The 72,089-nt window shown below is 40.4% G+C and overlaps 2 protein-coding genes across 2 annotated transcripts in view; both read left to right on the forward strand.

The window, feature by feature from the left end:
* Positions 1 to 8,178, forward strand: part of LOC100764624 (OX-2 membrane glycoprotein-like) — a 12,859-nt gene extending 4,681 nt beyond the window's left edge. Inside the window, exons 2-5 of the mRNA XM_027412591.2 lie at positions 765 to 1,103; positions 1,732 to 2,031; positions 6,350 to 6,464; positions 8,055 to 8,178. Coding sequence (XP_027268392.2) covers positions 765 to 1,103; positions 1,732 to 2,031; positions 6,350 to 6,464; positions 8,055 to 8,178 — 878 coding nt within the window. The remainder of the gene's footprint in view (positions 1 to 764; positions 1,104 to 1,731; positions 2,032 to 6,349; positions 6,465 to 8,054) is intronic.
* A 10,781-nt stretch (positions 8,179 to 18,959) lies between these two features.
* Positions 18,960 to 34,034, forward strand: LOC100764921 (OX-2 membrane glycoprotein). The gene is made up of 5 exons (XM_035443190.1): positions 18,960 to 18,971; positions 26,403 to 26,484; positions 29,428 to 29,754; positions 31,449 to 31,721; positions 33,892 to 34,034. The coding sequence occupies exons 1-5, from the start codon at positions 18,960 to 18,962 to the stop codon at positions 34,032 to 34,034; spliced, it is 837 nt and encodes a 278-aa protein (XP_035299081.1).
* The last annotated feature ends 38,055 nt before the right edge of the window (positions 34,035 to 72,089 follow it).

Below are 72,089 nucleotides of genomic sequence, written 5' to 3' on the forward strand. Positions count from 1 at the left end.
CCTTCAGCAGTGTATGTGAAGTGTATTGTTTCTGCACATTCTACAACTTGACGTTGTTTGCCTTTCATTGTAGACATCTGGTACATATGTAGCCCTCAGTTTAACCTTTATTTTCTTGATAAACAAGTTGATCACCTTAAGCAAGTATATGAGCAATCCAGTCAGGTGTGGAATAATATATACTTTATGGTATATGTGTACATATATACATTAGTAATATGATATTGGCTTGGTCTCATATATATATATGTTAAGTATATATACATGTTATCTTATATATTAACTATAATTGTTAATTTTTATCATTAACATGTATATATTAGAGAATATGTGCCAGAAACCATTTTAGAAAATAGATATTCAATGTTGAAGAACATGCTATAATTCTCCCTCTTCTTTTGTTCTCTGTCTCTGTGTCTGTTTGTCTGACTGTCTGTCTGGCTCTGCCTTTCTCTCTCGTACTTCTGAGGATCCAATCCAGGGCCTTGAATGTGACAGACAAGCATCCTACCACTCTAATAATATATATAGAATCTCCAGAATTTTTCCTTTTTACTGAGACGTAGTCTTAACTATGTATCATAGGTTGGTCTTGAATGCACAGTCCTTCCTCCATCTAAAATGTGTCATCACACATGCCTCATTTTTTACTGAGCAGAAGAGGCAATGAAAATGGTGATCCTAAATCAGGAAGACAAGAGCTGTTTGAATATTCTGCAAAAGTATGGAAGTATATATCCCTTAACAATTAACCTCATTTTCAGAGTCTTCACAGAAGATAAAACATAACAATTATGAGACAGCTGTCCTAGGAAGAAATGTGACCATCTTCTGCAACTTGACAAGTCTGGCAAATGTTCTGCAAGTTACCTGGCAGAAAATCCAAGGCTCCTTGCATGAAAACATTGGCACTTACAGCCATAAATATGGAGAAAACATTCTTCCACCATATGTAAACAGGCTGCAATGCAATATCCTGGAACCCAATGCCTCCTTCATAACTATCCAAGAATTGACATTCGAAGATGAAGCCTGCTACAAGTGTCTGTTTAACACTTTTCCAGATGGCAGCTATGGAGAACAAACCTGTCTTAACATTCTAAGTATATAACCCTTTTCTAGGGTTCTGTAATGGAATAGACATCCTGGGGTTATAAGATTTAAGGACACTGTCTAGGGAGTTACATGAAGTAAAACTGTTGATGAGTTTAGGTTATTTGGACAGGAGAAAATAATGGCAGCAGATGTAATTGTACACTGAGACAGGACCTTCTCCCACCCAACATCACTTCTTTATATTATATTGCACTGGTTTCTGTTAAGTGGGGAAAACCCAGGAAGAGCATCAGAATTTTGCTACTAAGGCAATGGGAAGGTATGAGAAAAGAAAGAGATAGCAGTGAAGAATGAGGAAAGGTGAAGACTAGAGTTTCCCAGCCTTCAAGTAAGCAATATGTCCCAGTACTACTGAGAACACCAGAGTTTCTTACTGTGTTGCTGTGTGGATGTTGGGTATATAGAATATAATTTATAGTTGCATAGAACTTAAGACAGCATTCAGTGAACAGAGGAAATGGTATTGTAGTTTTATGACATGTGAGGGGAGGTATTCAAGAGGGATGTGTTTTTGGCATTTATGTGTCACTTGAAAATTGGAAAAACACTATATCCTTTAACAGCAGAGAATTTGGTGTGGCATACCTTTAATTCATCTCCTTCTCTTTGTCTCAGCTGTATCTCAATTAATAACTGAACTCCATTCTGTTCCTGGCTCTGAAGATCTCCTTAACCTTCATTGTTCAGCTGTGGGAAAGCCTGCTCCTGGAATCTCCATTTACCCTTCCCAAGACCTAGTGTACTCACAAGAGGAGTTATTTACTAAGAACCCAAATACCACAGTGACCATCACTAAAATATACAACATCTCTTTGAAAACTGTGAGGTCATTGGGTCTTCATGATGTAGTTGTGTGCATGACTCACCCCTTAAGATATGAAGAGAAGATAGTTCCTCTGCCAATAAATCAAGAAGGTAAGCAGAAGTGACAGTGTAATCAATGGGGACAGTTGAAGCTGGGAAAATAGTTGGTCTGTAAAATGCTTGCCATGAGAGCATGTAGACCCAAGTTTGAACCCCAGCACCCACATAAATGACATTCCTCTGGAATCATAATTTAAAAGCTTTTCTTCCCTGGTGGTTGGATTATAGGGTGGTAATCCTTTGCTCTGTGTGTAAAATCCATGTATGAGTGAGTACATACCATGTTTGTCTTTTTGTGACTGGATTAACTCTCTCAGAATGGTTTCTTCTAGTTCCATTCATTTGCCTTCGAATTTCAAGATTCCATTTTTTTTTCCCACTGAGTAGTACTCCATTTTGTAAATGTACCACGTTTTCTATCCATTCTTCAGTTGAGAGGCATTTAGGTTGCTTCCAGGTTCTAGCGATTACAAATAATACTGCCATTAACATAGTTGAACAGATGTCCTTGTTGTATGAATGTGCATCTTTTGGGCACATGCCTAAGAGTGGAACTGCTGGATCTTGTGGTAGACTGATTCCCATTTTTCTGAGGAATCGCCATACTGATTTCCAAAGTGGCTGTACGAGTTGGCACTCCCACCAGCAGTGGAAGAGTGTTCTCCTTTCTCCACATCCTCTCCAGCATAAACTATCATTGGTGCTTTTTATTTTAGCCATTCTGACAGGAGTAAGATGGTATCACAGAGTTGTTTTGATTTTATTTCCCTGATGCCTAAGGATGTTGAGCACTTTCTTATGTGTCTTTCAGCCATTTTAGATTCCTCTATTGAGAATTGTCTATTTAGTTCTGTACCCCACTTTTTAATTGGATTGTTTGGTATTTTGGAGACTAGCTTCTTGAGTTCTTTGTAAATTTTGGAGATCAGCCCTCCTTTTTCTTCTTAATAGTTCTTTGACTGGTGTGAAATGGTATATCAAAGTAGTTTTAATTTGCATTTCCTTGATAACTGACATTGAGTGGTTTTAACTTACAGAAAGCCTATTAAGGCAACTCAGTGGCTAAAACCAGAGGATGGAACTGGATTTCTAGCACCTATGTGGCAACTAAAAATTCTCTGCAATTCCAATTCAGAGCTTCCAACTTCTTTCAGCAATATTGACTGCAAGTGTAGACACACTACTTTCTTTTGGTCTGGTTCCACTCCCTGTTAACGGCTCTCCATGGCAGGTATCCCATGACTCTGGTATCTCCAACATCTTGAGGTCTCCAAGGCAATCCGGGCTTCACATTCACAGCTTCATACAGTGGCTTCTCTAGACCTCCATTCAGAAACACCCCTGACAAATGCCTGGCCTCAGTGGCTCTTCTTAGTGTAGGATGGAGATTCTATAATCCTTTTCTTCTATCCTTGAGTCTAAAGCCAGAACCATGTGTCTGAAGCTGCCATGTTCTGCTTCTTGGTAGGGAAGGAACATGGTTCCCCCAATTACATTTTCATTAGCTGTTATGAATGGTTTCCTTTACTGCCTAAACTTGGCTATCATGGAACTTTCTATGTAGACCAGGGTGGCCTTGAATTTAGAAATCCACTAGCCTCTGCCTCCTGGATGCTAGGATTAAAGGCATGAACCACCATAACTGGCCTTCAGGTTTTCTTTAGTTCTTTTTCACAGGTTGGAAGCTTAGGTGAGTAGGGTCTTGCCCTGAGGTCACTACTCTCTTTATTCCATTCAACAACTGGCTCTTCTTTAATCTGTTTATTTCCTTGAACATATGATTTAGTTCCATTCCACTTCCTGGTGCCCTTTCCCACTCAAACTGTACCTTTTGTACTTTTACTTGATCAACTTGTTTCTTTTCATTATAAATCTATATAAGAGTAAACACTACTAACTGCAATAATACTAGTAACTGCAATAACTACAATAACTAGTAATCTATATAAGAGTAAAAACTAGTAACTAGGGTCTTTGTTTTAAGATTTCTTTTGCCAATGTAATTAATCCCAAACCCTTTACTTTAACCTAAGGCAGACTTTTTGGACATGGAAGAAACAGCCACATTTTAGCCAAAATATGATAAGACAGACATAATACTGGAGAAGATGAGAGTTCCACATCTTGATCCAGAGGCAGCAGAAAGAGACTGCCACACTAGGCTTGGCTTGAACATGAGATCTCAAAGATCACCAGTAACACACTTTCTCCAACAATGCCACACCTCCAAAAAGTGCCACTCCCTTTGGCTCAATCATTCAAACTCAGGAGTCTATAGGAGGCTTGTTCCCAGAGCCTAAAAGGGATTCAAATTATTCTCCAAGGGAGAATAAGGCTTGGAAAATTAAATAGACCATCCAACTAATATTAGTTATACTGTAAGTGTTTAAGGTAAGTATAATAATACTCCATGAATTTTAAAATAAAATCAGGTAATATAATCGTTCTTCAAAATATACATTGACAGGGCAAGCAGTTTGTTGCAAATCAAGAAAAGAATAAGGGAGGTTTGTGTATTGTTTTCTCTCCCTATTTTGCATAAGTACAAGCTAGTGAGTTTTTCATGCCCTCACTTGATGACATAGTGTGCAGTAAGCCTCTGGCTTTAAATCTTGTTTCTGTTTCTATATATTGACAACTTTCATAGAATTCCTGCAATGAGAATGGAATGAGAACATATAATGATATAATTTAGTAAGGAGACCTGGTCTACTTTGTTCTGAGATTAGGATATAATGTTGACATTTGGTTTTTATAAACTCAGAGGCCTAGTGAGAAAGATGCAACTTTCCATAATTTGGTCACATTACCCCAAGAACCAAAGAGAATCACTAATCATCAGTATTTTGAATGTTTTCTTATTTCATGGAGAATTTCCTCCTTTTAATTCTACTGATTTTTTTTAGAAACCTCATCAAAATTATATTAAGCCATCTGGGTGGGTTCTACTTCATTTTAATATCTGTGACTTTTTCTTTTCTTCATATTGTCTGAGAGATTGTATAAATATTTTCTCCAAGTTCTCTCATGAAATTTTTCCTTCTTTTGAGAACACACTTTTTAAATTTAATTTTTCAACTTAAAATGAAAATTGTCAATTTTGTTAATTAAGTTGTATTTTTGGCAAACACACACATATACATATATAATTCATTTTGATTCTTTTCTGTCTCTTTCCCTTTCTTATCTACCTCCCATTCCAATCATCTCACCTCCATGTTTCTTCTCCCCACTACTCACTCTCCTAGGCTCATGACATTTGATCTTACCTTGTGACTCACTTAGTTTAACTAGGGTCATCACTATCCACTGGAGACTGTGGGGGTAACCAGTGGATGGATAAACAACTGAAGCCAAGGTTTTTCCAGTCTTCCTGAATATATCAGTAGGAAATACTTAAGTTTTGCAGGGTGTGGAATACCCTTCTCCACCCTTGCTTGGCAGTTGGTGGGCTAAAAGTGTTCATTCTTTCAAAAACTTTTCCTCGATACTTAGGTTCAGAAAGTCATGTCTTTCTTAAGTATATCTGGAAATAATAACTAGAAAGTCTTCAGTCATCTTCTGTTTCACTATTTGTCTTCTTCCTTCATCTTCAGAGCTCACATTAAATGTTTTCTAAGTCTATTTCTTCACAATTTCTTGTCATTGAAGGCTATATCAATATTCTAATGCTGTTTTTAAGGAGTCTCAAAAGTATTAAAGATAAACGATTGTGTTATGTTTGTTTTTTGAAACTGAAGTCGGCCAACTCCTTTTCCTGGTCAATTTTAACAATTCAAACCATTTGGTTATAGGAATTAAATACTAACAGTATCTTCTATAAATCTGTTGGCTGTGCTGTTATTGTTAGTTTTCATTATTTACTAAAATTAAGATTTCCATAAGAAGTAATTTATCATTTCAGAAGATGGTTCTTCATTACTTAGTTCTATGACAAATATTAGTATTGTGAATTCCTGATTCTGTTGAAATCCTTGTGAAGTTATTTTGATTTGTAGGAATTTTCTTCAGAAAAGAGTTCATATGTCAGTGTCAAATTCTTCACATTCAATCTCTCTACCCAGGTAAAATGGATATGTAGTATCTCAATGAAATAGAATATTACAAAATAGATAAAATCACATCTATACAGTCCAAGGAAAGCCATAGTGCCTAGATTTAAGGTAGGACATTCCTAATTATATTCAAGGAAAAGTAGAAACTACTACCTAGGGTTTTCCTTTTCTTTCTACAGTAATGAGAAAGCATCTTATATAACAAATTGCAATGTCAATCATCTGTAGCCAATAAAAACATTATATATTAAGAACCCCAAGAGATAAGTATAGTGTATCCAGAGAAAGAATATGTTCTGGTTTATGTTTTTCAGGTACCAAGAATCATCCTTTAGAGTGGCAGAACACTGCAGTTGTATTCATTATTCTCTTTTTTATTTCATGTATCATCATTGCTACTGTTCTCTATTTTAAAGTAAAAAAGAAAAGGTAAGTTATATGATAACTTGATGTGGTAGGTAAACTAGGTACAATAGCACTAGTTAGGATTACTATTTTTAAAAAATTCCAATTAGTACTGAAAAAGTTCATCATGAAGAGGATATTGAAGAAAAATCTTGTTTCCATAGGCTCAGCAGTTTCTGACATCAAATGGTCATAAAACTGGACTGTTGGCAAACATTTCTGAGTATAAGATTTTTTAAAAAGAAAACATTTGTTTATTTTTATTTTATGTTTACAAGTGTTTTGCCTGTGTACATCTGGTGTCTATGAAAGCCAGAAGAGGGTGTCAAAATTCAAGTTATAGGCATTTATGAAACCTCCATATGGGTACTGGGAAATGAACTAGGGTCCTCTGAACAAGCAACAAATGATCTGAACTGCTGAGCCATCTCTCCAGTCTAGTTTTAAAATTCTTTATTCATCTTGGGGCAGTGGTGGTACATGCCTTTAATCCCCTCACTGGGGAGGCAGAGGCAGGCAGATCTCTGAGGGCCAGGCCAGCCTGGTCTACTGAGTTCCAGAACAGCCAGGGCTACACAGAGAAACCCTGTCTTGAAAAACTGGGGAAAATAACCTTTATTGAGAATAAAGTTTTTCAGACTACAGCATAAGACCTAGGACAGACGGTATCGAGGGAGAAATGTAGGATGGACGCCTGAGATAGGTCCAACTGAGGCATAAGGTGAAATTGAGATCTTACTTTATAGGATTAATATAGTAAAATACCCACCAATTTGTCCAGCTCTCCTGGTGGAAAGCAATTCATGATGGAAAGATAAATGGAAATAAGATACTAGGCCATGACAGTAGAAACCATAAACGTAATTGGGATCATGTGATTTATTTTGCTGTCATTGTGTTCTATAAATTAAAAAAAAATCTGTGGGGTTTTCTTCTACACCATTTCAATCCAAGAAAATGTATAAACCAATGAAGCATGTGCACCTGATGTATAATCTAGAAGTCTCTCTCAGCTGAGGAGAAGTCTTAGAAGGCAATGATGAAGGAGCATTTTGAAGAGACTGTCCCAGTAGTCAAATAAAACAGAAAACAGATGGTAACTGTCTAGACTGAAGAGGTAGAAAAGAGGAGGAGGGGGTTAAGGTAATATTCAGGATGGAATTAGTGAGAAGAAAGACTTATCTTACTCAAGGTAAGTGTTTTAGCATTAAAGACAACTTCTACCAAGCTATACAGGAATAGAGAGAGAGCAAGCCAACTTTGGAGGGAGGATTAAGAATTCTGATTTGAACGTTGTCATTTTTAAATGACTATTTTATACTTGAGAGAATATGTTAGTTAAGTATCTGCATGTATGAATCTGGGATTTGTGGATAAGATGATAAGTTTTGGAATATAAGGCTCTGGTGTCCATGGAAACAGATTAAGAACTATTGCTCTCACTACTTTAAAGTAAAACAATAAAAGTTGTAGTAATTTGCTCAAACTCAAGAAAATTTGTGTATGAATTTATCAAACTCTACTTAGTACCCTTTTCTTTCAATGTGCTACCAGGAAGGGGAGTGTTACGTCAGTATTCGGTTTATTTCTGTAACAGTGTCATGGTATCTCTAGGTCAGAAAACACCCCTGAACCATCATCAGCACAGATGCCCAACCCTTTATCAACACTGGTGCCCACACCGTCATCAACAGAGACTGAGAACTTAGTGAATCAACATCACCAGACAAAGACATAATTTTGTAGTATGTGATTTCTTTTTGTCACTATATTCTTTAAATTTTGGAAGTAACCTTACAAATTTGATCACCTATTGGCTCGAAGCAATTATCATTTTAGACACAAATGGAGAAAAAATTTTTTTCAGTGTGTAATTCTATTCTGGAAGTAGTAATTCAAGTGAGGTTTTGATTTTGTTAATGTCTTTACATTTTGATGCTAAAATTAGATTTAACTGGTACATAATAGTTATAGATATTTATGGAGTACCATGTATATTTGATCATGTCGTACTTGTCTTTCTGTCCCTGGAATTTTTTTTTTTTACTTAATATGGATGAGCCCTAAGTTCCATTCATTTTGTTGCAAATGTGTGTACCACATTTTCTCTATTCATTAGTTCCACAGAGGTAGTTGCTTCATTTTTCATCTGTTGTAAACAGTGCTAAAGAGAACATGGAAGACCAGACATCTCCTCAGCACTTTCAACATATTAATTTCTTTTCCCTTAATATGTATATCCTGTAGATCAGATAGTAGCTTTGCTTTCAACTCTTTTTGAAGCCTTCATACTGTTTTCCATAATGGCCATACTAATTAACATTTCACCTTCAGTATGCAAGGATTCTGTTCTCCATATGCATACATAACTTTTCTTTGGTGTTGTTTGTTTAAAATTTAATTTTCATTTTACATACCAACCTCAGTTTCTCTTTCCTGCCTTCCTCCCACCCCTCACCTTCCACCCTTCTCACCCCCCCCATACAATCCTCAGAGGGATAAGGCCTTCCTTGGGAAGTCAACAAAACTTAGCATACCAAGTTGAGGCAGGACCAAAACCCTCCCACCTGTATGAAGGCTGAGCAAGGTATCCCACCATAGGGAGTGGCACCAAAAAAGGCAGTTCATGCCTCTGAGATAGGTCCTGGTGCCATTGCCAGGACTCCTTCCCCTAACAGATCAAGGCACATAACTGTCACCCACATTTAGAGGGTTTAGTTTGGTCCCATGAAGGTTCCCCAGCTGTCAGTCCATATAGTCTATGAGCTCCCACTAGCTCGAGTCTGTGGTTTTTCCCATCATGCCCTTGACCCCTTTGTTCATTTGTTCCTCCTCCTCTTCAATCAAACTCCAAGAGCTCAGCCCAGTGCTTGGTTGTAGATCACTGCATCTGTTTCCATCAGTTAATGGATACAGGTTCTATAATGTCGTTTAGGGTAGTCACTAATCCAATAAAAGGGGAAAGTCCATTCTGACAGCCTCTCCACTACTGTTAGGAGTCTTAGCAGAAGTAATCCTTGTGGATATCTAAGAACTTCTCTAGCACCAAGTTTCTCCCTAACTACATAATGGCTCCCTCTATCAAGATATCTCTTTCATTGCTCTCCCCCTCATTCTCTTCCCCAACTCTATCTTCTTGATCTCTCATGTTTCCATCCCTCATCCCCTCCCTTCCACCCCCTCCCAGTTAACTCAGGAGATCTTAACTATTTTCCCTTCCTGTGGCCCTCCATGCGTGTCCCTATGGTCCCCCCTATTACCTAGCTTCTCTGAGGTTGTAGATTGTAGCTTGGTTATCTTTTGCTTTACATCTAATATCCATTTATGAATGAATACATACCATGTTTGTATTTCTGGATCTGGGTTACCCCACTGAGGATTTTTTTTCTAGTTCCATCAATTTGCCTGCAAATTTCAAGATGTTATTGTTTTTTTTTCCTGTGGGTAATACTGCATTGTGTAAACACACTACATTCTCCTTGGTTGATGGGCATCTAGGGTGTTTCCATGTTCTCACTATTACAAATAATGCTGTGATGAACATAGCTGAGCAAATTTCCTTGTGATTATGCATCCTTTGGGTATATGCACAAGAGTGGTATTGCTGGGTTTTGAAGTAGATTGATTCCCAATTTTCTGAGAAACTGTCATGATTTCCATAGTGACTGGACAAGTTTATACTACCATCAGCAGTGGAGGAGAGTTTCCCTTTACTTCTCATCCTCTCCAGAATAAGCTGTCATTACTGTTTTTGATGTTAGTAATTCTGATAGGTGTAAGATGGTATCTCAGAGTTATTTTGAGTTTCATTTCCCTGATGATTAAGGATGCTGAGCAATTCCTGAAATGATTTTTGACCAAGAAAGAGGGCCTAGACCCTCCTGCAAATGATGTGACAGACATTGATGGTCCTGTGGATGGCCTCACTATCTTTGGGGAGTGGGTGGGGATAGGTTGGGGGCTGGTGGGGAGCATGAGAGGATGGGAGGGCAAGGGAATGGGGGGATTAATATGTAAATAAAAGTGCTTCTAAAATTAAAAAAGCTACTGTCAGTTGGATAGTGCTGTATGGCTTTACTATAGCAAATCTGCAATTGCACTGCCTATTGAATGTTCGCCCCATTCTTCAGCAATCACAGAAACATAGCAGAATATAGAAGTATGTCCTGTTTTCAATTTCTTAAAATTTTTGTTTTATGTGTATGGATTGTTTGCCTTCATGTTTGCCATGTGTGTGCCTGGTAACTGAGGATACCATTATTCCCTCGTATCAGTAGTTACAGAAGGTTGTGAGCATCTATGTGTTTACTGGGAATGGAATTCAGGTCTTGTGAAAAGCAGCCAGTGTTCTTAATCCCTGAGTCTTTTCACCTTTCTAGACCCACTGTCTCTATATTCAGTTCCCCCTCTCTGTCTTTGATTTAGGCTTTCTTATAGCCCAGGGGACCCACCTACCTAACTCACAGGTCATATGACTCATAGTAAGATTATAGAAACACATTTGTATTTTTTTGTGTGGGAAGCTATAGAGCCCATTGCTAATGGTTTGCTTGTTCTGAGTTAACCTGCAATCTAGGAAGCTCCAGAGAAAAGGGTGACTGGTCGCGGTGCCTGTGAATCCTCCTCCTGCTTCACAGAGATGATGATTATGGACAGTAGAATTCCACTGCTACAGAGAGAAGACAGCAAAGAAGAGACAGATGATGTAAATCTCAGTGACAAGACTGACAACCTGACCATGGGGGGAAAGACTAAACTTTAAAATGTTTGGTGGCCTGTTTCCCTCCATCACACCATCTGCCTAAAGAAGGGATGGAAGAAAGATCTTTAGTGTGTAAATCCATTGCCTTCTCTGATTGCTGGTTCTATGTGCATAGCATGGATTAATTGCTCAACTCCTGATTATTGCCTACGGTCCAGATAGCTCAGACCTAGTCACAGCTGAAGATCGTGAAATCAAATTAGTTACTCTTCTCTGATGGTTAATAGATTCTACATGGGGTTCCTTGAGATAGGAAGACCCTCCATGAATGGGATGAAAGCATCCAATGAACTAGACACCAAAGTGAATAAAAAGGAGAAAGAATCCCAGGTGAACACCAACAGTGACCTCTGTTTGCTTCCTGATTATAGATGCCATGTGACCAGAGGTCCATGCTTCTGCTGCTGTGCCCTCTTCACCATGAACTGTGAGTTAAGACATCACCTTTCTTCCTTCCTTAAGTTGCTTTTCTTATGAGCTGTTGTTGGTTGTTTTTTATTCTTTGCTCTTTGGGGGGCCCGCCACCCAGCTACCAAATAAATCACACAAAGAAACTTATTCTTACAAATTCCTTGTCTTGACTTGTTTCTTTTTCTTTTTTAAAAATTTTTGTCATTTTCTTTCTTTTTAAATTTAAATTCTTTAATTACTACTCATATTTACATATCCATCTCCCCCATTCCCTCGCCCTCCTAACCTCCGGTGTTCCCCACCAACACCCCCGAACCCATCCCCAAACTCCTCCCCAGGAATAGTGAGGTCCTCCACCAGGGACCTTCAAAGTCTGTCATATCGTTTGGGGGAGGACCTAGGCCCTCCTTGCTGTATCTGGGCTGCAATAGTATCCCTCCATAGGGAATGGGCTCCCGAAGTCCATTTGTGCTCTAGGGTTAAAGACTGGCTCCACTGTTAGAGGTCCCATAGACTGTCTTGGCCTCCTAGCTGGCATCCACATTCAGAGGGCTTGGTTTGGTCCAATGCTGTTTCCCCAGCTTTCTGACTAGGGTCTCCATGCTCTCACTATGTCAGGTCAACTGTTTCTGTGGGTTTCTGCAGCACCGTCTTGGCTGCTTTGCTCATCCCTCCTTTCTCTCCACAATTGGATTCCAGGGGTATGGTTCAGTGTTTAGCAGTAGGTGACTGTTTCTGCTTCAAACAGCTACTGGATGAAGGCTCTAGGAATGGCAACCAAGGTAGAAACCTATCTCATTATAGGGGAAGGGCATCAATGGCATTTTCTCCACCACTTCTTGGATTCTTAGTTGGGGTCATCCCTGTGGATCCTCTAACATTTCCCCTGTGCCAGACCTCTCCTCTCTCCATACCTATAATGTCTCCCTATATCATGGCATCTCCTTTTTTGGCCTCTTCTATTTCTCCCCTGTCTCAGGCCTCTTGTTCTCCTCCCTCCTCCCCTCCTGTCCTTCCCACTACCCTCCTCTCCACCCATGTCCCATGATCCCTCTTAGTTCAGGGGTTCTTGTCCCCCTCCCCTTCTTCAAGGGACTATGCAATCTTCCCTTGGGGTCCTCCTTGTTTCCTAGCTTCTCTGGCAGTGTGGATTTTAGAGTGGTAATCCTTTCCTCTATTTCTAAAAAATCATATATGAGTGAGTACATACTATGTTTATTTTTTTGTGACTGGGTTACCTCATCCAGGATGGTTTCTTCTAGTTCCATCCATTTGCCTGCGAATTTTAAGATTCCATTGTTTTTGTTTTTGTTTTTCTGCTGAGTAGAACTCCATTGTGTAAATGTACCACATTTTCTCTATCTATTCTTCAGTTGAGGGGTAACTATGTTGCTTCCATGTTCTGGTTATTACAAATAATGCTGCTATGAACATAGTTGAACATATGGTCTTTATTGTATGAATGTGCATTCTTTGGGTATATGCCCAAGAGAGGAATTGCTGGATCTTGAGACTGATTCCCATTTTCCTGAGAAACTGCCATACTGATTCCCAAAGTGGTTGTACAAGTTTGCATTCCCACCAGCAATGGAGGAGTGTTCCTCTTTCTCCACATCCTCTCCAGCATAGACTGTCATTGGTGTTAATGATTTTAGCCATTCTGATAGAAGTGAGATGGTATCTCAGAATGGTTTTGAGCTACATTTCTCTGATGGCTAAGGATGTTGAGCACTTTCTCAAGTTTCTTTCAGCCATTTTAGATTCCTCTGTTGAGAATTCTCTATTTAGTTCTGCACTCCACTTTTTAATTGCATTGTTTGGTGTTTTGGTGACTAGCTTCTTGAGTTCCTTGTATATTTTGGTGATCAGCCTTCTGTCAGTTGTGGGGTTGGTGAAAATCTTTTCCCATTCTGTGGGCTGGCATTTTGTCTTGTTGAATGCGTCCTTTGCCTTACAGAAACTTCTCAATTTCATGAGGCCCCATTTATTAATTGAAGATCTCAATGTTTGTGCTACTGGTGTTATGTTCAGAAAGTGGTTTCCTGTACCAATTTGTTTGAGTGTACCACCCACCTTCTCTTCTAGGAGGTTCAGTGTGGCTGAATTTATGTTGAGGTCTTTGATCCATTGGGATTTAAGTTTTGTGCATGGCGATAGATATGGATCTATCTGCAATTTTCTACATGCCAGCATCTAGTTCTGCCAACACCATTTGTGGAAGATTCTTTTTTCTATTGTATAACTTTAGCTTCTTTGTCAAAAATCAGGTGTTCATAGGTGTGTGGGTTAATATCAGGGTTTTCAATTTGATTCCATTGGTCAACCTGTCTATTTTTGTGCCAATACCAAGCTGTTTTCAGGACTATGGCTCTATAATAGAGCTTGAAGTCAGGGGTGGTGATGCCTCCAGAAGTTCCTTTATTGTACAGGGTTGTTTTGGCTATCCTGGGTTTTTTGTTTTTCCATATAAAACTGAGTACTGTTCTTTCCAGGTCTGTGAAGAATTGTGTTGGGATTTTGATGGGAATTGCATTGAATCTGTAGATTCCTTTTGGCAAGATTGCCATTTTTACTTTGTTGATTTTACCTATCCAAGGGCATGGGAGATCTTTCCATTTTTCTGGTATATTCTTTAATTTATTTCTTTCTCTAAAGACTAAAAGTTCTTACTATACAGGTCTTTATTGTTTTTGGTTACTGTTACTCCAAGATATTTTATGTTGTTAGTTGCTATTGTAAAGGGTGATGTTTCTCTGATATCTTTCTCAGTGCATTTATCAGCTGTATAAAGTAGGGATACTGATTTTTTTGAGTTAATCTTGTATCCTGCCACTTTGCTGAAGATGTTTATCAGCTGTAGTAGTTCCTTGGTAGAATTTTTCAGGTCACTTATGTAGACTATCATATCATCTGCAAATAGTGAAAGTTTGACTTCTTCCTTTCCAATTTGTATCCCCTTGATCTCCTTTTGCTGTCTTATTGCTCTAGCTAGAACTTCAAATACAATATTGAAGAGATATGGAAAGAGTGGACAGCCTTGTCTTGTTCCTGATTTTAGAGGAATTGCCTTGAGTTTCTCTCCATTTACTTTAATGTTGACTGTTGGTTTGCTGTATATTGCTTTTATCATGTTAAGGTATGTTCCTGTTATTCTTGGTCTCTCCAGGACCTTTATCATGAAGGGATGTTGGATTTTGTCAAAGGCTTTTTCAGCATCTAGTGAGATGATCATATGGTTTTTCTTCTTCATTTTGTTTATATGGTGGATTACATTGATGGATTTTCGGATGTTGAACCATCCATGTATTCCTGGGATGAAGACAACTTGATCATGGTGGATGATTTCTCTGATGTGTTTTTGGATTCGATTTATTAGTATTTTCTTGAATATTTTAGCATCGATGTTCGTGAGGGATATTGGTGTGTAATTCTCTTTTTTCATTGTGTCCTTGTGTGGCTTGTGTACCTAGCTAATTATAGCCTCATAGAAAGAGCTTGACAATGTCCCTTTTGATGCTATTGTGTGGAACAAGTTGAGGAGTACTGGTATTAGCTCTTCTTTGAATTTCTGGTAGAATTCTGCACTGAAACCATCTGGCCTTGGGCTTTTTTGTTGGGAGACTTTTGATGACTGCTTCTATTTCATTAGGGGTGATAGGTCTGTTTAAATTGCTTATCTCTTCTTGATTTAATTTTGGTAATATCTATCCAGAAAATTGTCCATTTCCTTTAGATTTTCAAATTTTGTGGAGTACAGGTTTTCAAAGTATGACCTGATGATTTTCTGGATTTCCTCAGTGTCCATTGTTATGCCCCCCTTTTCATTTCTGATTTTGTTAATTTGCATGCTCTCTCTCTGCCTTTTGGTTAGTTTGGATAAAGGTTTGTCTATCTTGTTGACTTTCTCGAAGAACCAACTCTTTGTTTCATTGAGTCTTTGTTGTGTATTCTTAGTTTCTACTTTATTGATTTCAGCCCTCAGTTTGAATATTTCCTGGCATCTATTCCTCTGGGGAGTGTTTGCTTTCTTTTGTTCTAGATCTTCCAGTTGCACTGTTAATTATCTAGTGTGACTTTTCTCCAGTTTCTTAGTGCTATGAACTTTCCTCTTAGCACTGCTTTCAAAGTGTCCCCTAGGTTTGGATATGTTGTGTCTTCATTCTCATTCAATTCTAGGAAGTCTTTAATTTCTTTTTTATTTCTTCCTTGACCCAAGAATGGTGCAATGGCACATTATTCAATTTCCATGAGTTTGTAGGGTTTCTTCAATTTGTGTTGTTGTTGAATTCTAACTTTAAAGCATGGTGGTCTGATAAGATACAGGGGGTTATTCCAAAATTTTTTGTATCTGTGTAGGTTTGCAACATTGCCGAGTATGTGGTCAATTTTAGAGAAGGTTCCATGTGGCGCTGAGAAGAAGGTATAATTTTTTGTGTTAAGATGGAATATTCTATAGATATCTGTTAAACACAATTGGGTCATAACTTCTGTTAGTTTTTTTTTGTTGTTGTTTCTTTGTTAAGTTTCTGTCTGGTGGTCCTATCTAGTGGTGAGAGCAGGGTGTTGAAGTCTCCTACTGTAAGTGTGTGAGGTTTTATGTGTGATTTGAGCTTCAGTAATGTTTCTTTTACAAATGTGGGTGCCTTAGTATTTGGGGCATAGATGATCAGGATTGAGACTTCATCTTGATGGACTTTTCCTGTGATGAGTATGAAATGCCCTTTTTCATCTCTTTTGATTGATTTTAGTTTGAAGTCTAATTTGTTAGATATTAGGATTGCTGCACCAGCTTGTTTCTTGGGTCCAGTTAATTGGAAAACCTTTTCCCAACCCTTTACTCTGAGGTATCATCTGTCTTTGAAGTTTAGATGTGTATCTTGTATGCAGCAGAAGGATGGATTCTGTCTTCGTATCCATTCTGTTAGCCTGTATCTTTTTAAAGGCAAGTTAAGACCATTGACATTGAGGGATATTAATGACCATTGGTTGTCGATTCTTGTTTGTTTTGGATTTGTTGTTGTTATTGTGTGTGGGTTTCCCCTCCCCTTTTTTGGTGTTTGGTAAAGTGGGATTATCTATTGCCTACGGTTTTTTGCGTGTAGTTATCTTTGTTGCATCGGAGTTTTCCTTCCAGTAATTTCTGTAGGACTGGATTTGTGGATATGTATTGCTTAAATCTGGTTTTGTCATGGAATATCTTGTTTTATCCATCTATAGTGATTGAAAGCTTTGATGGATGCAGTAGTCTGCGCTGGCATCCATGTTCCCTTAGCATTTGTAGAACATCTATCCCTCTATTCTCTCTGCCTGTCATCACCCCCCACCCTTTCTCCTGCCTTACTATTGGCCATTCCGTCTTTATTAGACTGTCAGGTGTTTTAGGCAGGCAAAGTAACACAGCTTCCCAGAGTTAAACAAATACAACATAAAAGAATGCAGCACATCTTTGAATCATTAAAACAAATGTAACACATCTTAAAATAATATTCTACAACTATGTACTATGCCACAGAAATGAGAAAAGTAATTTATACAGCCTCTAAATTCAAAAAGTCTTCCACAGTTTTCTCTTGTACTTTATTCTCGTATTTAAGGCCTTCCAAGAATAGTGTTTGCACATGCTTATCCACTGTTAACCATATACTATGATGTGCTACATAGCTTGGGAGAGGCTATTACATTACAAGGTTTACAGAAAAGGGTTAGCCAGAGCCTAGAGGGAGCAACCAGGAGGTATTATGACTAAAGGCGATGTATGTCTGCATTGCAAGTTTAGTAACACTACAATGCCTACAGCAGTTAACAATACTGTGTTGCATACCTTCAATTTTGCTACAAGAATTGGTGTCCTAGCTAAGTTGAGTTGTCAGTTTGATACAGCCCTAAGTCAACTGAGGGGAGAGGCACAATTTAGGAATTGACTAGATCATATTGTGTCTTTGTGATATTATTTTGGCTGTTAATTGTTGTTAAGAGGGCCTAGGCTACTGTGGGCAGCACTGTTCCTTGGGAAGATGTGATATATATATATATATATATATATATATATATATATATATAATATATTAAAGGTGCCTCAATTTGGTGATCAGAAAAGTCTCCCATAAGTCTGGTATTTAAAAACTTGGTTGGTTACATTGTTTGGGGGAATGTTATAGAATATTTAGGAGATTTGGCCTTGATAGAAGGAGTAGGTGACCTGGCAGCAGGCTTTGAGAGTTCTTAGTCTTGCTCTGCTGCCAGGTAGCTCTACTTTGTATTTGTAGTTGAAGATGTGGTCTCTCCTGCTGCCTGTTGCCATGCCTTTGGGTCACATAGGAATCCCTCCCCACCCCCACTCCATCAATAAGTCAAATCCATCTTTTTCCATGTGCTTGCTGTCCTTGGTCCTGGCATTTGCTCACAGTAACAGAAATGTAAACCGACACAGTCAGTCAGTATTCCACTATGGTTTCTGTTGCTATGTGGATGGCCTGGGAAGCTTTCCCCAAGGTCAAACTTAAATTCAAGGCAACATGCTACTCAGTTGATCTATCCCTTTGTTCCCATCCCTCTCTTAGAAGTGCTGCAGGGCAATCTGATAACCAGAAGAAAAGTGCCTTTAGGTGCTCTATTTGGGGAAGTGTGTTCACAGGTAGCTGTGAGTCCTTATGAGCGCTCTCTCCTCTCTCTCTCTCTCTCTCTCTCTCTCTCTCTCTCTCTCTCTCTCTCTCTCTCTCTCTCTCTCTCTCTCCTCACCCACGCACCCCCCCCACTGGCCTTTAACACATCAAACTCTAAAATAAAATTATTCTCTTTTTCAGATTGTCTGTATGAATTCCATCAGCCCTTCCCCGCGCTCTTCTCTTCCAAGTTATTTTCTTTTCTGTTCAAGGCCATTGGATGGATGCAGCAGCAGGTCTGCCTCAATATGCCTGCATTCCAACTCCCAATTCTCTTTGACGGACTGTGATCTGGCGCCCTCTACTGACTTCTGGTGGCACCAGAGACGCCAAGGATGAGCACACAAAATATTCATTTACTCATGTGCAAAATAAGATAAATAAATCTAAAACGAAAAATAAAACCAAACTATAGAGCGATTTTTTCACGCTTTTGCTCAATTACTCAAAAAAAAAAGAAAGAAAGAAAGAAAAGAAAAGAAGCAAGGGCGAGAACGCTCGTCCGTGAAGGGGGAGGGGATAAGGCGGTCGAGGGAGGGCGTGTCCTAGCTCGCTATAGAGTCTGCGTGTGTCTATGCTGCTGCATCGCTGGCACCAGTGCTGACAGGTGTTGCTGCCTTACCCTCCACAGTAGAGGAGCTCAGACCCCAAGAAGCTGGTGTCTAGCTGCGGCCCAGAGCAACGATGGGCAGTCTGGTGAGTGGAGGAGTCTGGGATGATGAGGGCGGAATGGATAATCTGGAGCCCCTGGCTCTTGGGAGCCTGCCGAGGCAGCGAGGGAGGCACAAGAATCTGTTTCTTGGAGAAAGGATGCCCGGGACTTGGGACTTCCTAATTGCTGGACATTGACCGGGAGAAACCCCAGGGTCGCTGGTCCCACGGGGTGGGCGGCTTTGCTACGGGCTGCAGATCCCACTGGGAGGAAAACATGGCTAGTGCTCCATGGCTTCCCCAAAAGGGAGGAGGGGTAGCTCTGCATCAAGATAGAATCTACTGATACTGCTTCTTGCTGTATTCCTTTCACGGGAAGCCATGAAGCATTCAATAGACCCGCAAGCAATCCTTTGAAAGGATTGTCAGCTCGGTGGTCGTGCGAAAAGCCGGGATATTTAGAGGGGGCAGACATTTTGAGTCTTCAGTACTGTTTACGAGACAGAAATTTTAAAAAGGATGGGTGGTCATACGCCCTATTCTTTATATGCAGGGAACTGGTAGAATTAGGTGATAATCTAAATGCAATTAAAACACTGAGGTATTGCTTTTCATATGGCTGGCAAGAACACAGGTCAGTTTTTGCGTTACCTTTCTTAACAAAGGAGAATGGTGGTGTGTGAGCTAGTGTCCCCTGCCCAGCAGATGCTCTTAATCGTTAAACAAGGAATTGCTTTCCTGTTTTACAAATAAATGGGCAGGGAGGTTCATTTTTTTCCAAGTTCCTGTGGCTGCAATGAAGATACAAATTCAGATCTAGGAAGAATAGGAAAATGAGATCTATACACCTAGCAGGTGCGTAGCTGTCAGGTAAGACCAGGCTATAATGAACATCCACCTTCTGGATAAGGATTATAGGGGGATTTCTTTGTCTTTGTGATTCAACTGTGTAGTCAATTCTTGACTGGCTAATCTTTTAGCATCTTTTAAATTCTGGGCACTGTACTCGTGTTTTTACCGTGGAATTGTTACCATACCCCTGTAATATGACAGCAGCATTGATTTGCTATTCTTGCAGCAGACAGGCTCTTAGGATCCTTATCATTCGAAATACTATAGATTTTTTTAAAATATTTGCATATGCACAATGAGATCTCTTGGGAGTGGGATGAAAACCAAACAGGGAATTCATTCATAGTTCATGGTGATCATATATACAGACCCCCAGATAATGTCATGATTAGATAGTTCCTTTTGGTGACTATGACCATCACATGATGTCAGATGTGAAATTTCCTATGGTAATATCATGTCAGTACTCAGAAGCTTCCGATATTGAAGCATTATGATTTTTCAATTCTCACCTATGCTTCCTTTAACCCCAGGATTAATGCTATTATTGTGCCCCAGGCTCCAGAGAGGTTAAATAATGTGTCTTACCTAATGCATCTAGGATTGACTTTAGGCTTGATTACCACCAGCAATCCCATCACCTCCCGAGGAACGGAAAAGCTGCCATTATCCTGCATAAACCAGGGGCTAATATAAATAAATACTATGTAAATTTTTAACAGTGAAGCCTCACTCTTGACTCCTTGCTCCCTAATCTGGTTTTGTTTTTCACCCTCCCCAGGACCCACTCCTCAGTCTCATCTGCATTTTCTCTCCCCCATAAAACACAGTTATTTTTCACTATAAAAGCATGGTAAATATTTTCTTATTAAAGCCTTTGCTAAGGCCTGGATTTCATTGTGAGGGAAAGTCGTAATAGGTGAAAATAATGCTGTGGAATGGATACACCATAATCTGCCCCTGTGATTTCTTTAAGATAAAGCAAATGTATTGAAGATAAATGCTTGAAGATAAAGGAAAAATGTACTGACCCCTTGATGTCAGAGCCAGAGGATACATTTGTTGGATTTTCTAGCTTTCTTACACAATAAGAAAAGATGGAGAACAGTCTCAGTAATATAAAGAAAACGTTCCAGAAGTCCCTTCAGAAGCACTTCAGAGCTAAAGCCCTCTTGAAGGTGGTGTCTGTGTGTATGAAAAGGGGGAGGTGGAGCAGATATTGTGGAGGCTGCATCCTTTTTAGAAGCTCGTTACTTTTAACTTCCTAAAGGGTAGTGACTTTGTTGTGAGCCTTAGACCAATGAAGTCATGAGAAGTCACAAGGTAGGCACGGTACACTTGAGTATCCCCAAACAAATTGTTCTCGCACACAGTAATGATCACTCAGATGATGGGACTTTTAACTTCCTTTAGCCCTAAAAATGTTAGGAAACCCAACTATGTCATATAGAGGGATATCAGTACACACAACTTTATGGCTGCTTGTGGGATCCAGGCAGAAGGGCTAAGTAACTGGGTCTCCCCCAAGTGTAGACAGTAAAGCACTCAGGTATGGGGTGACATTGGAGGTGGCCACAGGGGTGAGACCTCACCTCTTTCAGAGTATACATCCTGAAAGATCACCAGGAATACCAGGACAAGGACTGTGATGGAAGTTCAAGGACTGTGATAGTAGTTCAGTGGGTTCTGGCAGAGCCAGATCTTCTCTGTGACTGTACTATGACAGTTTTCTTTCTCTCCCCCTCCTCCTATCCCCACCTACACACACACACACACACACCACACACACACACACACACACACACACACACACACACACACACACATGCCTATAGGGTACAGTTGACCTCAGAAAAGCTAGACATACTTTATTCATCTAGGATCTCAAACTACAGAGCCTATCCAGGACTACTAGGCTTCTTTTGCAACCTAAACCCCAGGGAACACAGTGTTGCACTTTACCCGTTTATTTTCTGCCTCTTCTTATAATGGATGGCACTTTGTTAGGAAAACTCAAGTTTACATAATGAGATTATGTTTGTGACACACCAGATGCCTTGACATGGTGTGTCACTTGTCCCAGTAACACTTCCTCCTAATGTAAGTTTTAGGTCATGGCTATTTTGTAAGAGAGCATACATGAACCAAAATAACAATTGCATACAGTGTAAAGTAAGAGGACATTAAAATTGGGGTGTTCCAGCAGATCAGAGAAAGGAATAGAAATCCTTGTAGCAGATTGAAGTTATTTCCAGATCTTCAAACACTTGTTTCCTAGGGCTGGGTGTGACAGCACATACCAGTAATTCCAGCACTCAGAAGACAGAGACAGGAGGATTAGAAGTTCAAGGTTATCCTTGGCTACATAGCAAATTCAACACCAGCCTAGGCTACATGGTATTCTATCTCAACCCACGTCGCCATGACCATTTCTTCAAAGACTCTACTCTCTTCCTCTTTTGTGGGCCCTGAAGCCCACAAAAAAACAGATATCATAAGACAAAGAGACATTTTAGGGCAATGAGAGTGACCTACTTTAGAAAGTTTGTGGAAAATAAACTCTAGAAGTCAGTGTATCTAAAAGGGGTGGCAAAAGAAAGCACAACTTGAGAATGAAGAGAAGACAGTCCCTCAGATGATAATCCATCCTTTGACAGCCACCCTGAAGCAAAAGCCCAAACCAAGGCCATTTAAGTGGTAATAGTCCAATGCTTTAGAGATGAACTTCAGCTTATTGCAGTAACAGAGGCTGTGGCTAAGCAAGGGCTAATAATATGCATATTCAGAATGGGATGTCCACTCTTGGTTTGTTGCAAAAATAGGTTGGAGCAAGGATAATGTGGTCAAATATCCTGTTTAAACAACTGGGTTTGCTGAGTTTTGACATTCTTGTGGGTCAATGGGGGAAAAACAGTCAAATGACACACTGACTCCATGTACACAGTCTATGGCCCAACTCCATGAACATAATGCTCTCTGGGAGTGGTATTTTCAAAATCGGCAAATGACACTGTAGCATTATATTTTTTCCATTCACAAAGAAGAAGGAAGAGTCTTGGGAAGGATGGAGGGAATGCTAGGCAGGTAATGAAAATACTGTGGACAAAGTTTAGGGATATATATATATATATATATATATATATATATATGTGTGGTGTGTGTGTGTGTGTGTGTGTGTGTGTGTGTGTGTGTTAAGTATATGTACATATGTATACTCACACACATATATGTATATACAATGTGTGTATGTATGTATGTATGTATATTCACACACACACACACACACACACACACACACACACACACACACATATATATATATATATATATATATATATATTCAATTGGGAACATTTTAGGCAGAAGGAAGATGTACTAGAATACAAGAGAGCTTGATAATTTGAAGGGACTGAAAGGCTGACAAGCAGAGCTTGTTATGCAAGAAGGAGACTTAGCACTGTGAGGTCTGAGAGCATGTGTGTAGGTGCTGAGCTCCCAGTAGTAGTAGGAAATGGGCGTCTAGGTCTCCATGAGACATCAGGTGGGGACTTCTAGCCAGTTTCATTATGTATGTATGTATATATGTATGTATGTATGTATGTGTGTATGTATGTAGGTGTATAGTAACATAAATATTTGTAAATATGTAAAATGAATTAGCAGAGTAGGGGTCTGTATCTACTTTATCTATTAGTCCCCAAAGCCCCTGTCACAGTGCCTAGCAAAAATCAAACTCAATAGATGATGAAAGATGCATTGCCAAAGGTTCAGTCAGAAATGCATGAAGGTTTCACAATGAAACCTATTCTTCCGTACAAGTAATTATATTATACTAATAAAAAGAATTAGAAATACATTCAATTAGAACTAGGACAAAGAACCCAGTGACACAAACTCAGGCCAGGATACCAGAACAAGAAGCAAGGACTTCAAATGGGAGAACTTATTGTATGGAGTGACTAATTAAATGTCTGGAAAGGAGAAGAGTGTGACATCCAGTGAGACATTCTTGTCTGGGAAATAAAGTCCAGAGGCAACCCTTCATGGGATAAACTGATGATGAATTTCCTGTCAGTCATAAAGCTACTAACCCATCTATTCCATTTATTCTTTCCATTGGGAACATTTTAAGCAAAAGAAGGAGGCAAAGGAACTAGAATACAAGAGAACTTGGAGATTTAAAGGGACTGAAATGTTGGTAAGGCAGAGCTTGTTATGCAAGGAGACCCAGTAATATGAGAGCATGTGTGTAGGCACTCAGCTCCCAGTAGTAGTAGGAAATGGGCATCTAGGTCTCCATGAGACATCAGAGGGGAACTTCTAGCCAGATTCATAATGGCTGCCAGGTTGTTTGGCTCTGGAAACATCATTAAATGTGATTGTCTTATCCTGACAAGTCAGCAAGAGCTTGATAATCCTCGCAATCATGGTTTTGAGACAGATAGTACAAAATAATTTTATATTTGTGCCCATTTTTTTAAAACCAACAATGCTCTTCACACAGGGAAGGTTGTGTGGTGATGTGGTTATGATGTGGTTATGACTGTGTAGCCAGTGCCTGGGGGTTGAGCCTTGCTTCTACCACTTTTTAGCTATGTTACCCAAGGAAAGCCACTTAATATCTCTCCTTCACATTCTTCATTGTGCAAGCGTTGATATTAACAGCACCTTCTTCATAGGTTCTTGAAGTGTTGGGCAAAGTAGTTGATCTCAAGTGCTAAGAACAGTGCCAGGTACATGCCAGTGTTCAATAAATGTTAGTTTTATGATCATTAGTAGTTTAGTAATCTAAATGCAAAGTAAAAGTTGAAATAAATATTTTCATGCATTTATCTTGTATGTGTCTGCTCCAGTCATTTATTCTTGTCCCTTGGTGTTTCAATATAGTCATGTATCTACTACCTTAGAAGAAGAATGGTATCACAAAAAGGCAGAGAAGTTTCAGAAAACAAAGTTTTGCAATAACAACGACCTGGACCTTCAGGCTTTGGAACTCCACAGGCTGAAAAAGGAGGGGAAAGTTCATTCCCCAAAGACTTGAGGAATTCCAGGGTGGTGAAGAACCGTCTTTTCTGACCCAGGGAGATATGTGTTTTCCAGTCTGGGAGAAGGGAAGGGCTGCCTGGTGTCTCTGTCCTGACACCATCATGTATGAAAGAAGGAGTGTTATGTCCTACCACCAGCAGTAGGGAATGAAAACTATTACCTGTACAGAGGTCTTGAGGTCCAAAAGAAGATAGGGTGCTGTATAGCAGAATGCCACAGGTACTTAGAGACAGCATTAACAAATTTCTTTGCCCAGCACAAGGAGAACCTGGGCTAGTTTGCAAGACCATGAGACAACTACAGTTTGCCTTTGAAGCAATAATTGTTCAAAGGATGGCCTTGGTTATTGAACACAAGGTAGAAAAATGGTTGTAATGAAAGCCTGGAAGCCACATACTGTAGCTTGGTGTGCTGTAAGCCCCCATAAGTTCCTGGAGTGCAGATGCAATGCCAGGAATGGGGACATTTATAAGGTATTAGGGTGGTGAGAGGCTGAATGCAAAGAGAAGGTACAACATTGATTGAAATGAAGTTTCTACCTCCAGTTGGAATGGCAATGTAAAATAAAAATGAAATTCAGTTCCTTACACTCCTTTAGTATAAAAGTCATAGAGCTACAGCGATCAAAGTGGCTCAGCGTTAAGGCAATTGCTACTTAAGCCAGGTGACCCGAGTTCAGTCCCTGAAACTCACATTGTGGTAAAAGGAGAGAGCCAAATCCATGGAGTTGTCCTCTGACCTCCACACATACTGGATAACATGCAACCCACCCATCACATCATGCATGTACACACACACACACACACACACACACACACACACACACACACACACACACACACACACTAAATTAATTGAAAACATCCGAACATCCATCTTCTGTTTGTGTCACTTATAATGAACATACCTCAGATCCAATGAAATGATTCTGTGACAACCATAAAGGACAGCTCATCCAAACACTCAGTCTCTAACAAGGCAATTCCCAGAATAACAGTCCCTTAAATAGCGCCAGGGCATTTATCAAGGCAGAGGATTCCTAGGCAAATATAAAAAAATAAAGCAATGAAGCAATAAACAAAGTTAGTATTAGTACTGGCTACCATGTATTTAAAAATTTTGTTGCATTTTCAGGAGAGTCTGCCTCAGCCAAGTCCAAAGGTAGTCATGTGTTTCTGAAAAGTGTTTTCCTTCTGTGTTTTGTCCTTAATATTAACCATGGCTGATTATTTGGGAAGGGTAAGCTGTCTGACATCTGCATTTTCTGTATTTTCTCTATTAACTAAGGCAGTTTGGCTCAGAGAACCTATGTGTTCAAGACCATGCTCTTGACAATGGTAGCTTTAAAAGCAAGTCTCACACTGCCAGGGCCATGAGAGAGCCACACCGAAGCTTTTCCCTCCCCACATCCTGAGTACTCTGTTATTTAGTTCATTTATAGCCTTGGTTTCTGTTTCCATGCAACTCTGGTGGATAAACACTTGATTCCAACATTTCCTGAAATCGGTACTACAAGGACACTTCCCTGGCTCTGTCCCAACGCAACCCCCATTTCTATCGTTTGCTTTCTGTCTTCAGGTATTCAGGAGACCTTTCTGCCATCTTTCCATCTACAGCCTGATTTGGGGCATGGCAGCAGTAGCACTGGTCACAGCTCAAGGTAAAGACGCTCAGTTCTTCACCCGGAGACCTTCTGGGGTGGAAGCTGGCCACTCTTATGTATGCTAAGCTAGCCCACTCATCTGCATGGATTACTGGAGCATGCCATCAGCCTTGGGATAGTGAGAGTGGTTCTCCACGCTTTCTTTTCAAAGTAGTGGGACAATTTGGCATTCCAAGTCTATTCCATTAAATAAACTAGATTTAAGAAAAACATCCCCTCCCAAGTAAAATATGATGTCAGTTTTTCACCCACAGAACTGGGTGGGGAGAGAACCTTGAAAAACAATTCCCTGAACTTAATTTTAAGGACCTGGGAACATCTGGAATGAAGGAACAGATATATTCTTCCTGGAAGGCATGTCTTAAAATTGAGTTTATTGACCTTTTACAGAAAGTAAAACTTCAAAAAAGGAGATACATAAGCTTACAGTATCTCCTGTTCAAAATCCATGCTTGTGCCACCTTCTCTGAATTTCCTGATTCTTCTTGTTGCTTCTTGTTAATGGTCAGTTTATGCTGATTTTGTTGTTTTTTCTAATCATTTTTGGTGTGATGTCATTCATCATGTGGCAGGCTTCACACCCACCCACAGTCTTGACAAATTATAGGATTTACTGACTGAGTAGCAGAATCAAAAACAATTCCACATAAGCACCAAAGAACTGCTCCATTAAGGGAGATTCTCCACAGTCAAACATAGGCTTACCCACGTGTTCAACTGTAGTTTTGCTCCCCTTTTTCCACCCTGCATTCTAAAAACAACAGTTTTTTTTTTTTTTTCAAATATGTTGTGTAAAATCTCCAAAAGTTTTCAGGCAACCTCAACCTCACCAATGGGTTCTGCATTCCAGAACTTTTCTTCCCTTTAAGGAGTTCCCATCATTACATTACCAGCTAGGTGACACTTAGTGATCCAGGGTATGCTGGCTGTTATGCCCTCATTTGTTCTCTCTATGGCCTTCCATTTCCTGCTTATACTTCTTAATATTTCTTCTGTTTGGTTATCCTTAAAGAACAAATTTTAGTGTTTTTGTGCAACTCTGTATATTGTCCATCATTTTATTAATTCACTTATGTTGTTTGATGTAGGAAGAAGGAGGTTTAGAAGCAGGTATCTATTCATTTTTAGTCTCTTTGGTTCCCAGTTAATGTAGTTAGTATTAAATCTGTCCATAAATGCTTTATCAAGTTTTACAGACACTTAGTGCACTAAGCTTTTGGCTACCATTTGGTTGTGATATGAATTTGGTTTATGTGATACCATTTGGTTTATGAATCTTGCTATGATTTCAGCTGTACTTGGAGTTAAAAAGGATTGGGGAAATGTCTGGTTTTATTGTTGTGTAGACAATGTTCAGAAAGAGCAAAATTTAAGGCCAATTTCAAGTTTGATTTAGGGAAATATTTTATGTATGCTTTGAAAAATTTAAACATTCTCTCACTTAGTAGTGTACATATCTGAGTGATACATATCCATACATATAAAACATATGATACATATATTAAAATTAGATATGAAACCACATATAAAGATCATTTTTAATTTTCTGTGTTATACTTGAATCTTTGTCTTAATAATTTAAAGTTATGGAATTAAAGATACTGAGAGATGTATAGAAAACTTTATTATTATGACTGTGGATTTGCAACTGTAATTTCAGCAGTATTTGATTTATATATATATATATGTGTGTGTGTGTGTGTGTGTGTGTGTGTGTGTGTGTGTGTGTGTGAGTTATGTTGTCAGGTATATAAGGTTTTATTATTGATACATGTTGGATTGCTCCCCTCATCATTTTATTGTTCTTTTGTTTTTCCATGTGAAAAGTGCTACTGGGCCAATGTTAGAATGCTTAAGTCTATTCTTTGAGTCGTTTGTTATTCCTTTCCCAATATATACCTCTATGTGTGACATTATGTGGGAATGCCATGGCCTGGACCTTTGGCCTACTAATTCCTAATTCAGTGGTAGCCATTTTGCTACATTTTACAGTTTGTTGAGATTTTGTGTTTCCTGTTCTCTAGATCTCTAAATTTTACCACTTACAATTTTGGTTTTTTACTCACCCATGTTCATACCAAAATGCTTATTGATTTAAGATGACTGGATTTGTTTGTTGTGAGTTCTTGGATGTAACATTTATTACTCCTCTTTTATTATATCCCTTTTCTCAAATGTTTGGAAATTTGCTGTTGGTTATTTGTTATTTCATGGATGCTAATACATTAAGTCACCTGTCATGTATAAGTGGCCATCATTGCAGAGAAGAAATTATTGCCATAACATCTAATGAAAATTGAGAATATGTAGATTATCAGTTGAGTGTCAAAACCTCTTGATCATGTTGGGTACATCAAGCCTCCTAGAGCCTCATCCTGTACATCACTCTCCTTGTGTGTCTGTGCTCAGTCTTGATTTCCAGAGCCTGAGCCCTCTGGTGTGTGTGTGTGTGTGTGTGTGTGTGTGTGTGTGTGTGTGTGTGTGTGTGTGTGTAAAGCACCCAAATCATTGCTTAAACTGTCTGCTCAGCCTATTGCCCTTTGGCCCTTCTTTGTTGCTAGCTCATACTTCACTAAGCATGAACTCATCTAATGGTCTCATTCCAATTAGCAGCTTTCATGCTCAATCATTCTACTTACTCTCAAACTCACAGGGATTCTTTGGGATTTCTGGTTACTAAGTGTTTTCTTGTTATTATAGTCTGCTTCTGCTTTTAAAAGTCAAACAAATGCATTTCTCTGCTAACATATAGGCACGTACACATTTTGTTTTCTTCTTTGCCTTTTTCATTCTTTTCTATATTTGAGCTTCAGTATGAATTCTGTTTGTTACCAGGAGTACGTGTGTGTGTGTGTGTGTGTGTGTGTGTGTGTGTGTGTGTGTGTGTGTGTGTATGTATGTAATAAGGTTCTAAAATAGAAATGTTCTTTTGCTCCCTAGTGGAAGTGGTGACCCAGGATGAAAGAAAGCTGCTGCACACACCTGCATCCTTACGGTGTTCTCTGAAACAATCCCAGGAACCATTGATTGTGACATGGCAGAAAAAGAAAGCTGTAAGCCCAGAAAACATGGTCACTTATAGCAAAACCCATGGGGTTGTAGTCCAGCCTGCATATAGAGACAGGGTTAACATCACTGAGCTGGGACTCTGGAACACAAGCATCACCTTCTGGAACACAACACTGGACGATGAGGGCTGCTACATGTGTCTCTTCAATACGTTTGTTTCTGGGAAGATCTCAGGAACAGCCTGCCTCACCCTTTATGGTGAGCATCTTTGAGAATACATTCTCTCCTTTCCAGAAATACTATTTCCAGTATCATTGTGAATGTGGTTGTAGTGCCTGGATTTTCTGTGTCATAAGCATGCACAGATTCACTAGAAGGTACTTAGCTTTTCATGCCTGCTGTAGCTGTTATTGCAGAATTAGGAGAACTCTAGGCACTACACTAAATTGTTTGGCTGGAACTGTCTACTCTCTGGGGTCTTGGGTCACCAAAATTGAAGACAATGATGAGGGCAATAAGTTCTGCACAGCAGCGATTTGATTTTTGACTCGATGTTTGACAGCAAATGTGCAATGTGTTGTCTCAAGAGCCCTTGACAACTTCTGAACCTAATGACAGAGGCAGATTAGTCTAACCTGTAGCCAATACGATATCTTTATTATTTTATTTCAAAGAAACTGTTTCAGGATTACTAAGGGCACAGCCAGCAGAGGCTTTTCATAATGGACTAATGCCACTGAAAATATAACAGGATGCAAAGCAGTCTTTGCAGACAGCTTTCTTCTTGATTTCCACTTCTTTGTCTGTTTCTCTTATTCCCTTCCTTTGTTCCCCCCTCATCCTTCTCCCCTTCTTGTCTTCTTTTCCTCCCTTTTTGCTTCTCGTATTTTCTCTTTTCTGCACCTTTTCTTTTTTCTATAGTATTTTTTTCTCCTACTCATTTTTTCTCTATCCCCCAAAGTGGAAAGCCTGTTCTCACTCACAGTAAATGACCCTTTCTACATCAGATTCATAAAAATGCCCTCATTTTTCCTTACATTTATCTCTCCCAGCACTTACTGATGCTTGAAAATTGGGGCACCCTCTACAGTTCTATTCCCCCAGATCCTATGATCTACCTATCCCTTGACCCTACAGGCACAAACAAGCTTTCCCTTATCACTGGCTTCTAATTAACTTGTGGGCTTTGAAGCCAACCACAAAAGCATTTTTTTTGTTCAGGTTGGCAGAAAAAAAGGCTTACTTTCTGGCAGGAATGAAGTTGTTAGCTTGGGAAGCCTTTACAAAGAGAACAGGCCAGAACTTGTAGGAAAGTCCTATCTTCCTTTTTTAAATGATTTTCCCTTCTTTGTCAGGTGATCCCCAGGACCCTTCTAACAGTCACTCTCTGAGTTTCCTAGTTATGAACACTCAGTTTCTAGCTTGTGTTTTAGGTACATCTTCCAACCAAGCCTTTTTCTTTCCCCATTATCCTCTCTGCCTCATTCAGCTTTTTCCAGAAAATGCAAATTTCTCTAAACAGCAGTCTCTAAAAGCTGTGCCCTGCCTGGTCTTCTGATAGGTAGAATCCACATATAGAGGTGCCAATTAGGGGGCACTGTCAAAATCTTTCTGAGAAACATCTAATAGAAGATATTGATCACACAAAAGATACGGAATAATTAGACTTGCAATGTATGGAGGAGACAAACTGTGTGCTGTGTCTTCATCTCGCTCTCTCTAACCTGTCAGTTATGCTAGAGACAAACTACAGACATGGAGATTCTCACAAGAGGTTTGGACTCTGCTGCTCCTCACTGGGAGAGCTGAGATTCAGGCAAGGGGTGTCATCTCATCAGTCTAGCTCCCACTGTCTTTCTTTTAGGATCTTTCCCTCATCCCTATGAGAAAATGCAGAAGCCAGGTGAGATGCTTAGCTGATGACAGGCCATGTGTTATTTCTTTTGTCCCAGTACAGCCCATAGTATTCCTTCACTACAACTATTTTGAAGACCACCTAAACATAACCTGCTCTGCGACTGCCCGCCCAGCCCCTGCCATTGCCTGGAAGGGCACGGGTACAGGAATTGAGAATAGTACCGAGAGTCACTTCCATTCAAATGGGACCACATCTGTCACCAGTATCCTCCGGGTCAAAGACCCCAAGAGTCAGATTGGGAAGGAAGTGATCTGCCAGGTTATATACCTGGGGACTGTGATCGACTACAAGCAGAGTCTGGACAAAGGTAAGAGAAGGTGGGCAAGGGAGATTGGTGCTTCTGTGTTTATGCACCCGGAAGATGGCTATGTTCTGCAGAGACTTTCAACTGCTCAGCAAAGGCCATAGTTAAGGAGAGAATGAGACAAGTGTAGAAAGAACTGAGGTTGCAAATAAGGCAAGTTTTTCTGTAGTCTCCCTACCTGCAGAGGTGACATTCGAAGACTTCCGTTAGTCACATGAAGCTGCAGAGAATATTGAACTGTATGTTTTACACACACACACACACACACACACACACACACACACACACACACACACCTGTAATTAAAGTTGCCTCTCTAATTATGTATGGTAAAAGGTCAAACAACCAACACCAATTAAGAAAATACAATCACAGCAATCTGCTTTAATAAACATTTGTTTTTAGTGTCTCTTTAAGAGAAAAAAATGACTATAAGGAAGCGGTGAAAAAAACAGTTGATCTGAAAATCAAGGGAACTACTCTATGACTGACAGAAGGATAGCACACACAGTGTGGAGACACTGGGCAATTCACATCCTTTGTGGGGTGGGATGAGACGATGTGGGATGTGAACACATTACTCGGAATAGCATACAAGCTAAAATTTGTCAATCATTTCCTTCTGGGATTTCTTTTATTTTTTTTTTGCACTATACACAACAGCTAACTGAAGTTTCAGAAAGTAAAATGGCCAGAAAGGATAGATGGGAAACAGCATAATACTTTATATACCTATAGTTGATATCCATCTACACAGAACTATTTCCGAGGCAATCACAAAATTGTGTGTTCAACACTCCAGTGAGAAAGACACAGTAGACCATGAAGGAAATGGGTCCTCAGATCTGCAATCCTGCAATTCTGGAGGATTAGGAAGGTTTCCTGGAGGACTTCACATTGATGATGAAATCAATGGATGATCTTCACCAAGAATGGCCCCATCTGAAGGGTCATCACTTTTTTTAGAGAAACTGCTTACCCTTCATATGTTTTTCTAGGCCCTGGGATGATCCTTTGCACATGACTCTCTCTGGGACTCATGGATGCAAGGTGTGGGAATTACGTGTAAGTGACTACAGAGGGCTTGGTTTCAGAGTGAAGACCTTGACAAGCTTTCTCTCTGTAGTTTTGAAGCACTAACTCTGGAATTGGCACACAGTGACAAGCATTGTAAAATGGCATGTTGCAATCAGTGCAACCTGGAAGAACTGCCCATGTGCAGTGGCCTCCAGGAAGTAGCTCCTATTGAAGTGTCAAGGCTAGTTAGAAACTGGATATTTAGATAAATTTTGGCCAAAAAGCCTTGTGTGCTGTGTTTGGACTTCTGTGAAGAGAGCTTCAGGATCAGCCAAGGCCAAGAGCAATGTCCTGGAGAAACAAGAGCCTGAAAAGGAAAATTAGTTCTTTTCCAAGAATTCTGAGTTTGACTTACATAGCATGGAATGTCTGCTGCTGTTTATACAGCATTTGTTTATTCTGTGAACATTTACTGATGGTACCAAGAACCCTACATGCAGCTCTAGAAACCATAGAAATGAGACAAACCCAAAGGCTTTCTTTCAGTTCAATTGCGAGCATTCTGTTATAGAGAAGGTGCTAGATGCTTCCTGAAGTAGTGCAATAAAACATTGAATGAATTGCTTCCAATGATTGGCATCATAGGATTCACGATTTTCCCCTTTATATCTCCTAGTATTTTTAATTTTTCTTTAATGAACATGTCACCATAGTGTAACCTATTGCAAAGAATATGGGTTTTGGAGGCAAAAGGATTTGACTAACCCTTTGCTCTTATATTTTCTACCCTAGTATTGAGCTCAGTTACCCTCCAAGGTTAGGAGTGGTTTCTGTTTAAAGTCTGTTAGATGTTAATATCATTTAACTACAGAAAGTATCAGGTTTAATTTAGGTGGCATTGCAACGATCCCATTGTATGTAACTGCATGAAATTTGCTGGCTGTTACTAATATCTAATTGTTTTACAAATCCTATGAGGCCATGACTGTAGACATAACTAGGTATATACTTAAGGGTAATTGTATATGAGGGCTCAGTTGTCATTAAAAGTTGTAATTGTGGCTTTGTGGCTTTCTCCCTTTTTGCCCCAGTCATCTCCTCTTCTGACTCCCCTTTCCCTTTCTCTCCTTTTTTTTTTTTTTTTTTTTTTTTGCAGGGTTTTGGTTTTCAGTCCCACTGTTGCTAAGCATTGTTTCTCTGGTGATTCTTCTGGTCTTGATCTCAATCTTACTATACTGGAAGCGCCACCGAAATCAGGAGCGTGGTGAGTCGTCACAGGGGATGCAGAGGATGAAATAAGGTAAATATTTTTCCTTTGTAGTAATTTGGGATTGTTTGAATATACAAATAAGGGGGAGCAACACTGTTGTGTTTATTGCATATATATATAAACATATATATATATATGTGTGTGTGTGTGTGTGTGTGTGTGTGTGTGTGACATTTCTCAATAAATGTTCATTTGTTAAATGAGTGAATATATGAAGCTAGCATAAATAAATTTTCAAAGGTATTTTGCCAGTTCTCTTCCTCTTATTGTAGCTCAGTTCTTCATGAATGCCAGCCAAATCTTAGACAATGTAAGGATCAGAAAATAAGATTGCTACTAAAACAAGAGAAGTAAGTTATATTTTGAGAAAGAATTAAATTTCTTTGTTTTCTGAGAGCTATGCACAACCTAGTAAGCACAAAACTGTGATTATTTTTTTTTTGAAATGGGAATTTCCTAGGGTGAAGGGGTGACATGGGAGTTTCTTCCATCTCATGTAACAGGGCTTCAGGGTCAGGAAAGAAAACAAATGTTGGTTTTGAGTGATATTTTAGAATTTGATTTTAAAAATCTCCCTCAAATTCTACCTTCCTTTCCTTTTCACTTTGTGTTTCGTGGGGTATCTCTCATGTCCTCACAACTTTTTTGACCACTTCATCTTGCCTAACCCTTTTTAAATCAACACCAGATCAATTCATATGATTTACAAAACAAGCAATGAGCCTACAATGTCACTGTCCCTTTTTTGAGAGTAGATGAGAGGATTTGTTCTGTCTGTAAGATTATAGATCAGATGATCTCATGGCATATAAACATAAGCCTTGGGACACGAAGCTCTCCCCCACAATATCAAAGGCGGAAATTCTCTTTGATTCCATTTATCCAAGCATTTCAGTTTTTCAGTTAGGAAATAGGAGGCCAGAGAGGAAAGGCAGGCTCCTTCTTGCAGGTCATGGGCAGTTCTCATAAGCAGGTTAGATCTAGTGTGCTGTTCTCCTGACTCAGAGAGGATCCCAACCCCTCTCCTGACTGGAAAGGAGCTCCGGTTGTCAGTTGCATTCATTGTAAACTGTTCTGTGTTTAAAACAAAAATGTCTAAAGTATTCCAATTCATTACTTAAAGTTCATTTTGACTAAAAGTTATATCTCTTTAAACTCAAGATAAATTTCACTAGACAGGCATATTTGCAAAGTAATATTTCTTGGTTCATTAAGCAACTCTTAGATTTTCTGAGGAATACAATTGCTAAATGCCAAAAAAAGGCAAGTTTTATATGTGCTCAACTTTTGCCTCACTTAAGAAATAAATACCCTGGCTCAGGTTGAACTATGTGAGTACTCGGATTGCCATTTGTTGGCAAATTTGACATGACCTATGGCCACATCCGTCAGTTTCTCTAAATGTTCATATTTTGAATAATTTAATTTTTTTAAGATTTCAGAACTTTAACAGCCATAGGATTTGGTTCCACATATGTAAAGCTACTAAAACCAAGTATCAATTATTTTGGAAGTTCAATTTCTCAGAGCCAAGGAAATGCTGGTTCACAGAGAACCAAATTTGAATCTATGCAGAAAATTGTGAGAAAGAGGAAAAAGTCAAAGAATATGGTACACTTCCAGTTTCTTTTTCATGCACCAGGTTTTGATAGTTAGTTTCTGAGGCAAGGCACATTTCTGCATTTCCCTTCCATCTTGCCCAACTTTACTTCAATCTCTTGACCTTTTCTTCCCCTCATCTTTTGAGGTCATAAAACTTTTAGGTATGAAAGGAAATGCAGTTAGGCAAAAAACCAACATTGACACTTTCTGAACCCAATGGTCCAAAAACCCATGCTGTGTTCATGCAAGAGGAAATGAGAACAAGGGACCGTGTGTGTGTGTGTGTGTGTGTGTGTGTGTGTGTGTGTGTGTGTGTGTGTGTGTACACACTTGTGTGTGTGCTTTGAAGAAAGATAGGGAGAAAGATGAATGATGCTTGTACTGACTGAATCTGAACAGTCACATCTCCATGGAGGGCTCAGGAGCAAGTAAGAATGTGTTTGGTTGGGCCAACATTTGTTTGCTAAAGGATCAAAACAAAACTCATTTTAGATCCCACTCACAATCCATTGCCCACAAAGTGCAAACAAACTTAATTTTCCTGGGGGAGGGGGGTAACCTGTACTAACAGCTGATGTCTTTGCATAGAGGACAGCCTCCCCTTTCTCTTCTTGTGATTCTGTATAGTTCAGGACAGTGTCCCATGCTCTCTTTTCAGCTGTTCCCTGTGCTCTGGAGGAAGACGCAATAGTTATTATGTCATTCTTTATACCATTCCTAGCAGAACCATCACAGTTCTTACCCTGGAGTCGACACTTACAAGACTAAGAAGCCTTTAAAGAACATGCTTGCTTTGCTTTGTTTAGTGAATCCAGAATTTTATTACTGAAATACAAAGTGGAGAAGAATTTAAAGTTTTCTAGGGAAATTTTCTACCATAATCATTCATTATAATACAATTCGATGATGTTGTAAGTTCATACTCTCTCCATATAGGACAATGAAGGTAAATCTGAAGCTGAGAACAATCTTACATTTCTCAACAGGAAACAATGAATGAAACTATGGGTCTGTTTTGGAGCAGATTGATGTAGATATTGCTGCATGCTAGAACTCTTTGTTTTGAGCTGCCAAGCTATTTTCTTTGCTTTGGTTTGATCAATTAAAGACTGCATTGGAAACAAACAAATAAAAAAAACAAAAAAATAGACATTCATGTGAGACATATACTCTAGACTTCACTTTTTCTCCAAGTGTTAGCTATTTCATATTATAAGGGTTTATTTTTGACCACTGAATGTTTATATTTATCCTGACTTCAATTACTTCCTGAGCTATGAATGGGATTTTGGCAATATATAATGATCTTAATAATAATTTACTATTTCTTGGATAGTCAACATATTCTGACTCCTATTTTAAGATCATTACTATGTCAAGAAGCAAAGATAGTGGACAATTTGTTAGTTTTCAGGCATCTGTACTGGCCTGTCCTTGGGGTTCTGACAGGATACACCCTCAGCTGCAGCCACTAAGTACACCACCTGTCCATATTCACTACATTCTCTTTGAAAAGGACCCTGCCTACCTCCAATCCTCCTCTCTTTCTTTCTCTCTCTGTGTCTGTTTTTCACTCCCAATCTCTGTCTCTGTCTCTCTGTCTCTGTCTCTGTCTCTCTCTCTGTGTCTCTGTCTCTGTCTCTCTGTCTCTGTCTCTGTCTCTCTCTCTCTCTCTCTCTGTCTCTCTCTCTCTCTCTCTCTCTCTCTCTCTCTGTCTCTCTCTCTCTCTTTCCTTCTGTTACTATCCCTGGAGGCTGGTCTCCCCAGTCCCCATTTCCCTTTTTATGACACCTTTCCCTACTAAAATGTCCCTCCACTTGAACTCTGTTGCATGGCATTTTACTCTCACTTGCCGCTTTTTTTTTAAATTGCAACACATTTGTAATGGTAAAATTTATCATTAGTTGGAAAGATAATCCAAAGAACATTTATTAATAAATAAATTAGAATCTTTGTGGCTAAATAATTATACTCATACTCTCCAGATCAAAGAGCTGGCTGACTGAGAATCCCTCCCCATCCTAGAATCTTTATAGTCCTAGGAAGGAATATAATACTCTATATAAGTAAAGCAATGGGGAACCTTTAATAAACTATTCAGGTTAGTATTGCTGGTAAAGTTGTACTCCAAGCCTTTATCATTGTAAAAATGCCACTCATCATTTTAAAATGACATGACATAATCTCATAACTAATTTCCTGGCCACCAGGCTCTTAAAGCCTAAGCTTTCTTGCATGGAACTCTTCTTTGCTGTTCTTAACATCCTAAAATCATCTTGGCATAAGTGACTTAAACTAGGAGTTTCACTCCATGTCAAGAACATCTCCAGGAGTGAAGACTTATTAACCTTCTACATAGCAATTAAATAGTAGTTAATTCTCAAATGGACATCCATCTCTTTAGCTGTTTAGTCATGGGGATTTTTAGTGTCCACATTAGTGTCATGCATTAGACAAATTAATGAAATAACAAGGATTAGAAATATTTTAAGTGGAGTAATCCTCTAATGTTGTTGTTTTGAATTTTAGCTAGCATTCTTTCCTTCCTGTCTATTACCAGCTGCATTCTTTGGAATTTCCACGCCCCTAACCTGTGTAGTGTGTACTATGAAGCTTGGCTGAAGAGATCTACACTTTTAGACCACATTAATAGAGAAGCTAACTTCATGTTTAAACTGGAAGTGGTTGAGTTACTTTACAAAAGTACACAAATGGCTCAGTCACGGAAAACAAATACTGTGTTTTCTGTTGTTTCTTTATCAAATTATCACAAACTTAGTGACTTACTCCACAAAATTTCATTTTCCTACAATCCTTTAGGTAGGAAATTCAACACAGGAATCTCTGGGCTAAAATCTACATGTCTTCAAGACTATCTTCCTTTCTGTAGGTTCTAGTAGAAAATCTATTTCCTCCATTTATCCATGTGTCTCAGACTGACCTCATTCCTTGCTTTTATACCCCTTACATCTACAGAGCTGGTGATGGCCACTTAGGTCAGTCTCAAACTTAGTTTCTCATTGGCTCTCCTGCCTCCCTCTTAATATCCATAAAAACATGTGTGATTGCAGTCAGCCTATCTGTATCTCTGGGCTGGTAATTAATTTTCATGGAAAAATTCCCCTCTTCCATTTAGGGTATTATCTTTGCACATTCCTGAAGTGAGGATGGGAATGTTATAGAACACCCCTGTTATGCTACACAAATGCAAAGACAGGCTGGAATAAGCAGAGAGACAGCTGCTACCTGGCCTCTGAGTACAAACATCTAATGCCTATAGTTCCTTAACCTCAGCCTTGTTTGAGTCAATGTTGTATCAAAGGACATCAATACATGGTCAGGCCCTCTGAACACATTACTTTGGCTTTTCATTCAAGCTTTATCTCCTTCCTACAAAACAAAACTTTGTTTTCAATATTTTTCAAAATTATATTTTGTATTTCAAGTCTTTAGTACAAAAATGTAGCTTCTGATTTCTGTTCTTTATTGATCATCACTAACTGTAACATTACCAACACCAGTTCTTTTCATTGGAACCTCAATTCTTACCTACTTCCTGTTTCTCTCTACTCATAATGCCTCTCACAGCAGCAAGTATTGCTGACTTGCTCTAATATGTTAGTCATAGGTAAGTGCACTTGGGTTTTCTGTAAGAGCAAAGTAAAATACTACACTTAGCACCATACATCACAATATTAGACGGGCCCAAACTGGTCTTTCCCATCTATTATAACTTAATAAGATGGAAGTTTCTGACTAGGCATGGCAGCACATGTGTGTAATGTCAACAACTGAGAGATCAAAACAAAGGAATTTCAATTTTAAGGTTAGCCTGGACTGTATAGTCAAAGACTGTCTAAGGAGAAACCATAAGTGAATTAATGGATAAGTATAGGATAAAATAGTGAATATGGATTTGTGAGGAAACCATATATAGTATACAGTGAAAGGGAAGAATGGATGGGAAGTAGGAGCTACTTATTTAAGATGAATACTCTGAGGACAGCATCTCTGAAGTGCTCATACTAAGGAGTACCTGGAAACAGAAAACAAGCCCGCCATGGAGGAGAGCAGATAGTTGAACTCTAGCAAAAGAGTTACAAATTTGAAATCTCAAAGAGAGAAAAGCCATTAAGATTTTAGATCCAAAACCTACTTTTTAACCAGCAGTAAAGTGGTTGTTGAATCTAAATAGATGGTATGAAAACAACATGGCAGGGAAAGTTCATGTCTGTTCAGTACAATAATTTAAAAAAAAACAAATTACTGCATATATGTCTGATCTTCTTTATATTACAATGATTCACTTATATTCAAATATTGAGCCACGTTAGGAGGGAAGGTAGTGCTTTCATGAAATACTGATAGCTAATGTTGAAAATGTTGGCATCTAAATTACGCAAAATTTTAGAATATCCAGTAAAATGACCGAAGAGTACAGAGAGAGGAAAGGAGGTGCCAAAGTTAAATTTCAAGCCTATTATATCACTCTCTACATTCCTTGTGGGGGAGGCTGATATCCTCCCATTTTATGTGCTAGGAAGTTAATAACTCTTGACAATATTTCTGTTTACTTAACGATTCCAACCTGATTTCCATCAAGTTACAACCTGGAGGAAAGGAAGCTTCGGAGTCTCAATGAGACACTCTCTGATCATTTGGCATTCTCGAACATGTACCTTTCTTTGTAGTATTAGATGATTCTCTAGTTCATTACTGGGGCAGGGCAGTCTGCTCTCAGCCAGTGTGTGATCCCAGCACTTGGGAGACCAAGGAGGTAGGGAGATCATTGCTAGTTCAGTGCTGCTCCAGCTTTACATAGTCCGTGAGTTCCAGGACAGCCTAGGCTATAGAGTGACACTCTATTAAAAAATGACAAAAAAGGAAAGAGAAAAAAAGAGGAAGGAATAGAAGGCAAAGAAATACTATACACTAAGAGATTTCTGTTTCTTAAGCTTTCTGTTGTTAATTTCTTCAAGTATGTTGAGAAATTACAAATGTCCAGCATTGACACACTTCTCTTTCTTTCGTGCAGAGCCCTAGAGAGATGATAGAGAACCCTGAAAGTTTTTCCCTGGTCTACTTGAATCTGATGTGAAAGGAAAGCAGGAAGGAAAGGCATTCTCCATGGGACGCAGAAGCAAGTGTGTGAGGAATTTGACTCTTTGCCACCATCCTAGTCCTCAGTGTTGCATTCCAAGAGGAAGTTGTGTGCCTCAGGTCTGTTGTAGGACTTGATTTCATAGAGCAATGCAGTGTCATGCTGTTAGAAAGGCATGGGGTTTAGAGTTACCAGTGCCAAGCTGGCTCTCAGGCTGGCTTGATGCTCCCACCAGAGGGAAAAGAATCCTTGTAGTCAATTTACCTCACACAGCTTCCTTGTCCTCATACAAAATAGAAAGAAGTGGGACCAGATAATTTGCTATGTAAGTCTGAACCCTGTTGGAATTTTAGAAAGAAAGAGGAAAAATCAGCGAAGGAAGAAATGAAAAGGAAAAAGAACACAGAAGGGTCCAAAGAACTTCTGAGACTACCTTTTGCCTTTCTGTTGGTGTCCCCCCTCTGCTTTTGTTCTTAGTCCACAAGTGTGTTCCCCTGTTGTTTGCGTATCTAGTCTACTACCTGCTACTATTCTGCTAATTGTTGGCCTTGCTAGAATCCTTGATTCCCCTGCTGTTCTCCATGTGCTTCTATGAGGGTTACTATGATGAAAATAGGACAGAATTTAGTGTGAAGTAACATTGACAACCGTAACGTGTCCGTTTAACTTATTTTTATAGCACTTAGGCAATATTGTTAGTCTTAGCCAGTAGTTCACATCTTTACAAAAGCATGCTCTCCCTGTCCATTTGGCCCACGCTATCACCCTCTTTTAGGCCATTCCAAATCCCGCCTAGTGTAATGATAATATATTATAAAAACAGATGCGTAACAATTTCCTGTACAGCAGCCAGTTGTATATGCGCTCTCTCCCTTAGCTTCCTTTTTCTGTGACTTAGCTATTCACAAAGAGACGGCAACTCTGGAAATACATTCCCTTTGTTCTAAAGATATTGTGAACCGTTAATTCTTAACCCTTTGACAAGACTAGTGAAGTTGTTTTCTGTATCTTTTGCTTCGTCTGTCTCTATGCAGTGACCTAGGAATTCAAGTGTAAGTTTTCATTGTTGAATTGGATATTTATATAATTGGTATGCCTTTCATGTGTTATTTAATTCTGTATCATTTCTTATATTTGTATTAAAATACTGAACGATTAAAAGTGTCAACTAAATAAATATTTGATGTGTAACATTCCCTTGAGAAATATAGAAATAAAGAATAACACTTGGATTTTTCTCTCTGTTTGTGAAACCCTCAGTTGACCTTTCTGCTCACTCACAAGTTCTTCATGGGTGTCTCTGTTGTGGTCAGTGAGAGCTACTGTAGGTAGGTGTCTTTTGACATGATGCTACTGGTTACGGAATTTCTTAGCTGTGCCGTCTTGGTTTTATTTTTAAATACCAGACTTTACACACTGACTAGCTGAGATGGCTTCATGCACAGTAGGCATCAGCATTCTGTCTTGCAGTGGCTCTGGTACCTCAGCTAAATCAGGTAAGATTCTGCTGGGTCAGGTAAAGAGGACTGATAGGGACACTTCTCCAACATGCTGTCCTCAGGGCCCACCCCTCTCATCATTATGACATCATTGAGGGCCACAAAGAGTTTCTACGCAAAGTTGGTTATGTATCTTGATATCTATTATATTTGAGATTGAAAAACAGAAACTATAAAAGGAAGAATACACAAGCACATGGAGTGTTGTGAACATCACATATTAGAGTATTTTTGTTAACTCCACAGCACACTTTCAAAAGAATGAGAGTTAAAAGGACAAATAGTGATGATTAGGGTAGTCACTAATCTGATTAAAGGGGAAGGCCCACTCAGGCACCCTCTCCATCATTGCTAGGAGTCTTAGCTGGGGTCATCATTGTGGTTTACTGAGAATTTCTCTTGCACCATGTTTCCCCCTAACCCCATAGTGGTTCCCTCTATCAAGGTATCTCTTTCATTGCTCTCCCATTCCATCCCTCCAGCAACTCAGTCCTCTTGATCCCTCATGTTCCCATCCCCCATCCCCTCCCTTCTATCCCCCTTCTAGTTTACCCAAGAGATCTTAGCTATTTTCCTTTCCTGAGACCCTCCATGTATATCACTCATAGGGTCCCCCTTTTTACCTAACTTCTTTGGGGTTGTAGATTGTAGCCTGGTCATCCTTTGCTTAACATCTTATGTCCACTTATGAGTGAGTATATACCATGTTTGTGTTTCTGAGTCTGGGATACCTAACACAGAATGTTTTTTTCTACTTCCATCCAATTACCTGCAAATTTCATGATGTTATTGGTTTTATTTTATTTTTACTGAGTAATACTCCATTATGTAAGTATACCACATTTTCTTTATCCATTCTTCAGTTAATGGGCATCTAGGTTGTTTCCATGTCCTGGCTGTTACAAATAATGCTGCTGTGAACATAGTTGAACAAATATTCTTGTGGTATGATTGTTCATCCTTTGAGTATATGCCCAAGAGTGGTATTTCTGGGTCTGGCCTTCCCCTTTAATCAGATTACTGACTACCCTAATTGTCATCATAGAACCTACATCCAGTAACTGACAGAAGCAGATGAAGTGACCAACAGCCAAGCACTGAGCTGAGCTTCTGGAATTCACTTGAAGAAAGGGAGGAGGGATCATACGAACAAGAATGTCAAGAGCATGACAGGGGGAAAACCACAGAGACAGCTTACCCAAGCTTACCCAAGCTAGTGGGATCTTACGGATCATGGACAGACACCTGGGAAACCCACATGAGACCAAACTAGACCCTTTGAATGTGGGTGACAATTATGTGACTTGATCTGTTTTGGGGGCCCCTGACAGTGGCACAAGGACCTACCCAGGTGCATAAACTGGCTTTTTGGAGCCCATTTCCTATGGTGGGATACCTTGCTCAATCTTGATACAAGAGGGAGGGGCTTGGTCCTGACTCAACTTGGTTTGCCAAACTTTGTTGACTCCCCAGTGAAGGCCTTACCCCTCTGAGGAGTGGATGGGATGGGGTGGGAAAGGGAGAAGGCGGGGGGCGGGGGAGGGTTGTGGTGGGGGAGAGGAGGGAAGGGGAACTGGGGTTGGTATGTAAAAATTAAAAATACTTTTTTAATTATAAAAAGAAAAAAAGCACAAACAGTTCATTGGTGCTATTGTGAAAGTAATTTTCATTCAGAAGACCCATTGAAATGGTCTTGGAACAATACTAAGATGGATCAATTAAAATATAGGTAACGCTGCTGTGTATGCCTTTCTTAAAGCAATTCCTTTCCACACAGCTATCTTCACCCTACCTACGTTTTTCATCATTGGGTCATGCCTTTATTAAGTCCTTTGCCTTCCTTGCTGGTCATCTTCCAAGTCTGAAAACTTCAGAGAGCCCCCAACCAATCCTTATGGTTTGTTAACAGTTTAATTTAAATCCGCATGTTAAATAGCTTATCAGTTGCCTGGCAGATATCCAGGCACTTGGACCTGAGACAGGTGTGTTTACTGGAGACGGCAAATAGGCAGGGTTAGAGAGAAATAAAAGGAGAAGGAGGGGCAATAAAGGGCAAGCCTCCTTGTCTAAGGAAGCAGAAACTCGTGGAGTTCCACATGTTTTCCCTCAGCAGGCTTCCTTCTACCGCCTCTCACACTCATTCTCAAGGTTCAACTGTGAAAGCCTTTTTTTTTTCTTTTTTGTATTTATGAATTAGAAAGAATAGTTTGAACTTTGCATATTAAAGCAACCTTGGGAAAGTTGTAAACTTTTTAGTTCATGCTAATTCTGTCAGGTACATCCTTGCTAAAATTTTAGAAAAATTCCATGGTGAGGATAAGCCCATTCAGAACCAAAAGGAAACAAAAGAACTCTTTGTGCTGAGCTGAATCTGAAGATGATGTTTGGTTCTCCCACAAGTTAGTCACCAGCCCCTGAGAGTCATTCACAAACATGGGCACAAAGAGAACAAAAGGTATGCTATTAGTACAACCCTGTAGGCCTTCTTTACTTAGTAAGTTCCAGCCAAGGAAATGTAGCAATGCCTTCTCTCAAACAGATCAAAACAGAGCAAAGTAAATTAAACTAAAACAAAACAACACCCCCCAAACAATATAGTTCTCTTGAAACAACTTTTGTTTTTTATAGATTTTCCTATCAAGACAAGGATTTCACTTTCCAAAAACACTTCCAAAATTATTTCCTCAATATGCTTTAGTGTCATTTCTGGTCACTAGCATCTCTGACATTTTGCCAGTATTCAAGACACATTTCTACCCCAGAGCCCTGCTACTTGGACTCCCTGCTTAAAGCTCCTCCTATAGATCACCTCACGGCCCTTGCCTTTCTGCTGACAAAATGCCCAACCTCCCTCCATGGGTTCTCCTTCATTGTTCACCTCACGAACTAGTATACCATATATGGCACAGGTTTCTTCTGTTTATTATCTGCCTCCCTCACTGTAAACATTGTGAGGAATACTTTTATTGGCTAATAAATCTTTACTGGGCTGGGCTATTGCTCAGTTGGTATTGCGCTTGCTTGCCTAGCATGTATAAAGCCTCAAAGATATGGAGCTGGGGAGATGGCTTAGTCAGTAAGGTTTTTCTTGCACCAGCATAAGGCCTTGAGTTCCAATCCCCAGCACCCACATTAAAACCCATGTGTTTCATGCCTATAATTCCAGTTCTGAGGAACCACTGGGTTATCTGGATTATAATTAGGCACCACCAAACCCAGCTTTTGATGTGAGTGTTGGCATCCAACTCAGGTCCTCTGTCAGTAGCCCCAGGGATAGGAGGCAGACAAGAGGATCCCTGGGAGCTCTAGGATTAGTGGAAGACCCTGACATGCAGATGGATAGATAGATGATAGATAAACAGATGACAGATAGATAGATAGATAGATAGATAGATAGATAGATAGATAGATAGATAGATGATAGATAAAGATACCTGAACACAGACATCTGGACAACAAGCACACACACACACACACACACACACACACACACACACACACACACACACAGGAAAACAAGTACATGCACCATTGCGCCATTGCAAAATCAGCAGACTTAGAGACAGAATGAGGATCATATTCTGTTCCTGGCATTTAAAATGCGCTGGTCACTAAATCCAATAAAAACAGTGGTCAGTGGGTCCAGTATAAACAGAACTGCAGTAAGTCTGTTTCCTTGGATGGACTCAAGGTTCGAAGAAAGGCTGGTGGAGCCTATAATGTTCACATGCTGAATCCATTCTTCCCGTGACCTCAACACCCCCAACTGACACAGCACAGCCTTTTGTCCTCAGTGTCCTTTTCCATCTCTTCAACACTCACACAGAGGCAGACTCGGTGTAAGGAGGACACTCAAGACCAGGCTGTGGGAACTGCGATCTGACTAAACAGAAAGAGAAACTCCTGACTTTAGGAGATGATGAGATGCAGGCAGAACCAGTATGAGTTGGCATTTTTCTGTGCCGAGAAACAAAAGGACAAGTAAAAGTTCAAAAACCCACTTACGAGAAGATGGCTTTCCTGGCACAGTTTTACAATGTTTCAGGATTTCTTTTCCTGTCCCTGTGATAGAACACTCTGACAAAAACCAAAAGGGATCAGTGGCTTATAGTTGAAGGTCCCTCATGGTCTCTCTCTGTGTGTGTGTGTGTGTGTGTGTGTGTGTGTGTGTGTGTGTGTGTGTGTGTGTTGGGAGGGTCACAGCCATAGGAGCTAGAGGGAGCTGGTCGTGTTGCATCAGGAAGCAGAGCACTCTCTTGGATTTGTCCATCTTACACAGTCCTGGGTCCCTGTCCAGGGAACAGTCTTGACTCCGGTGAACATGGTGCTTTCCACATCAATTAACCAACGTCAATTAACCCACAGTCCATCTTCCAGGTGATTCTAAGTCCTGTCAAGCTGACATTAACACCAACCCTTCAAGTCTCAATAACAAGACCTTTTCCATGATGACCGTTGTGTTTCAGATGATTTAATGGGATATCACAACTGACCCTGAAGGTTCTTTCTCCAGATTCATATTACTAAACCAGAAGTAACACCATCAGGAGATGTCCAAAGGTCAAGTTGCTTTAACACTTTTCTTTCTGATTCATGTTGGTCAAAAAATTAGACAGCTCCCACTTATGAACATCAAAACCATATACAGCTTTGATGTGCTAGTCTTCACTTGTTTTTAACTAATAAATAAATAAATTTGGAACTCAACAAAACACAGTTCAGTTTTTCTGGCAGCAGCCATGTCTTATGTCTTTCCAGTCTAGTTGCAGAGGTGTGTTGAAACCCAGCTGCTCTGGCTAACTTCTTCAAACACCACATGATTCTTGATGTACTTGCAATGTTGTTATGATTATTAAGTGGTCTGGTAGAGTCTGGTCTACTGCTCCAGCTCAGACAGAAAACCATTTCTCTTATTTATTTTTTCTTATTTAAAAAATTATTATTCATTTTACATACCAACCCCAGTTCCCCCTCCCCCTTCCCACACCTCATCCACTCCTCTGAAGGGGTAAGGCCTTCCTTGGAGAGTTAAAAAAGTCTGGCCTACCAAGTCTAGGCAGGACCAAGCATCTCTCCCTTGTATCAAGGCTGAGAAAGGTATCGTAACATAGGGAATGAGCTCCAAAAAACCAGCTCATGCACCAGGGATGGTCCTGGTGACATTGCCAGCACCCCCCCTCTACACACACACAGACACACACAAAAAAAACTGTTACTCTCATTTAGAGGGGCTAGTTCTGTCTCATGCAGGTTCCCCAGATGTCAGTCCATAGTCCATGAGCTCCACTAGCTCGAGTCAGCTTTTTTTGTGGTTTTCCCCTTCATGGTCTTGACCAGTCTTGTTCATATGATGCCTCCTCCTTCTCTTTAACTGAACTCCAGGAGCTCAGCCCAGTGCTTGCATCTACTTCCATCAGTTACTATATGTAGGTTCTGTGATAACAATTAGGATAGCCACTAATATGATTAAAGGGGAAGGCCTGTTCAGACCCCCTCTCCACTATTGCTAGGAGTCTTAGCTGGGGTCATCCTTGTGGATTCCTGTAAATTTCTCTAGCAACGGGTTTCTCTCCAACCCCTTAATGACTCCCTCTATCAAGATATCTCTTTCATTGCTTCGCCCCTCAAGTTCCCAACTCCTATTCCCTCCTTTCTACCTATAATATCTTAACGATTTTCCCTTCCTGGGGTCCTCTATGTGTTCCCCTTAGGATCCCCCTTTTTATCTGGTTTCTCTGGGGTTGTGGATTGTTGCCTGGTTATCCTTTGCTTTACATCTAGTATCCACTTAAGAGTGAGCACATACCATTTGTCTTTCTTGGTCTGGGTTACCTTACTCAGGTTTTTCTAGTTCCATCCATTTGCCTGAAAATTTCAAAATGTTATTGTTTTATCACTGAATAATATTCCATTATATAAATGTGCCACATTTTTTTTATCCATTCTTCAGTTGATAGGAATTTAGGGCTGTCTCTAGGTTCTGGTATTATGAAGAATGCTGTGAACATAGTTGAGCAATTGTCCCTGTGGTGTGATTTTGTATCCTTTGGGTATATGCCCAAGAGTGGTAATGCTTGGCCTTGAGGTAGACTGATTCCCAATTTTCTGAGAAACCACCATACTGATTCCCAAAGTGGCTGTACAAATTTGCACTACCACCCGCAGTGGAGGAGTGTTCTCTTTACTCAACTTCCTCTCCAGGATCTTGGAGTTTACTGTAGGCCAAAGTTTTCCTAAACTGCTTTCCCAGACAAGGTTCAAAGCAATTCCCATTATTGGCTTTTGACTGGCTTCCAGCATATTTGGCAGTGAAAAGGTCACAACAGACTTGGGTTCTGGAGAATAACTTTTCTCTCGGGTAGAGTCAATTGTTTGTTCTCAGGGGCATTTATTTCCCTTGAATGCATAGAAGGATATTCCAGTGCATCCGTAGCTGGGAAAGAACAAGTGTTTGGAGACAGAAGACTAACAGCAAAATTAAAAACTATATTGAAAACTTAAAAAAAAAACCAATCATGAAGCAAATATACAAAGCCAGACTTGAATGAGTTTCCATTCATAGTCCTCAAATTTCAAAGCCTAAACACACCATAGGAACATTTCAACCTTGGACAAAAGATGAAGAAAAAGAAAACAAGTGATTGACAAACGTGGAGCCATGTTGGTTTTGATTTTCAAGGCTAGAATACAGGTACTAACGACACTTAGAATGTTTTTCAATTACTGCATTTTATACTGCAAACGTAAGAACAATTTTCTTGTACAGTAGTTAGGAGATGGTGTGCATTTTTCCATAGTGTGTTGTGCCATGTGTTTCTGTATTAGAATAAATGATCAAATGAGCAATATACATCCAGCAGTGGGGAAACCTTGAACACAATGCCACTCAAGAGGCAAATAATGTGCTGAGCATGAGAAGCAGGTTCGGGAAAAGACGTTATTAAAACCTGGTAATAGAGAATTCCATCAGTTAAGATTGCGTAAGATAAACCTGTTTGCATGTATTCAGAGACAACCTGTAGAAATTCCTGAAATAATGTGTTCAAATGCAGACGGGGTATCCCTTAGGCAAAATGTTCATGCTTGAGAGCAGAAGTATTTTTAGCTACTTATAATTTTAAATTTCTGTATAGCATAGTTATCCTGGAACTAGGACCAAAGTCTAAACACATTTGTTTTATGTTTCACACAAATCATATATACGTTATATGTGTGTGATAAATGAAAATGTATACAATATTTTATGTTTAATTTTTTTATTATTATGTGTATATGTACCTAATATGTATGATAAGTAAGAGTTGGCCATGTCTTAGTCATCATTAAAACTGAGGCCTAATCCATTTTCTTATTTGTTTGAAGAAAAAAATCTCATAACCCAATGTCAGAAAAGGACTTGGGGACAATTTTCCGTTATCTGAGGATAGTTTTTCATCTAAGCAAGAATATTGCTGTCTCCTTTGCTTTTACAATATATCCGATTTTACCACCTTTTCATTAAAGTAAAAGCTTTTCTTAATGTTGTTGAATTAACCCCATTACTGTAGACTTCTGCTCATTGAAAATGAAACACCACACAATCTGCACTCAACCTCTCATAAACCTAAATGTTAAAACAAGTAAAGAATCATTCTCCTGATAATTGTCCTCATAGAAACTGGCTAGCAGAAATCTAAGTACTGAACATGTATTTGAATACTTGGTCCCCTGCTGGTGTTTTGGGGGTTTATGGAATGTGGTGGCTTGAATGAGAATGGTCCCCATAGGCCCATATGTTTGAATACCCAATCTGCAGTTGGTGGAACTGTTTGAGAAGGATTAGGAGGTGTGGCCTTGTTGGAGGAGGCGTGTCACTGGGGGTGGACTTCAATGTTTTCAAAATCCCACTCCATTCTATATCTCTCCCTCTGTCTGCCTCATGCTTGTGGATGAAGATATAAACGTCCAGCTACTGCTAGAGTGCCAAGACCTACCTGCCTGCTGCCATGCTCCCCTATCATGATAGTTACAGGTTCACTCACTGAATCATAAGCCTCTAATAAATTCTTGGTCATGGTGTCTTATCAGAGCTGTTACCAAGACAGGGAACTTTTCAAAAGTGGAAACTTGATGGGGTGAGTATGTTACTGGGGGATGGGGATGGGCTTTGAAGGCTTATAGCATTGCCCCACCTCCTGTTTCCTGTTGTTGCTTCTTGTTTTCAGATGAAAATGACATCAGCTAACTTGTGGTTCATGCCATCATGCCATCACTTCCATGACATTCCACTAGAATCATAATTTAAAAGCCTTTCTTCACTGGTGGTTGGATTATAGGCTGGTAATCCTTTGCTCTATATGTAAAATCCATATATGAGTGAGTGCATACCAATGTTTGTGTGTGTGTGTGTGTGTGTGTGTGTGTGTGTGTGTGTGTGTGTGTGTGTGTGACTGGGTTACCTTGCTCAGGATGGTTTCTGCTAGTTCCATCCATCTGCCTGCGAATTTCAAGATTCCATTTTTTTTTTCTGCTGCGTAGTACTCCATTGTGTAAATTTTTTCTGTATCCATTCTTCAGTTGAGGGGCATCTAGGTTGCTTCCATGTTCTGGCTATTACAAATAATGATGCTATAAACACAGCTGAACAAATATCCTTGTTGTATGAATGTGCTTCTTTTGGGTATATGCCTAAGGGTGGAATTGCTGGATCTTGTGGTAGGCTGATTCCCATTTTCCTGAGGAATCACCATACTGATTCCAAAGTGGCTGTACAAGTTTGCACTCCCGCCACCAGTGGAGGAGTGTTCCCCTTTTTCTGAATCCTCTCCAGCATAAATTATCATTGGTGTTTTCGATTTTAGCCTTTCTGACTGGAGAAAGATGATATCTCAGAGTTATTTTGATTTGCATTTCCTTGATGGCTAAGGATGTTGAACACTTTCTTATGTGTCTTTCAGCCATTTTAGATTCCTCTGTTGAGAATTCTCTATTTAGTTCTTTACCACACTTTTTAATTGGATTATTAGGCGTTTTGGAAACTAGCTTCTTGAGTTCTTTGTAAATTTTGGAGATCACCCCTCAGTATGATATGGGGTTGGTGAATATCTTTTCCCAATCTGTGGGATGCCATTTTGTCTTGTTGACTGTGTCCTTTGCCTTACAGAAGCTTCTCAGTTTCAGGAAGTCCCATTTATTAATTGTTGATCTCAGTGTCTGTGCTACAGGTGTAATGTTCAGGAAGCTGTCTCCTGTACCAATTCATTCAAGGGTACTTCCCACTTTCTCTTCTAAGAGGTTGAGTGTGGCTGGATTTATGTTGAGGTCTTTGATCCATGAGTTTTGTGCATGGCAATAGACATGGGTCAATCTGCAGTCTTCTACATGCCAGAATCCAGTTATGCCAGCCCCATTTGTTGAAGATGCTTTCTTTATTCCATTGTATAGCTTTAGCTTCTTTATCAAAACTCAGGTGTTCATAGGTATGTGGGTTAGTATCATGATTTTCAATTTGATTCCTTTGGTCTACCTATCTATTTTTGTTCCAGTACCAAACTGTTTTCAGGACTATAGCTCTATAATAGAGCTTGAAGTCAGGGATGGTGATGCCTTTGGAAGTTCCTTTATGTAAGGGTTGTTTTGGCTATCCTGGGTCTTTTTTTTTTCTCTCCATATAAAGTTGAGTATAATCCACACCACCAGAGAAGCTAGGCAACAAGGAGGACTCTAAAAGAGACATACATGGTCTGCCCGGAGAAGGGGAAAGGGACAAGATCTCCTGAGCAAATTGGGAGCATGGGGGAGGTGAGAGGGAGCTAGGAGAATGAGAAGTGGAGAAGGGGTGAGGAGGACATAAGGGAGCAGGAAGGTTGTATAGGGGGAAGAATAGAGGAGAGCAAAATAAGAGATACCATCAAAGTGGGAGCCAGTATAGATTTAAAGCGAAATCAGGCACTCAGGAAATGTCCAGAGATCGACAAGGATGACACCAACTAACTATCTAAGCAACAGAGGAGAGGCTACCTAAAATGCCCTCTCCTGATAATGAGATTGATGACTGACTTATATACCATCCTAGAGCCTTCATCCAGCAGTTGATGGAAGTAGAAGCAGATACCCACAGCTAAAAACTAAACTGAATTGGAATTCAGTTGCAGAGAAAGAGTAGTGATGAGCAAATGGGTAAAGACCAGGGTGGTGAAACCCACAGAAACAGCTGACCTGAACAAGTGGGAGCTCTTGGCCCCCAAACTGATCACTGGGAAACCAGCATGGAACTGATCCAGACCCCATTAATGTGTGTGCCAGTGAGGAGGCCTCGGAAATATATGGGGCCTCTTGTAGTAGATCAGTACTTATCCCTAGCATGGGAATGGACTTTGGGATCCCATTTCACATAGAGGGATACTCCCTCAGCCTAGACACACAGGGGAGGGCCTAGGCCCTATCCCAAAGGATATGACAGACTCTGAAGACCGCCTATAGAAGGCCTCACTCTCCCTGGGGAGCAGAAATGGTATGGGATAGCTAAGGTGTTGGTGGGGGGCAGGGGAGGAGGGGAGGGTGAGGGAATGGGGAAAAATAAAAATAAAAGCCTTTCTCCCTTAAATTGCATTGGTCATGTTTTATCACAGCAACAGAAAAGTAGCTAACAGTGCAACTCCTTGGCCTTTATTCTTAGATACCATAACCATCACCTAAGACAAAATCACTTGCCCCTTCTGCCCATTTTGAATACTTTTTGTTCATTTTTATCCACTGTTAGTGTGCTCATGAAGCCATGGCGCTCAGAGCTCCAGGTTGAAAACCAACACTAGAAGGACCATTTCCTTTCTGAAGGAACTGATAGTCTCCTTTCTGATTCTAACCATAAAAACGTCTGTTTTCCTTCTTGCTTTGACTAGAGAGAATCTAAAGCCCAATCTAGTTGCTTTTGTTTTTTGGTTTTTTTTTTTGAGCATTTTGAAAAATGCTCTGAAGTGAAAGATAAAATTATAAGGTGTTGGGCCAAGCTCCCGGAGTACAATCGAAGTGAGGGAGGAGTGATAATATGAACAAAGGATGAGACCATGATGGAGAAACCCACAGAATCAGCTGACCCAAGCTAGCGTGTGATCACTGACTCAGGTCTGACAAATGTGGAGCCTGCATAAGACCAAACTAGATTACTTAATATAGTTGACAATGGTGCAAATGGAACAATATATGAGGTCACTGGGTCCAAGATCATATAGTGTGTGAGTCCAACACTAATGCACAATCTGACTTAGTGGAGTCCATTCTAATATGGAGAGATACCTTGCTCAGCCTAGACACAGAGGTGTTTGGGGTGGAGAGGTGCCTTGGTCCTACCTCAACGAGATGATGGCACAGGCTTGGTAAACTTCCTAGCAGAGGCCTTACCTCTCCAAGGAGCAGATGGAAGGTGTGAGGGGAGGAGTGGGGGAACCAGGATGAGAGGAGGGAGGGGTAACTGGGATTGAAATGTAAAAAATAAATTAATAAAATACTACAGAGCATACAAAATACAAAAGAAACAAGTCTAATCTACTATACAGCTTACTGTCCAGAAAAGCCACTATGATCATTTTGTCGTTTAAAAACAACATCCAATTTGTGAAATTGTAACTATCACATTTGATATCAGAATGATCACTTTTTATTTGGTTCCAATTTTCAAAATATATTACTTTTTAAAACTCAATTTAGTCTGTGTGCGTGTGTACTCATGTGTGCCTGGGTGAACTTGCAGAAGTCAGAGGACAATTTTGTAGAGTCAGCTCTATCCTTCTCTCACGAAGGTCCCAAACATAGAGATCACATTGGCAGACTTGGTGACAAGTGCTTCCTGGAAAAGAAAGGACAAACAAAAGTTAACCTTTAAATCAGCTGACATGGTGACAATATGAGGCAAGTCTAATCAAGCTGAGCTTTCTTGACATAATCCCCACCAAACTATGAGATTATTGAGATTATTTTTTATTGGCTCCAGGAAGAAATTGCAAAATATAAACATATGCTGGTAACAAAAGCAGCCAATTTGTGTGGGGGGAGGGGCTTCACCATCTTAATTGGGAATAGTGCAGATTGCTGCTCACATACCACATGATTAATGCTTTCAACTCTGTAAGAAAGAACCAGGATTTGACTTACAACCACCAGCAAACTTGAGAGGCATAGTAAGGCTAAGTAACTTTTCCAGTTATAAACCAGCAAAGTTAGATATTACTAAACGGAAACAATTAAATGTCTTTGACATTTGGAAAGCTGCTTTAAACCTTTTAAAGAATCTCTCCAGGAGGTAATACCTAAATTCTAGTTCGGGTATTAAACGATAGTTCATACCACTATTGGTGGTATTATGTGGATATGAACTATCCACATAGAGAATAGAAAAAGGTTACATTTGGCAGTTCTATTCCTATATAGAAATATCATTCCTCTGTCAGGTGTGGTGATGCAGCCTTGTAATCCCATGACTTGAAAGTTGGTGACAGGAGGATCAGGAGTTGAAGGTCACCCTTAGCTATTCAGAGGTGAAAGATTTCCTGGGCTACACTAGACTCTGTCTCAAAAAAAGGAAGGAAGAAAGGAAGGAAGGAAGGAAGGAAGGAAGGAAGGAAGGAAGGAAGGAAGGGATAGACAGAGAGAGAGAGGGAGGGAGGGAAGGAGAGAGGGAGGGACGAAGGAAGGAAGGAAGAAAGAAAAAAGGAAGAAAGGAAGAAGAAAGAAAGTTGGGCAGAAGAAAGAGGAGGACAGAGGAAGAAGCAAAGAGGAAGGATAAATTTAATTTGTCTCACGGGTTCAGAATCATTTTAGCCCATCATCATGGTGATGACATGGCTGAGTGGTGTGGCTCCATCCATGGTGGCAGGTGTGTGTGGTGCCTACTACTCACATGGCAGTGGACCATAAAGAAGAGAGTTATCCTGAAGTCAGGGGAGGCTATGATATTCAGTCCATTCCTAGTGGGCTATAGTCACTACGCCTATAATCTCCATAGCCATCAAAACAGCACCTCAAACTGGGCATCAAGCATTTACAACCTGAATCTTTGGGAGACATTTACAATGTATATTATACCCCTTCAAGAACTATTTCACTGGATCTCAATGAAGCTGGGAGAATAAAAGAGGAAGCCAACTTGGGTGAACTGAAGAAGGGTAGAATGAGCTAAAAAGAGAAATGTTTCTGCTCTGAGGTCAAATCAGGAAACATAATCAAAACTACCTTCAGTCTCTGCCTCCATGTGGCTAGACATTCATGCCAACAAATAGATTGCTGTTTGTTTGTTCTAGCAGATATAAACAAGGTATTCTACTTAGCTATAATGATGTAAAATAAGACAGGATCCTTTCTCTAGAGAGGCTCTGGGAAATTTTCACGACTTGGAATAGTGATGAAATATAGTATGGCTAACAAATATTCCATGTCGTCAGACTAGCATCTGCAGAGGGAACAGCTGTGAAACACTAGGTCTGGCAAAATGAAGGAAGAATGGGGCATAAGGATATGGTGGGTGACAAAAGCAGGACAGGGAAAGGAGGCTGTTATGCAGCAGAGGACCTAGGAGACAGAGGGCTTCTTTGTTGCTTCTTCACTCTAGCTTACAATGCATTGAAGTAACTTGAGATACCCTCATTTAAACTGATGTATAGGCCTCACAGAAAGAAAGCTGATTCCTTGGGGTTTGGCATATTTCACTTGGGCCAGAGTAACTGTCCAATTCATACAGAGATTTCTTGATTTTGCTAATGTTACACAAAATAAGGGTAACAGGGGAATTGAATGCTGTTTCTAGACTCTGTTGTTTTCTCACATTGAAGGATATACAACCCCACCCCCGCTCCTATGACAGGAAGAATCACTTCACCAAAGGGGTCTCCAGATGTATCATATCTGACCTCCATATTTTGCACATTAATGTCCAGACTTTACTCAAGGGTATGCATACACAGATAATGATGAAGTTTTAGCTTGCTAGTAATAATTTTCTCAAGTGCTTCCATGCAGAACTGGGCACGGAGAAGAATCTGAAATTTTGTAACAGTGTCATCTGGGAGAATGTCCTACTTCAGAGTCTTATAAATCAGACCAGGGGGTTATGTTCAGTTCAAGTAGTTGAGACTGATTACATAATCTCCATGCAGTTCTCTAGCCTACTGCTTACAAACACCACTGCATCTACCCAGGTAGTCTTCGTTATAGACCTCCTAGAGCTCTCCATGCACTATGTTCACCTCTTTCCTTTGCCAAAGGGATCTAAAGATGAACTCTTAGTCCTTCTCACATGTTCTCTCCTGGTACCAAATGAGTAATGAATTGTGAGATTTGATTTGATAGGTCTAACAACTTTCTTATGACCTCCACACACAGCAGAGGGAATATCCTTGCCATGTAGCAGTGAGTCTCTAGCACTGAACCTAACATCATGTGGAGAGATTAGGTGCTTAATACATCTTTGTCAAGTGTGAGACTAAACACCGATGACCAAGTAAGGCACCATAGATTTCACTGGACTCTTCCATGAGTTGTCATTTTCTTGTGACTATGATGAAAAGGAGAGATTTATTGTGACTCACTGTTTTGGAGGTCCATGCTAGCTTGTTCCATTACATCTGAGCCTGTGCTGAAGCAGAGCATTGTGGAAGAGAGGGAACAAAAGAGAGTGAGAAGCTAAGGTCAAGAACACAATACACTATCGAAGGAATGCCCTTTGTGACCCCTGTCTGCCACTAGACCCTGCTTCCTCATAGCCTACTCAGCTATGAGCCCATTGATGAGGGTAGTATCGTCATAAGCCAATCACCCCTCAACAGTAACCCCAAATGGGAACCAATCCTTCAACTGAAGTCTTTGGGAAGGACAATTCATTCCCAAATGTCAGCAGGCTTCATATAAAAAGTTAAGAACTACTTCACAAGGATAACATGACCTTGGAGAGCTGATGACCTGGACTTAAGTTCAAGTCAGAGAGCATCCAGAGTCCTGTTACGGCTTTGGTAGTGAGACAGTCACAGAAAGCCAACTCCTCTGGCTCTCACTTTTGCCTTCTCCTCATTGCTTTTTTTGTCCATGCTGCTTGTATTCTGAGATTGCAATTGAATTACATTTCTCCCTGCCCTTTTCTCTTTTCTCCAAACCCTTCTACATAGTCCTCCTCACTCCCCTTCCAATTCATGGCCTCTTTTTCTTCTTTTATTAACTGTTAGTGCTTCTATCGATGTATTTGTATATACATATATAACTTGTTGAGTCCATAGAATGTTATTTGTATGTGTGTGCTCAAGGATGACCATTATCACTAGCCAACCAATTGGTGAGCCCTCTCTTGGGAAGGGATCACCTCTCCCCTCCCAGCTTTACTCAGTTGCCTGTAGTTCTTTGTGTAGAGTTGAGGCCTCGTGAACAGTTCTCTGTCCAGTTCATTGGTGTCATCATGGTTCAGCTATGCTAATCATGTTGGTGAGACTTTACAGGTGTAGCATCTGACATTACTAGAAGATATAATCTCACAGAAAAACTTCTTGGTCTTCTGGTTCTTATGATCATTGTGCCCCTTTTCCTCAATATTTGCAGAACCTTAGCTGCAGGAGTATTTTGTAAATGTAATCATTGGGACCTTTTTGAGCCACTTTGGAATCGTCATCACTATGAAGAGATTGTGGATGTAATTTCAACAGATAACTGTAATACAAAATGGGCCTTTTAAGAAGAGTGGGAGAGAGAACTGGAGAAATGGCTCAGAGGTTAAGAGCACTGGATACTCTTCCACAGGTCCTGAGTTCAATTCCCAGCAACCACATGGTGGCTCACAACCATCTATAATGAGATCTGGTCGCCTCTTCTGGCATGGAGGCAGAATACTGTATACATAATAAATAAATTTTTAAAAAAATTAAAAAAATCTATACTGCCTCCCTCTCTGATGGTATCCTCTATTTTGCTCTCCTCTATTCTTCTCCCTACACAACCTTCCTGCTCCCTTATGTCCCCCTCACCCCTCCTCTTCTCCTCTTCTCATTCTCCTAGTTCCCTTTCCCCTCCCCCCATGCTCCCAATTTGCTTAGGAGATCACGTCCCTTTCCCCTTCTGGAGGGGGAGGGGGCATGTATATCTCTCTTAGAGTCCTCCTTGTTGCCTAACTTCTCTAGTGGTATAGATTGTAGGCTGGTAATCCTTTTCTGTATGTGTAAAATCCATATATGAGTGAGTGCATACCATGTTTGCCTTTTTGTGACTGAGTTACCTTGCTCAGGATGGTTTCTTCTAGTTCCATCCATTTGCCTGCAAATTTCAAGATCTCCCCCCACCCCCGCTGAGTAGTACTCCATTGTGTAAATGTACCACATTTTCGCTATCCATTCTTCAGTTGAGGGGCATCTAGGATGCTTCCAGGTTCTGGCTATTACAAATAATGCTGCTATGAACATAGTTGAACAGATGTCCTTGTTGTATGAATGTGCTTCTTTTGGGTATATGCCTAAGAGTGGAATTGCTGGATCTTATACAGGGAGCCAGTATAGGTTTAAAGAGAAATCAGGCACTAGGGAAATATCCAGAGATTGACAAGGATGACACCAACTAACCATCTAAGCAACAGTGGAGGGGCTACCTTAAATGCCCTCCCCTGATAATGAGATAGATGACTAATTTATATGCCACCCTAGAACCGTCATCCAGCAGCTGATGGAAGTAGAAGCAGACACCCACAGCTAAACACTGAACTGAATTGGAATCAAGTTGCAGAGAAGGAGGAGTGATGAGCAAAGGGGTCAAGACCAGACTGGTAAAACCCACAGAAACAGCTGACCTAAACAAGAGGGAGCTCTTGGCCCCCAGACCGAACACCGGGAAACCAGCATGGAGCTGATCCAGACCCCTTGAATGTGGGTGTCAGTGAAGAGGCCCCCCGAAACCTATGGGGCTCCTTGTAGTAAATGAGTACTTATCCCTAGCATAGGAATGGACTTTGGGATCCCATTTCACTTAGAGGGATACTTCCTCAGCCTAGACACATGGGGAATGGCCTAGGCCCTATCCCAAAGGATATGACAGACTCTGAAGACCCCCCATAGAAGACCTCACTCTCCCTGGGGAGCAGAAATGGTATGGGATATGTAGGGCATTGTTGGGGGGTAGGGAAGGAGGGGAGGGAGAGGGAATGGGATGGACATGTAAAACAATCTTGTTTCTAATTTAAGTTAAAAAATGGAGAATAAAATTAAAAAAAGTAAGAGTGGGAGAAGGGATGTTTGTGATTCATTACTAGCCAGACACTGTTAAAAAGTCAACTTTTTATCTTTTTCTTATCTTGCTTAATTTTATTTTGTAAGGAATGTACAATATTTTGATATTACTTACAATCTACAGGTAAAGAAACTAAAAAGCAGTGGACTACATAATCACAGTTCTTGGCTTCCATGGTTTTATTAAACATCATTTTTTATTTTCTCCTTAGTGTTCTTTTGTGTAGCAAAATGAGATATAATTAAGGGACCACAGTCATGGCAGAGAGATTCCAAGGAAAAGCTCTTGGCTTTGGCTTCTGTTTCTCCAGCACATCCCTCTGTCTGTTTTCCTGCCTGGAATAACTTTTCATTTCTCTCTCTCTTTTTTTTTAAGGCAAGACTCTCTCTACCTGTGTCATCTGCCTCTTGGAGACTGCAGAGAAAGGGTTAGTTTTTTAATCATTTTTCCTAAGAATATCAGAAATGCTAGTAACTCTCCCCAAGGGGAAAGCCTCACCCCAGCAGGAAAATCCATTCTTGCTGAAACAAAATAGCTTTCAAATCGGTTCTAATGAAGGGACAGGCACGCTGGTAGAAAAGCAAAGTGAAAGCAGGTTGGGAAGGTTTATTAGACAAATTCCAGATATTAAACATAACAGAAAACTTGGAATTGTCTCCAGAAAACAAGTTGCAAAAGATAACACAGGTGGACCTCCACAGAAACTGACACAAGTCACCCTCCTCTCGAACAAGCAGATTTGCAGGGTCTCTTACAGCACTTGATACTGTGCTTGGTACAGGCCCCAAGTGAATGCTCAGTTGCCCCCTCCTGTACTGATTCCACTCTTAAGGACAACCCTATTTTCTGCTTTGAAGGCACAGAAGTTAATTGCTGCTATCCTTTAGAGCTGCTGGACAGGGCAGAAAGCAACTGGCAAATGACAGAGTTCAAGATTGTGTGTGCTCAAGAGAATCTCTGGTTGTAAGTCAGAACAGTTTAAATTCATATGGAACCCAGGCTGACTTTGAGCTCATTGTCTTCCTGTCTCAGCTTCCTGAGTAGGGAGGGAGGTTGCAGGCATGCAGCACCAAGCCCAGGCTGGCCATCACAGCATAAACAACGGGCTGAGTTTACTCTCTTGAAGGCATTGTGACTCTCCTTCCGATTGACTCATTTGATTTCTTTTCAGGAACACAACCTCAGCCTGGAGATGACAACAGCATTTACTCACAAGTTATTCACGGGGTACACACCTTTGTGCTCTTCCAGGGAAAAGGTCTAGGTCTCTGATTGCAGCTAAAATAAATATTAGTTTGACTCAAAATCATGGTAGACAGAAAGTTGCTGTAAGGTTCATTGACATGCACAGAGGTCACATGTACTCTTCAGCTCACCACGGACTTCTGTTGCATATAGTGTTTATATGACCTGGCCTTTGTCTCTTTGAATGTTTCACAAGGCTTTCCTCTGGTGAAATCCATGCAGTCTTCTACAAGCAGACTCTCAAACCGTGATCTAATGCTTTGCTGCTCCAATCCTTCCCAGTTCAGTGCGCTCAGCTGTATGTTTCCTTCAAAGAATGGAGCAGTACAAAGGGCAGGAGGGAAGATGAGAAGACGTGAAGAAGGTATGCAATTCACGTCTCATGAGTTCTACCAGGCTGTGTCTGCTTGTGAGGGGGAAAAGCTTGCATCCATGCACAACTCACTTCCTTACAGCCTTCCATCCCTTCACCCCTAACCTGCCTCAGCCGCCCTCACATCTCTTCTTTATAATCTATCAAATGGAAGGTCCAGAGGGAGGTAGAAATCCTGGAGACACATAGCCATAATCCATGCTAGATTTATTAGGAACAATATTAGAAACAATAGTAATTGTTCCTACAGAGCAAATGAAAATGAAAATATTTATGACCCAAAATAGTAGCTTGCTGTAGAATCTTCCTTCTCCTAACTCTGCTGAGAAAGGGGTAAAGGGGCAAAAGGAGACCACACTTCATAGACTTGATTGCTTTCTGTCTTACAGCCAAGCCACTGTATCTAGCTAGGATGTTCAGAGTTATTTTCTTGTAGATGTAAAAAAAACACTAGTTCCCTTTTCTACAATTAAGTAGATTCTGCTACATTAATGCACATACTTCCAATGAGGACATTTTCATTTTTGACTATAGGATTCTGGAAATAGTTCATTAATTGAGATGACATCAGAATTTGGTCACTAATGACCTCAACTGCTAGCAGATGTGTTTTGCTTGGCATACAAAGCATTGGATAAAATCTGGACATTTCCTCTCAAAGCATCATTTCCTTGATTTAGGACAAAGAAAGTAATTCCAATCTGCCTGTGCTTGCCCCGGTGTCTGGCTCTCATGCAAACCCATGCCTTCCTGCAGGCAGTAGTTATACTTTGCCAGAGTCCACCACATTTGTTGTTTTATATGTGGGAGGAAAGTCTTTCATTTTGACTACCATCCTGTCTACTCATAGAAGCTGGATTCATACTTTCTGATCCATAGCAGTTAACATCTGGATTGCAGGTGCTGCTTCTTCCAGTAAGCTTCCACTGAGGTCCTGGCCATCCTTTCAAAGCTCCTTTCAGCTCTTCTTGTTCTCCTCTGGAACTTGTCTATCGCCCTTCCCAATACCACCAAGCAGCTTGAGTGTAGCTTTAGCTGTTCTGAATCCTTGCACATTCAACATGATGAAGATGCCTGGCCTGCCTGGCCAGCAGCCCAGGTCTTCCCCTACTCTGTATGAACTCCTGATGGATCCCTGGGAGTATGCTTCCAGAAACTTGTTTAGCTTCTCATAGTTGAAGTCAAGTCCACCACATCTTGTGATTCCCTATAGAGGATTATTTTGGTGGTTACCATTAGGCACTTAACAGTGGAACAATTCCATATAAACAAAACATTGTTTCCTAAAATTCAGGAAATACGACAGATGAGATGGATTCAATTCCAGGGTGAAGGGACAAGGCACTATTTGTGTAACCCTGATTCTCAACATGGCTACCTATAAGATGTAAACATCTGGAGCAGATGCTTTGTGTTTACACATGTTCTCCCCGCTCAAGCCCAGGCCAAGTATCCTATCCTCTCAACCCCCCTTTCCAGATTCCCCAGGCTGATATGCATTAGCACTTCTCCAGATTTATATTTTTGTATTCTATTTGTGTGGTCTTCCCTCAGTGGCCAGTGAGACAAAAATCTATATATGTTTTTGTTTTCTGTTTATCACCAATAGCTATCAGAACCAGGCACACAGACAGTGTTCGATAAATGTTTATAGACTGGAGTTGCTTCAATCTTTAAAGACCCACAAATGAACTTAGATTGTTTCTGTTAGACATGCTAGAGAAGACTGAGATCTGAGTCATATAACGTGGTAAGGGCATGTACAGGTTTGTGAACTGCTCACAAATATGTGCTCTCAGTCATGACCTCTCTCAGTACATTTCTTCTTCTGTTCATGAGAAAGAATACAATGTGCTTAATTAAAATACAGCTGAATGATTTACTACCACACAACTTGGTAGGTACTACAGTATATATTTTCGCAGTTCAAGCTTGTGAGGGGCAGTTAAATACTCAAATTTGCATGCTTTTTTTTCTATTTTGGATGATAGTCATATGTTAACCTATATTTTTTATCTAGAAAATGTTCAGATAATGTGTAGAGACTTTCCTGCAGCTGAAGGATTAAGTAGGCATAATCACTGTTTGAGAAACTGCTACTAATGGGTAAACACAGATGGTTGAGAGCAATTGAAGAACAAAGTCCAGGCTTCTTCCTCATTAGCTGCTATGGTTTGGCAAGGCTTATCTCCCAATGGTTAGTCCAGTAGAAGCTTGGTGCTCAACTTGGTGGTTAGGCAGAAGAACCTTTGAGTGGTTGTGCCTCCTGGAAGACATTTAGATCATGGAGATTTGACCCCTATGAATAGATTAAATAACAAATTAAAGCAGTCAGTCCCACAAAATGTCACTTAAAAGTGAAGTCACTCACTCACTCCCATTGGCCCTTATTCAAATAGGGTTTCCTTTCCTACTTCTTTACTATGCTGTGATACAACCAGTGTGCCATTTATCAGGTGGCTGCCATAATTCCTGGACCATCTGCTCTTCTGTGTTATCATCTAGGTCAAACTCCTGTTTTTAACAAAGTACCCAGTCTTGAGTATTTCATTTTATCAACATACAAAATCAACTAAGATAAGTAACTGGTACCAACACATGGGGAAGGGCCTAGGCCTGACCCAGGATGATGTGGTAGACTTTGGGAAGCCCCCTTTGAGGGCCTTACCCTGCCTGGGGAGTGGAGGAGGGATGGCTAGGGGCAGGCGGGATGTTGGGGGGGAGGGGAGGGAGAGGGAGAGGGAGAGGGAGAAGGGATTGACATGTGAAACAAGCTTGTTCCTAATTTGAACTAATAAAAGAATAAAAAATATGAATAAAAGAAAGAAAAAAATCTAAAAAAAAAGAAAGAAACTGGTACCAAGAGGTTGGATTGTTATTATAGAGATCTGTGGAAACATGTAATGAGCTTTAGACCTGAGTAATTAGTGGAGGTGAGAGGAGTTTCGGGGAGCAGGCTAGAAAATTAGTATGTGGCCATAAACAGAACACAAATCTAGTGAGAGATCAGAAAAAACTGAAGAACCCAGGAGTGTGAAAAATTGTATACCTACCTATAAAGCTTATACACATATTCCAGGGATACTGGAGCTGACAGCAGCACCAAACAAGTGATGTCAACAGTCACCCTTTGCCCTACATCCCTGCCAGTTATGGGAAAAGTGATTGTTTAAGAATTAAGGCAGACCCACAGCTGTGTCAAGCCTTTTTCAAACATCTTGAACACCCTGTAATCAAAAGTAAATCTCTGAATGAACTGTGACTCAAGGCCTAGTCTCAACAGAGTAAAAATTCCTTTGACTCCCCACCTGGCTTATGGATTCTTTGTTTTAGTTTTTTGTTTTGTTTTGGCTTTTTTTTACATAAGAAGAGGCTTACAGCCTCTTCCCAGGCCTGTGGCCCTAGCTAGCTAGAAGTTTTGGTACTTTCACAGTGTTTGAAATAAATTTTGCTCTGGTTAATGGACTTTGGTGGTCTGGTTCCCCATTATTTGTGAAACTGCAGGATCCAACTAAACAAGGAGAAACAGAAAGGGGACTGGAACTTCTTAGACATTCCTTGAATGTTTGTGATCAGAACACTTATGGAAATGGGTAGTAAGAAACTAATTGATAAAATGAGAAGATGAAGATGAATATGATCCTGCTGGAAATTGGAATAAACTCCACCCCATTCCACCACATTATTGAAAAGAACCTGGCTTTAATGTAAAGTCAGGGATGTCTAGCAAGAGCCATTTCTATGCAAAATACAAAAAAGCCATAGTTTAAAGCATTTTTATTTGATTTAATGATAGAGATTATTTAAAAGAGAAAAGGAGATGGGAAATTTGGGAGGAAAGTTTCTGCCTGGCCAGGCAAAGACAGAAAACATATGTAAGAAATGGCCCAGCAGCTGCTTGCTAAAGATTAGCACAGACCAAAAGGAGACAGGTGTTGTAATCCTGTCAATTGGGAAAATATGTTAAGATCATGGCACAAATCTGCAAGGCCCTCTCTCCAATTATAAGCCCATAGGCCTTTGAGGCAGTGTGGGTTCAAGGAATGGGCCTGGTGTGATTTCTACCGGCTCCCTGAGCAAGGGACTTAACTGTAGCACTCTGCTCTGAGCCTTTCCAGATGTCAAAGAGGGCCCAGGTATCTCAGGCTACCACTCGAGAGGAAGCCAAACAGAGACCTTTGCACAAAGTCTATTCTCTAGACTGTAAAAAGAAAAAAAAAAAAGCAAAAGTGGTAGCGTCCTGGGGAGTTCCACCAAGACTTCAAAGAACCCATGAAAAGACAGGCAGAGGCTTGCTGTAGAGGAAGAACTGTCATGGGATAGTACCCCAATGGCGCTCTTACAGCCTATGTGCAGGCAGTACTGTGGGACAGCAAAGCCATCACACTGCAACACCAGCAGGGCAGAGCTAATGGTTTCAGTGTGCAAACACAACACAACAGTCACATGAACTGTCACCAGCAAGGCAATGGAAGCCATGAGGCCCACAGCTTCAGGGACAACCTCTAATCCAGGTATGTGTGGATTGCCTGTGCTATACCATTGAAACTCAGTGTTTGTTCTGCTGAGTTTTGAACCTTTGAAGGGCTGTGACTTCTTTCTCTGGGTATACGTATATTTACCCTGATCCTGCTCCACTATTTTATTTGCAAGGATGCATTTTGCTTGGTTTTGAATTGTGTTTCGCTAGTGGTTTTGTTTTTGTCCTGTGTTGTTTTGTTTTAGGTGGGTTCATGGCTAGAAGGAGTTTGGCCAGGAGAGATTTTGAATTTGGACATTCAATGATTGTGGGATAAGCTAAGACTTTGGGGCTATTGGCTTGAATGAAGACATTGTACACTAAATTAGACATAAAGTTTGAAACTCAGGCCTGATGACTAATCTTGATCCGGAATTCATTAAGAGACACAATTCTGGGTGTGTCTTTGAAGGCACCTCCAGGAAGAATTAAATGAAGGGAGAAGACCTTCCTCCAAAATGGGAGGTATCTTTCATTGTGGAATGAGCAGTTGCCATGTTCTCTGCCTCTCCAGCATCCGATGACTACTGCTGGATGACTCAGCCTCCATGGATTATAAACCATCCTAGTAAAACCACTTTATCATGCATACATGCACACGTATATACACACACACACACACACACACACACACACACACACACACACACACGTGCGCGCCCACACCAGTTCTGAGAAACTGAATGTCAACTATCACCTCAAGTTTCATCTGCTGTTTGTTGGTTCCCAGTGTGGAGAGACTGAAGTAGCCATTTCAGAGACTGAGCCTCCTAGAAGATACTGAGGTCATGAGCAGTCCTTCCAGAAAAGACTAAGTGCTACCTTACCAAACCAGAACATTAAAAAGTAGGCCACCTTCCCTTATGCATATGGAATTTCCCTTTCTATGTCACCATGCTGTAATGCAACCAGGAGAGAGAGGGACTTGCCAATGCTGTGCTTTTTCGATGTATAGTAACTGGTATCATGAGTCAAATAAATCTCTTTCCTTTTTAAAGTACACAGCCACAATCACTTCATGGCGGCAACACAAATCAGACTCAGGCAGTAACAGAACTCTAGTGCATTCCCAGATGGGGCAGATTCAAAAGTCCTAACATTTTTTATATATTCTGGCAAAAGTGAAAGACACTGTCTAAAAATATTTTTAAGCTGAGACTGTTTCAAAACAACAACAAAACCATACTACCTTTACACCATTACCTTACGTAAGTCATTGCAAGAAAATAGCACTGACTCCCAGAACTTCTCACTAGTGCAGACACTGATCTTTATAAAGCTGTGCTAACTCTTTTGTGACCCTGGCTTCCACCATTCTTTTTTTTTATCTACTTTTTAAAATCTAATAATTTGCAATCATTTTACATATCAATGCCCATTTCCTCTCCCTCCCACCCTCCCATGTCCCCTACTTACCCCCCCAACCCACCCACTCCCCAAGGACGGTGAGGCCTTCCATGGGGGATCAAGAAAAGTCTGTCACATTATTTGGGGGTAAGGCCTAGGTCCTCCTCCATGTATCTGGGGTGAAATAATACCACTCCATAGGGAATGGGCTCCCAAAGTCCATTTGTGCACTAGGGATAAATACTGATTCTACTGTTAGAGGACCCATAGACTGCCCAGGCATCCTAACTGTCACCGACATTCAGAGGGTTTGGCTTGGTCCATTGCTTGTTCCCCAGCTTTGCGACTAGGGTCCATGTGCTCTCACTAGGTCAGGTCAGCTGATTCTGTAGGTTTCTCCAGCACGATCTTGACTCCTTTGCTCATCCCTCCTCCCTTTCTACAATTGAATTCCATGAGTATGGCTCAGTGCTTAGCTGGTTTCCACCATTCTTTAAGACTTGCAATCTTAATTCTCTTCTTGGAATGCATATCCAACTCATGAAGCCCTGATGAGCCCTCGATCTGCTTTCTGGAGTTTCCTTTCTGTTGTACTGCCAGGTTCTGGTGCCCACTGGAAGACAGTAGTTACTGTAACCACTTTGTTCTCTTTGTCCCACAGGCTAATTATTGCTGGGGTAGCAGTGTCGTTCTCTCCTCCTTGCCCCTGGAAGGTGCTTTCCTTTCCTATTCCATGGAAAGCCCCTTCTTTGGATCTCAAATAACTCAATGATTTACTAACTCTCCTTCATTGTTATAGTCCATCTACCTCCCCTAGCTCATTCTCTCTCCTCCTGTAAAGATGTTATTGGCAGCAAACTCTATGTCCATAAGGTATAAGTATTGCTTATATCAGACTGAACATAAATAATCAGATTAGTTCCTCTTTACCTGTTATCTGTTGTTTTCAACTGGCTCTTATTTTCCTCCAGTTATACCAAAAGATACTTGTATTTTTGAAAACTGTCTGGAGACAGTTACAGTTAGCACAGTTTACAGAGTGTAACTGACATCTTGCTGGGAGAGGTCAAGGGGGCTGGTAAGCATCCTACAGTGTCCTGCACAGTCCTCCGGAACAAGGGATTGTCCAGTTAGTCTAGAAAGGGCCAAGCTTGAAAAGTCTGCCCGGCACTGCTCAGATTCTACCTCGGGGATGGAATTGGGTACTCCAAAATAAGAGGTATAGAGGTCTTAGCTCTCAGGTATACAGAAGGTTATCTTATTTGAGTATAGTCATTACAGATATAATTAAGGCAGAGCCATGCATGCTGGAAAGCTTGGCTTCCTGACCCAATATGGTTTTGTCCTCATAACATAAATGTCACATAGGTGATGCTGTTCAACCTAGTCATAAATAATCATTCTTGCAAGCACAAGACTGTATAACAATAAATAAAAGAAGCACATAGAAACAAAATTAATACAACATTGTTGCTTTGCCTAGTTTTCATTTTTATCAAGTATGAGTTTCAAGTGCATTACATTTGCCTTGCAGAGTTTGTATTGACTATATGTAAGAGCTAACACTACAAATGACGACTTTGGTGAAGCACTGGGAGCTTTTCCCAATTTGTGTATGTGTTCTAAGTATGTAAGGTGATCTCATTGACTGGATTTGTGAATTTGGGTTTTAGAACACTGAAACACTTACCGGAGCCACAAGGGGTTAGAAGCTTTAATACTACCAATTTCACTAAAATTGACCGCTTCAAAGTTTCCCTCTGGGTCTTTGCATATTGCTTTGTTAGCTGTTTGAGGCCTTGAGGAAATCCATTATTATAACAATATTGTGACTACAGCTGGAGATGTTTACCAAATGGAATTAATCAAGTATATGAAGCATGTTGAACTCTTCAGGAACAAGGGAATTACTGCATTTCAGCATTCACTTCTTGGATACATACACTGCATAAAACACAAAATGCTCTGAGTTTACAGGATGTATCTAGAATTTTCTGTGTATTCTGTGAAATATAGAAGCTAATCAAACTGGTATAAAATTGTGCCTGGCTTCAGTCTAACATTTTCTAGATTTAGAAAATAATTTCACTAGATTTTTCCCCCAAAAGCTGCATTAAAAGTTTTTTAAAAAAGTAGTTTCCAGCTTGTAATTGAGTGTCGGGAGCAGCACAAGCTACTGTAAGTATTGTTGCCTGCAAACAAAGCTTCTCTGAGACTTAAAAATAAAAAGTTCAGCTGACATCAAGGAGACGTCCAGTAGGAGGGAGGATGATGGTGGGCAGTGAATGTTAGGAATACCAGTCTTACACGGGGGGTGGGGGTAGGGAGGTGGGGGGGGAGGGGGGGCTAGGCCCTGCTCCAAATGATATGACAGACTTTGAGATACCCATGCAAGGCTCACCCTCCCTGGGGAGCCGAAAGGGATGGGATAGGGGGTCGGTGGTGGGGGGGGGCAGGGGAGGGAGAGGGAACTGGGCTAGACATGTAAAAGAAGCTTGTTTCTAATTTGAATAATAAAAAATGAGTACCAGTCTTAGAGTGTGAAGAATAAATGAGAATCCTTAGGCAGAAGCCAAAATTCCATAACAGGCAAAGTATGCAAGAGGCAGCTGAAAAGCATTCCCTAGTGCCTCCCACTTTCAGCAAGAAATAATTTCTCAAACACACAAAACGAAAGCCACTGGCCTTCCAGACATCTTTTACCAGAAGTGGCTCTGATGGTCAAAGTTTAGAAAACAAAAGAAAACTTTTGTTGGTGTTTGCTTTTCCAGTGGCTGAGCCAGCTCCGTGGCTCACTTCCTTTCTAACTTTATAGAAATAACGGAATTCTTCTAAAAATAACAACAATGAATCCTGACAACAAGATATGCATTTGTTCTGTCATCAAAACACTATGTCCCACTGGACATTGGTGGTGCAGGCCCTTAATCCCATCACTTGGGAAGCAGAGGCAGGCAGATCTCTGTGAGTTCAAGGCCAACCTGGTCTACAAAGCTGCAGAGAAACCTTGTCTTGAAAACCCCAAAACAAAACAAAACAAAAAAACATACAAAAAAAACCACTCCATGTCCCTTGGGAAGAGAGACCCTCAGTTAAGGAATGGTTCCCATCTGATTGGCCTGTGGACACGTCTGTATTTTCTGCATTAATGGCAGTTGTTGAAGAGCCAAACCCACTGTGGGTGTGCCACCTCTGGAAGGATGCTCCTGAATGCCTAAGAAAGTGTTGGGAGCAAATCTCAGGGCTTAGCATGAGATCCTAGGCCATGCTTGGCAGGCCACATAGTCAACCTTTACATAGTAGCTCCTTAGAACCTGAGCTCAAGAAAAGAAACAACTTAACCCAGTCCTCCACCCACAGGCTCAGTCACCTAGGCAATCCTTCCTGGACCTCTTACTCATAAACTCTTTATCCTGCCAAACATCCTCTTTGTGGCTTCCTAATATCCTGCCTACACTAACACCTGGCTCACAAACAACCCATTCTACCCCACCCCATATCCTGCTCTGCCGACAATATAAGCAAGCCTGAGAAAAAAGTAAAGTTTGCCACTTGATCAGAATCCTGTCTTGTGGTCGTTCTTTCTGTGTCTCTTGTCCCCATTCCCTATCCCTGACTCTCTTGCCCCAGGTTGATGTCCTGCAGGTCAAGACAGAAAGCACATTGAAAAGCCATGAAAAGCAAGCCAGTATGTATCTGTATGGTCTTTGCTGCAGTTCCTACCTACAGATTCCTGCTTTGTGTTGTTGCCCTGACTTCCTTGCTGACAGACTCTATCCTGTAAGATGTAATAAACCCTCTATTCCCCAGCTTGATGTTGACCTATGGTCTTCATCTCAACAACAGAAAGCAGCAAGAACGCACTCTACTCCATGGATGCTGCTTGTCCCTTCTGTCAAAGCCACCTCTACTGTGCTTCTCTTGATTGGTCCCCAGTGGAACATAGACCAAAGAGATAAAAAGAAAAGAAAAAAACAATTTAGATCATTTGCTGCAGGTTTTTAGATTCTCTTGTGATGAGAAAGAAAGGCAGAAGCAGGTCAGGTAAGACGGGGTACCCAAAATAGCAGTTTTGAAAAGGTCCTTGCCTGAGGCCAGGAAATGGGAGAAGAAAGGTCTGGCCCCATTTTTTGTTGTGGTGGTTGTTGTTGTTATCTCCTAAAGTAGCATTTCTGCTACAAGCTGTATGTGATGATGAGATTGAAACCAAGAAGAGGCAGCTGGACACCTGGCTTGGCCAACTGGGCTGACCAGTTCATTTCCCTCCCAAGTTTCACCATTGTTTCTGCCACAAATTTTTGTAAAAGATTCTAGCAGGTCATCTTCTATAGGACACAGATTTTACAAGGTCTGAACAGGAACAATTTGATTATGGCAGCAAATGGTACCCCAAAGAGCAAGTGTCAGGGAAGCCATGACTATGTATTCTCCCGGGAGTGCAATCCCTTGAGATGCTTGGTTAATTAATTTATTGTAATGGTTTGAACTTGTTCAGATCCACTTCCCTACAAAACTGAATTCTATTGGTCATGGTGGCACATTCTTTTAATCCTAACCCCATGGAGGCATAAACAAGTAGATCTCTGTGAGTTAGAGACTAACCTGATCTACATAGTGAAACCCTGTTTCAAAACAAAACAAAACACCAACAAAGTCAGCATCTCTCATTAAGGATTAAGCAGGGTCCCCCTTCCACTACTGGAAGCATGTGTAAGGCCATGGAATCTGGTTATGTTACTGTCCCCATTGTTTTAACTTTAGTTCAGATGTGAGAGCCTGTGAGCTGGAAAAACAGACAGAGTGATAGCTCCATACTGAGAATGTAACAAAAACAAAAAGAACAATTCCAAGAAGAATATAGAATGGTGGGATAAATTAATAGAGACATAGTTTGAGGTTATGAAGACAGATAAGCATCCTGACAGGCAAACAGACAGGGAAAGAGGTCATAGGTAAATACCAAGATGACAAACAATCTTGGCGTCTTCATCCAGAAGAAAGGGGTGGGGCTTGGCACTCCTCCATAGGTCTAAGGCTTTGGAGACCTTGCCATGGTTATTTGGATGATAATAATACATTTTCATTCACTCTGCTTCCTTTGCTCCCTACACATAGGCTCCTAAATAGAACTTCTTTGCATTAAAAGAATAATATATACAGCTGGGCATGGTG

Source organism: Cricetulus griseus, chromosome 4 (assembly GCF_003668045.3).
Source record: "Cricetulus griseus strain 17A/GY chromosome 4, alternate assembly CriGri-PICRH-1.0, whole genome shotgun sequence".
Taxonomy (NCBI): Eukaryota; Metazoa; Chordata; class Mammalia; order Rodentia; family Cricetidae; genus Cricetulus; species Cricetulus griseus.

What these genes read in the sequence shown, in the direction of transcription:
- LOC100764921 (XM_035443190.1), top strand. An exon ending in AGCACTGGTCACAGCTCAAG is followed by an intron (nt 26,485 to 29,427) that starts GTAAAGACGCTC and finishes TTTGCTCCCTAG; the next exon opens with TGGAAGTGGTGACCCAGGAT. An exon ending in AGCCTGCCTCACCCTTTATG is followed by an intron (nt 29,755 to 31,448) that starts GTGAGCATCTTT and finishes CTTTTGTCCCAG; the next exon opens with TACAGCCCATAGTATTCCTT.